This window comes from Bubalus kerabau, chromosome 5 (genome assembly GCF_029407905.1).
Source record: "Bubalus kerabau isolate K-KA32 ecotype Philippines breed swamp buffalo chromosome 5, PCC_UOA_SB_1v2, whole genome shotgun sequence".
NCBI classification, from domain to species: Eukaryota; Metazoa; Chordata; class Mammalia; order Artiodactyla; family Bovidae; genus Bubalus; species Bubalus kerabau.
The window spans coordinates 113,123,811-113,190,539 of NC_073628.1; the positions used below are offsets into that span (position 1 = coordinate 113,123,811).

General features: G+C 44.8%; 1 protein-coding gene across 1 annotated transcript; it reads right to left on the reverse strand.

Annotated features, from left to right (window-relative positions):
* Positions 1 to 329: 329 nt before the first annotated feature.
* On the reverse strand, positions 330 to 55,257 carry LOC129653251 (astrotactin-1-like). The gene is made up of 8 exons (XM_055582745.1): positions 55,082 to 55,257; positions 21,276 to 21,669; positions 19,145 to 19,291; positions 17,812 to 17,919; positions 13,058 to 13,207; positions 11,552 to 11,719; positions 934 to 1,018; positions 330 to 730 (listed from the first exon to the last, which is right to left on the reverse strand). The coding sequence occupies exons 1-8, from the start codon at positions 55,082 to 55,084 to the stop codon at positions 652 to 654; spliced, it is 1,134 nt and encodes a 377-aa protein (XP_055438720.1). The 5' UTR covers positions 55,085 to 55,257; the 3' UTR covers positions 330 to 651.
* Between the last annotated feature and the right edge of the window lie 11,472 nt (positions 55,258 to 66,729).

Here is a 66,729-nt window from a genome sequence, read left to right on the forward strand (position 1 = left end):
ATGGTGGTTTCTTTTCTCCACCCTGTCAGGCTGCAAATACATTTCAACTCTGCAGTCCAAGCAATCACTCCAAGAGGGCTTTTGCCCTGATTTCCAGTTTCCCCTGCCCCACTGACTGCTATTATTAGCATTATTGACCCTTGTCTCCCCACACTCTCCTACTGAACACAATCAAGGCAGAAAATGGGTTCTCAGCACCCCAAATAAAGTATAAAAAGATAAAAAAAGCAACAGAAGATAGACAGCGGTGATAGTGGCCCAATACTATGAGTGCACTTAATGTCATTGAATTGTACACTTAAGAATGGGGAAAATAATCATTTCTATGTTATGTATATTTTATCACCATGAAAAATTTAAAAAAGTAAAATAGATTTAAAAACAAAGCAATGGACATGGTAACTATTAATATTTTACCCCAGTTGTCTGTGCTCGGGGGAAAGCAAAGGTCTCACAGAGAGATGGTAATTGGGGATCAGACAAAACTCCTTTATCTCAATCCTGCATTCCCCGAGTCTTTGCGTCTCGCCCGCTCTGACAGTGCTGGTGAACACAAGCCTCTACTCGTGTCAGTCTCACAAAGCTCGTGAAGCTCTGGGGGAGCTGTGCTAGAGTCTGTGTGTCTTCACGTGTCTCCAACAAAATCATCAGCTAAGTCCTGTCTGTGGAATCCTCATGGTTGACGGTGGTAAGAAAAAGAAGCCTGATTCCCAGATCCCAGCTGAAGGCTCTGAACTCAGAAGCGGAGAGAAAGAAGAGAAGGACGTCACTGGGATGGTGTAAATATGGGTGCACAGTGACAGGTCACCCGTTTGATGTTCAGAATAGAACCACCCTTTAGCTCTGTCCCTCTAGACCAATTGCTCCGCGTCCTGTCTGCCTGAGGGAGTGGTAATATCCAGGACCCGGCTAATTCGCCATCCCCTCACTTACCCCTGGTTGGTTCCCCATTCATTCCGAATGCAAAGATGCTTGTGTACTGGATCCTTCATGTACCCTTCGTAGCAGAGGCATTCCCCTTAGAAGCAGGGTGAGGAAGAAGGAAAAGAAACACAAAGAAATTGATTGACATGTCTGTGCTGGAGAAACTGTAATGATCAGATCAAACTCTAACAGTGGCAGGGATGAGGCCATAAATCCCATTATGCCATACATTCCCATGTCCACTGCCCATGTGAGGGAACACAGCACCAATCGTCCATTTTCACTACATGATGACTTTCACTAGGGGAGGAAACTAACATTTACACAGCACCTGTTACATGGGCTCCGCAGACACAAAACCCAAGAAGGACTGAGCAAGGGACTTTTTCATCTTTATTTTCTCAGTGGCCAAATACTGCAAGGTACGTATTAGATGATAAGTACATGTTTAAAGACCACATAAGTGAGTTATTTTATCAAATATTTCTAAGAAACTTGAAAAGTATGTATTATTAGCAATGTTATGCTGATAATGGAAACTGAGGCTCAGAAAAATTAAGGGATCTGGAGAAAGCTTTTAAATGGCAGAGTTAGCATTTGAACCTATGTCGGTCTGACTACAGACCTTTTTCCCCAACCAGGCTGTATAGCTAGCCCAAGAACGACTGTTGTATTTAGAGGAGGCCACTTATAGCTATTATGATTTTATAAGAACTCTGGGTTTTTAAATGAAAATAGCTATAATTTTTTTTTAATTTCTGGCTACACCCCGAGGCATGTGAGACCCTAGTTCCCCAACCAGGGATCTAGCTCATATCCCCTGCATTGGAAGGCAGCATCTTAACCACTGGACATCCAGGGAAGTCCAAGGCTAATTATCTTTGTGCTGATAAACAGAAGGATCACCTATGTTTGTTTATGGTATCACTATATTTCATTACCATTCGTTACCCCGATAGGGTACCAAGAGGTCCACAGCCTCTCTGGCTGCTAACTGCTGCTGCCAACTCGCTTTCAGTCGTGTCTGACTCTGTGCGACCCCATAGATGGCAGCCCACCAGTCTGCCCTGTCCCTGGGATTCTCCAGGCAAGAACACTGGAGTGGGTTGCCATTTCCTTCTCCAGTGCATAAAAGTGAAAAGTGAAAGTGAAGTCGCTCAGTCGTGTCCGACTCCTAGCGACCCCATGGACTGGAGCCTACCAGGCTCCTCCGTCCATGGGATTTGCTAGGCAAGAGTACTGGAGTGGGGTGCCATTGCCTTCTCTGGAGTCGTATGCAAAACTGTAGTGTGTTTATGTGTGTCTTTCCTCAGCAGCCTTCCATAACATTCATCAGATGTACCAGCCAATCCAAGACCCCCCAAAAGATCAAGAATCATTGCTCTACTTAGAATGACTTTGAAGAAAGTTGTAACTGTTTCCTCCTGTTAACAATCCCTTGGGTGATGCTGTGCATCCCTAAACTGCTGAGACCAGTTCCACTACAGCAGCAGCACTGAGTCTTTCACAGGCTGCTTCTTTAACTTGCAGGTAGTGAAAGAACAGGGTGTGACTCCCTAACACTTGGAAATTGCTATAAAGGCACCAGGCCCTACAGAGACAAGGGGTAAGGTTTCTTTATCTCCTTGGGAAGAGATGCTCTAAAAGGACAGAGATGGAATAATAGCTTTGAGAGCTATTTCCTCTTTTCAAAGATAAAAAACAATAAAAATGGAGTGAAGGGGCCTTACAGTTATGAGGGCAGGGATTGTGTAGGCTCTGAGCAAGAAGTTTTTGTTAAACTCTAAGCACAGACATTCTTGCCAAAACTGCCCTATAAGCTACTGCCCATCAGAGTCTCACAACCAGATAACACTCTTCGTCCTCTCCCGCACCGACTCAGTCAAGGTTCTCAGGAGTGGAGTGAAAATGAATCACTTCCTTTGTGAGGGATACAAAGGGAGCGTTAGAGCAATGCTTTGTCTCCTGGATGACAAATTTAGGCTTCCACGCGGGCCAGATTCACAACAGGCTCCAATTTACTGGCTTCAGAGGTGCTGAGCTGAATCTAGGAATGGTCACGAAGCTGGGAGTCAAACATAAGAAAGCACAGCTGATGATAAGGCTTCTGGTGAAGGCTGTTTCACTGATAGAAGGAAAGAAAATGGACAAGGACCAGAGGAGGGCAAGAAGGGAAATACCAGGAGCTGGGCTTCTTACCGTATCAATTCCAAAGAAAGCATGGACTCTAGACTAAAAGTTACACAAGGGGAGGAATAAGCTGGTTTTTCCTCTTTTTGAATAGACCTTGTATAAATACTGTGTAATGGACAGTAATAAATTAATTAAAGTATGCCCTAAATTTATAGATACCACTACCTCTCCCCAAGATGCCAATATCAAGCCAATTAACGGGTCAAGTGTCCAGATATGATTCTCCCTTAAGCAGATCATCTTTTAATTTCCTTGTGGACATTTAGGCATGGATATGATATTACAAAACAGGAAGTAATCTCAAGAGGTTGTCAAACCCATCACTCTGACTCTTAGAAAGTTCTTGGCTGGATGCCTTGCCTAGAATTAAAGACTGACAAAAAAGTGAATCCTTCCTCCACACTTGAGATCTAGTTACCACAAAATGTGTAGAAATAAATGCAGTAACAACCCAGAGTTCGAGCAGAGCTTGATTTTCCTAATGATGGCAATACCTACCATTTGTAGAGCACATTTACCTTCCTCAAATTGCCTTCATAGTCATTATCCCCTTATGAGGTTTCCATCATTCATTACAATGTGGGGACACTATTGACAACAAAAGCTTTTCTCCATACAATGGTAAATGCAGCCCCAAGTCAGAGCAACACAGAGATGTTTCAAACATATCAGGTTAGAGCTTGAGGATTTCCAAAATTTGCCTCTTAAATCATCCTCATTTCTGGGACTCACCAAACTTTTCTCTTCTGTATTCCTCTTCAAAACCAGTTTGGCCATCTACATTGAAAGGAGTTCAGACTTGATGAGGAAAGTTGCTATGGCAACCAACTGCTAAATCTTGACTTTAAGAGGGGTTTCGTGCAAGCACAGGCTCTGACTGTTAGCTGTGAATTTTAAAGACCCCACAAGGGTGTTGGATGCCCTCCTAAGCTCGAAGTGTTACAGTGTCTGCATCTGCTGTGACAGATGGCAGGGAACACATGACGTGCCGACTCTGTGGTGGTGTTCATAGGAATCCAATGCAGAGACGTGTCTCGGCCACGGAGAAGTGCCCAACCGCGATGAAGTGTGCCCTGCAGGAGGCACTCAAAGGCAGCCACATTGCCAGAGAGCACAACCCCACCCAAGAGATGATCCATGTAGGGCCTGGAGATGCTTACACTTGATCTGCGCTTGACACCCTGAAGGCAGACACCTCGAGGTACCTTCCGTGATGTGCAGTGCCTTCAGTCATTTCCCACTCATTCCACAGACAGATGGAGGCACAAACCTCTTTGAAGGGTTAAAGGAAGACCTTGAAGCCAGAGCTCCTCAGACATGACTGGGCTGAACACAAGTTCTTCATGAAGTAAATACAGAGATCAATGCCAAAAAGCCCTGATCATCTCCAACCTTCAGGTAGCTGCTGACTTTTATTTAAATGAATTGGGTATGCTTCATCCAAAAACAGAAATCTTTGCAAGACATCTGGGAGGGAATAACATCTAATTGCCTGGTCTCCTCTTCTGGGCAGACATCAGGCTCAGAATCAAATAGCCACAGGTGACTCTGGGAGGACAGACAGAGGGAAATAAGCCAAAAGTACACCCTGAAGCAAGGTGCTTTAACTGAGCCACAAAAGGAGTTTGGGGTGAGTGGGCAATCCAGTGGGCAGGAACAAAATGGGAGCTGTGGTACCCCGCCAAACTGGGTTCTGAAAACTAGGGAAGACTAGAGAAAGAGAGAGAGGAAGGTCTTTGTTCAGAGCGAGGAAAGGGGAGGAGGGCTAGAGTGAGTCTGGGAACTAGTCAATGCCCCTCACCAGATTTTACACACTTCTTCCAGGATGGGACTGGCCTACACAAAGATCTGGGACAGAAGGAATTTCAGTGACCATCTTGGATGGTGATTAAAACTTGATTTAGCTTGGAAGCCCATCCTCCTTGCAGACTCATAAAAGCTACATATCCTGAAAAGGGCAATGAAGGTCTGTGGCCAGAAATGATGGGGGCTGTGAAATCCAGCAGGTGTGTGAAGCCTCCACAGCTGCCCATATGGCAGAACAAAGGCCAGGAATGGAGCAGAGAGAGAGTGAAGTTGCTGAAGCTAGTCAGCCTGTATTGCCATCAGAAAACCAATCAACCAAAATATAGCTGCCACAAAAACCCTTAGAAAGTACAGAAAAAGTCAATGCCTGGCTGGATCCAGGCAGGACACAATTTCAGTAGTTTGCTGTTAGCCCCACGTGACCAGAGACACACCCAGGGTCACCAACCTGGCAGGATCTGGGAGAGAAAGTCAGCATGTGGTTGCCAGAGGGCTCCCAGGCTAGGAGCTTTAGGTACGTAATGTCCCGCCCAAATAGCACAGTGGGAGAACGGCAAGGGGAGGCTGGAATGGAACATGGATCTCAAGTTCCTTCTAGCTCTAGGCCTTCTGCAGATTCCTGACCCATCTCTAGGTCTGTGTAGCCACCCTCCATAAACCATGCCAGGGCGACATACAGAGGGTATAACAATGTTTATTTTTCCTCTGTCCTTTTTCTCCTTCCCCGGTGTGTTATTTTTCTATAGCCACCATAAAAAAATTATCACAAACTTAGTGGTTTAAAACAAGAGAAATTTACTACCTTGCAGATCTGCAGGTCAGAAATCTGATGTGAGTCTCACTGGGCTAAAAACAAGGTGTCCATGGGGCCATGTTCCTTTCTAGAGGCTTGAGGGGAGAATCATTTTCCTTGCCTTTTCCACCTTCTACAGGATGCCTGCATTCACTGGCTCCTCAGCCTTCAAATCCAGCAATGGTTGGTGGAGTCCTTTTCATGTGGCATCACTCTGGCCTCTTCTCCCTCCCTCTTCCACTGTTAAGCATTCTTGTGATTTCATTGGGCCTACTTGATTAATTCAGGATACTCCCCTTATTTTAAGATCAGATGTACAGCAACCTTAATTTCATCTGCAACTTGCATTCATTTTTGCCAGGTAACATAACATTTTAACAGGTTCTTCAGATTAGGAAGTGAACATATTTTGGGCCCATTACAACACCTGACTTCCCTGGTGGCTCAGACGGTAAAGCGTCTGTCTACAATGTGGGAGACCCAGATTTGATCCCTGGATCAGGAAGATTCCCTGGAGAAGGAAATGGCAACCCACTCCAGTACTATTGCCTGGAAAATCCCATGGATGGAGGAGCTTGGTAGGCTACAGTCCATGGGATCTCAAAGAGCTGGACACGATGAGCAACTTCACTTCACTTCACAACGCCTGAACCCTGAAGAATTGATGCTTTCAAATTGTGGTGCTGGAGAAGACTCTTTCTTGAGAGTCCTGTGGACAATAGGGAGATCAAACCAGTCAATCCTGAGGGAAATCAACCCTGAATATTCATTGGAAAGACTGATGTTGAAGCTGAGGCTCCAATACTTTGTCCACCTGATGCAAAGAGCTGACTCATTGGAAAAGACCCTGATGCTGGGAAAGACTGAGGGTAGGAGGAGAAGGGGTCAACAGAGGATGAGATGGCTGGATGGCATCACTGACTCGATGGACATGAGTTTGAGCAAGCTCCAGGAGATAGTGAAGGACAGGGAGGCCTGGCGTGCAGCAGTCCATGGGGTCACAAAGAGTTGGACACGACTGAGTGACTAAACAGTCTACAACACCTACTCCACCTGGTACTCCAAACTTCTGTGCGGGTGATGAGTAAACACACACTTAAGTTTGGAACACGCTGGAAGGGTGCCTAAGGAGAGCTTCAGGCTCTGGGGGAGGGGGTGCTCCTTTGCAGTGACTGAGCACCAGTGCTTGCGTGTGTGTTTGTGTGTGTGAAAACATATACATGTGCACTTGCACAGTTCTACCCATCCACATGGGCAGAGCCCTCAGCATGGCTGAGAAAGCACATGTCCCAACACTATGGCATTTCCAAGTGAGTTAGCTGGAGGACTGCAAAAATATCGTGAGCTTGACTTGCAGCCAATTCCCACACTCAGCTCCTTGGAGAAAGGCTCTAGGATAGAGTGTGGGAGGCGATAAAGTTTCTTGCTGATGAGTGTGTGGGATGACCACATCATCCCCTGCTCAGACAGAAGCAGGGCGGGAAGGGGGAGGGTTTGCAACCCCAGCATTGATGGAAATGGAAGTCTCTGCAGCCATCATTTCCCAGCGGCTACCCTGAATGAAGATATCGCACCTTAGTTCTGTTGGGGGTTCTTGTTTTAACCTCCATCCCTGGCTTTCCAGTTGGAATTTCATTAATTGCCACAAATACTGGGAAGCCACTGGCAGGGGAGGGGCTTCCCAAAGGCATTTGCAAGTGAATATTAGCAATGAGACATCAGGAGGGGCTGAAGAGGTGATGGGAGCTTCGCTGTGGACAAGTAGCTTCTTCAGCTTCCAGCTTGGGAAACAGGGATGTCCAGCAATGGTGACTGGTGAATAGTGTTACAGCGACAGGTGTGTTGGCCTTGACCTTTACAACCCCACTTCTGCTCCGATTTCATGGTGGATAGAACACCAACTCTGCCTGCGGTAGCCATGGGACTTCAGGCAAGGCATGTACTTCTTAGGGAATTTGAGCACTGACCTAAAGTAAGGAGGGGTTTATCTCTAAGACCGACCAAGCTTAAAACATCAATCCCTCTTTCCACGTGTTATTCAAAGAGCTTCCTGTTCTTTAAAACCTCAGGTGAAGCTTCCAAGACCCTCTGGAGGTCACGCTTCTCTCAGAAGTGACTTTAACAAGTGAGATTGGCCAGGGCCTCCTCATGCAGGTCAGAGTGGGCCAGAGACTACTCAGTTGCCTGAAGAGGCCCTACCACTGAAATAAGCCTGCTTTTCTCTCCTGAGCACGCTGGCTTTTGGGCATGGTGCACAGCCCATCTGTCTGGTTTGGTGTTTGCCTGACAGCGTGGGAGGAGCAGCAAGTAAGCACAGTCTTAGACATCAGATGTTTAAAATGCTGTGCTTTCTCCTCCATATGGGGGCCTAGAATCTCTGCGATGGGCCCACGTAACAACAACTTTTAGACCTAACAAGGTGAACTTTTGATGCTGCGGTTACCTGTTATTCCCCCAGAGAGCTGAAACGATGGATTATAACAGAAGTAAGAGCCAAGTCTCTTGGAGGCAACTTCTACCGATATCCTTACAGCCTGGCATCTGACTGAGATGCATCTGTATGTGTGTGTTTATGTGTGTGTGTGTGTGTGTGTGTCTGTATGTGCGTGTGTATAGGAGGAGGAAGAAGAGGGGGTGGTACATGAGGTACAGAGAGCTGGAGGAGCCGGCTCTAGACTCCAACAATGTTTCACTTGGGGGTCTTAGATGTCAGTACATCCCCTTCCCTGGTTCTAAGGTATCTTACCATGCCTCTGGTAAGGAGAAAGGGAAAGATATAAGCATCTGAATGCAGAGTTCCAAAGAATAGCAAGGAGAGATAAGAAAGCTTTCCTAAATGATCAATGCAAAGAAACAAAGGAAAACTATAGAATGGGAAAGACTAGAGATCTCTTCAGGAGAACTAGAGGTACCAAGGGAAAATTTCATGCAAAGATGGGCTCAATAAAGGACAGAACTAGTATGGACCTAACAGAGGCAGAAGATATTAAGAAGAGATGACAAGAATACACAGAAAAACCATACAAAAAATATCTTAATGACCCGGATAACCACAATGGTGTGATCACTCACCTAGAACCAGACATCCTGGAGCGCAAAATCAAGTGGGCCTTAGGAAGCATCACTATGAACAAAGCTAGTGGTGGTGATGGAATTCTAGTTGAGCTATTTCAAATCCTAAAAGATGATGCTGTGAAAGTGTTGCACTCAATATGCCAGCAAATTTGGAAAACTCAGCAGTAGCCACAGGACTGGAAAAGGTCAGTTTCCATTCCAATCCCAAAGAAAGGCAATGCCAAAGAATGTTCAAACTACCACACAATTGTACTCATCTCACATGCTAGTAAAGTAATGCTCAAAATTCTCCAAGCAAGGCTTCAACAGTATGTGAACTAAGAACTTCCAGATGTTCAAGCTGGATTTAGAAAATGCAGAGGAACCAGAGATCAAATTGCCAACATGCATTGGAAAAGAAAGGGAATTCCAGAAAAAACATCTACTTCTGCTTCATTGACTATGCTGAAGCCTTTGACTGTGTGGGTCATAACAAACTGGAAAATTCTTAAAGAGATGGGAATACCAGACCACCTTACCTGCCTCCTAAAAAATCTGTATGCAGGTCAAGAGTAACAGTTAGAACCAGACATGGAACAACAGACTGGTTCCAAATTGGGAAAGGAGTATATCAAGGTTGCATATTGTCACTCTGCTTGCTGTTGCTGCTACTGCTAAGTTGCTTCAGTTGTGTCTGACTCTGTGCGACTCCATAGACGGCAGCCCACCAGGCTCCCCCGTCCCTGGGATTCTCCAGGCAAGAACACTGGAGTGGGTTGCCATTTCCTTCTCCAATGCATGAAAGTGAAAAGTGAAAGTGAAGTCGCTCAGTCGTGTCCGACCCTCAGCGACCCCATGACCTGTAGCCTTCCAGGCTCCTCCATCCATGGGATTTTCCAGGCAAGAGTAATGGAGTGGGGTGCCATTGCCTTCTCCGTTTCACTCTGCTTATTTAACTTCTATGTAGAGTACATCATGAAAAATGCTGGGCTGGGTGAAGCACAAGCTGGAATCAAGATTGCTGGGAGAAATATCAATAACCTCAGATATGAAGATGATACCACCCTTAAGGCAGAAAGCCTGGCTTAAAACTCAACATTCAAAAAATGAAGATCATGGCATCCGGTCCCATCCTTTCATGGCAAAGAGATGGGAAACAATGGAAACAGTGACAGACTTTATTTTCTTGGGCTCCAAAATCACTGCAGATGGTGACTGCAGCCATTAAATTAAAAGATGCTTGCTACTTGGAAGAAAAGCTATGACCAACCTAGACAGCATATTAAAAAGCAGAGACATTACTTTGCCAACAAAGGTCCATCTAGTCAAAGCCAAGGTTTTTCCAGTAGTCATATATGGATGTGAGAGTTGGACTATAAAGAAAGTTCAGTGCTGAAGAATTGATGCTTTTGAACTGTGGTGTTGGAGAAGACTCTTGAAAGTCCCTTGGACTGCACAGAGATCAAACCAGTCAATCATAAAGGAAATCAGTCCTGAATATTCATGGGGGGACTGATGCTGAAGCTGAAACTCCAATACTTTAGCCACCTGATGTGAAGAACTGACTCATTGGAAAAGACCCTGATGCTGGGAAAGATTGAAGGCAGGAGGAAAAGGGGATGACAGGGAATGAGAAGATTGGATGGCATTACAGACTCAATGGATATGAGTTTGAGCAAGCTCCGGGAGTTGGTGATGGACAGGGAGGCCTGGCATGCTGCAGTCCATTGGGTTGCAGAGCATTGGACACAAGCAACTGAACTGAACTGAACTGAACCATGCCTCTGAGAAGGAGCTATCTGTGTACTGAATCTACTGGAACTAGGTCTTTATAAAGAATATCATAGATGAAGTCCTTCTACAACAAAAGTGCAAAGCGACCTGGGATGAAGGCTCCATATTCCTGGTATCTTGGAGCTCAAGAAGCACTGTGAACACCCCAACGCATACTGTGTCTGAATTCAAACCCTCTCTCAGAGCAGTCCCAGCCCCACTGGATAATATAATAGCCTGAAAGATGCCTATACCCTTTGGCCCAGTAATCTCTCTTCTAAGATTTATTTGAAGAACATGACTTCAAATGTGCCCTACATTTATGTGGAAAGATATTCATTTTAATAGTATTTGTAAAAATTAAAAATTTAATGCATCCTAAATGTCAAATAATACAGGACTATTTAAATGAGCTATGATACAGACATACAATAGAATACCAAATGGTCATTAGAAATTACATTATTGAGGATTATTTAGTGTTTCTAGAAAATTCCCATGATAGAATGTGTGAAAAAAATCAAGAAAACTCTACAGGACTTAGTGTGCTTACAAACTTCTAAGAATCAGTCACTGTAAAAGATCAGAGGGGAGGACATTAAAATTTTTAAATGATTTCTCCAGGAGATAGAATTATAGATGAGAATCATTTCCTTCTATACGCTTTTCTAAATTCTCCAAATTTTCTGCAATAAACATGTATAACGATTTCAGACCCCATAGCTGATATCCCCTGACTGCAGGGAAATGGGCTATGGAGGTCATTCTGAGATATGTGTGGGACTTGTGGCTATAGTCAGGATGTTTCCAAGGCTTCTGCCAGAAGATGACCCACATTTCAAGCCAGCACACTCAGGGGCCCAACCTGAGCTGCCAGTCTGCACAGTCTGCACAGCCTTGGCTCCCAATGATAATGGGTCAATCAGGAGGGGTGGCCTGGATTTTGAGGGAGTGCTTGCAAGAGGCATGAACTCTGACAGTTACCCACTGCCCGATGCTCCCGCCTACCAGTTTCGGGGTCGCACTGGTGTTCACAGGGGTCCAGAAGCCGCCGGGCACAGAGGTCCATGGCCCAGGGCCCACTGGAGTTCTGCTGAGAGAAGAGAACCACTTGGGCAGGGTTCAGCCAGTCACTGGCATCCAACTGGCTCCCCTCCAGCAAGATGAAGCGGCTCCCTGCAGGGGGAGAGAAAGGAGATGTGCTTGTGTGTGCACATAACACCACCACCCACCCTCGACACACATACACATGCATCACGGAAGACAGAATCAGGGATGCTCTGCAGATTAGCCCCAACCCAAGGTCATTACCTCTACTAATCCTGGCCCACAGTGAGTCACAGAGCGAGGAGTCAGCAGACAGACGCTCAGCCACCTCTTGGACCTCCTGCCACATCATCCCTTGCTGACTCGCCCCATCCCATCTCTACTAGGGTGGTCCCAAGGGATAGAGGGACAGAGCAGCTCTGTGATGGCTGTGGCATGGCTCCATCAGACCCAGCCACAGGCGCTGGCACTCATCCAAGGAACAGGGACCTGCTGCCTGTCTTCAGTTGCCATGAAATAGCAGGCTCTCTAACCCCCTGGACAGTCCCCACCTGTTTTCAGCCTTAACAGCAACTGAGAGAACAGACATTAACAAGTCAATTAGGTGCTCTGGGCTTTACTAATTCGGGGACTCTCCAAACCTATATTATTCCTTCATTATATTGGGGTTCCCCTGGGTGAAAGTAAATTATTGCTTCAGCTTGCTAGGCTCATAGCAAGTTACTGCAATTAGGAATTTCTCACCAGGCATACCAATTGGAAACATGACTGATATTTCAACACTTGACTGTTTCACTTAGCTTTTCCCCATTCAAAGGCTAAGAGAATCTTGGTGGCTATGTATCTATAGCCAGTAAGCTCTGTATTTATCCACCAAGTGAAGTGAAGTCGCTCAGTTGTGTCTGACTCTTTTTGATCCCATGGACTGTAGCCTACCAGGTTCCTCTGTCCATAGAATTTTCCAGGTGAGAGTAGTGGAGTGGTTTGTCATTTTCTTCTCCAGGGTATCTTCCCAACCCAGGGATTGAACCCAGGTCTCCTGCATTGTAGGCAGATGCTTTACCATCTGAGACAGGTGCTTATTGAAAAACAAACAGAAATGGGCACAGAGAGGAGAGAGTGATCTGCTCATTTTTTTTTTTTAACCTGTTTTCTGATTCCATCAGAAATGGACATGAACTTGGGCAAACTCCAGGAGATGGTGATGGACAGGGAGGCCTGGCGTGCTGCAGTCCATGAGGTCACAAAGAGTTGGACACAACTGGGCGACTGAACAACACAACAATCTGATTTCATAGGTGGACAATCTAATTTTGTCCTCTGTCTTTCTTATCTGGGTATATTTTTTTTCTCACTAATAGTAATAGGTCACAGTGGACCCTGGCTTGTCTGTATCTTTCCTGCCCATCCTGAAGCCTTCCTCTCTGGGTGGGGGCAGAGGAATGGCATCTTCAGAGGTGGGCTTACCATCAGCGATGAGGTGCTCGGGGACGTGCAGGGTGATTCTGACCACAAGGGGGCAGCTGACATGGGAGGAGCACACAAGGCCGATCACGCAGCTGGTGATGCTGATCAATGTCAAGGTGGTCTTGTTCACAGGACTTCGGGGAGAGGCCACTGAAAACAAGACAAGAGCAAAGCATTTGGTGGTAAGAATCTTGGCAGTGAAGGGCCTTTTGCTGCCCGACCTGGCAAATAGGGGAGGGAGCGTGAAAACACAGCACAGGTGGGAGATGTGTCTAGTCCATGAGCTTCAGAAAACACCATGGCATCGCCTGGAGTCAGAGGGGACTGGGCCACAGGTGATCATCAGTGTGAACAGCGGTCAGTTGCATGCAACTTCCTGTGCATGCCTCCTGAGCCAGGTTCACAAGGGAAATCATAAAGGAGGGCACTGCCGCCCTCTACTCGGCTGGCTGGTGGGGCTCTAACCTCTTGCTCAAGGGCGGTGGGAAGACTCTCACCCAGCGTTGGAAGTCCCTGCACTTTCCATGGTTTTCCACAGAGGGTGCTCTCACAAACCAGCTCCTCCACTCCTGGAGCTCAAACCACCTCCCACCCCTAGACAGGCATCCTAGGGCCTGGAAGGAGGAAAGCAAGGAAAGCTGGCTCTTGTCACACCTGAAGGCTCTCCCTAGTCCTGCAGTCCTTGAGGTATGGTTATAAACAGAAGCTTAGAGATAAAATAAGAAAGCTGAGGGATAAGAAATATGTCCAGGTAGGTAGGGACAGGGCTCAGAAGGGAGGTTTTGGGGGTGTGTTTTCTGTTTGGGAGTTAACAAGAGGGACCTTTCATAGATGTGGGAACTTAAGAAAGCAAGGCAAGCTTCCAATAAAATGTGTGGATCCTATGGAATTATCTTATAGTCTGTGTAAGTATTTATTACTGATAGCAATAAAAGGCATCTATTTTGGCCGGCAATGTGCTCAGTGTTTTTACATACATGATGTTAAACATTTGCTTCCTGACGATATGTCTATGAGCCTGAACAGAAACTGCCCACTTTACAGATAAGGGAAATAAGGCTCAAAGGGACCAACCTAACAGTGACAGTTAACACTCATGCAGTGTGATTATGTGTCAGGCACCAGTGCCCAGGGTCTTCCATAGTTCACATCATTTAACAGTGATGCAGCCTAATGAGGCAGCGCCCACAGAAGTACTGCACAGAGAGGCCACAGGGCAAGTCTAGAGTCAAGCAGCTACTCAGGAGGGGAGCCAGAATCAACACACAGGTCCAGCAAGGCTACGACCCCCAGACAATTCACTATTCACTCGCTGGGCCCAGTGAGGTCTTTGGAACCACTGTTCTCAGGAACACAGGGAAAGATTTGGTCTATGGATGCACACATCTTTGATGGGAGCAGGTTCCCTGAGTGGGTGTGTTGGCAGAAGCCGGGAAGGAGAGATTCCAGAATCACAGGTGGCCTCTGGATCCCCTGTCCCTTGTTATCTGGAGATATTCTATTCATGTGAGTATCCTTCAACATGGAGCCTGTTTCCCACACTTACACACTCTACCTTCAGCCCACACCAGGTCCGAGCAGCAGATAGATACGCTACCAGAATGGCCCTCAGGCACTCAAATGCAATGCCCAGAACTGGGCTCTCCACCTTCCCTCCAGTCCTGCTCTCCTGCCCAGTTCCACTGCCCAATGAATGGCACTGCCGTCTCCTTGGTTTCCAAGTTCAAACACCCCACCATGTCTAACTTTTCCTTCTCTCATAAGCCACGTCCTCCCGCCACCAGTGTCATGAGATCTTTTTCATTCTGTGTCTGAAATTTCTCTTACTCCACCCTCTGCCTCCCTACCCGTGCGCATCATCTCACCCGCAGACTATGGCCAGAGCCTTCCACCCAGAATCCCTGGTCAACACCCCACCCCTCCCCTACTCTCATCTAGCCTCCACACTGCCCTGGAGGGATGGTTCACGAAGCTGAGCAGACCAGGGACTTGGCTCTTTAAAAACCTTCCATGATTCCAACCGATGTGTCAGGTCCAAGTCCTTCAGTGGAGGCAGTGGACTTTCTCCTGATCTTCCAGCCTTGTCTCTGAAGCAAACCACAGGCTTGCCCTGGAAGCTTGATTCTAGTAAAGCATTCACTGCGCTCTGACTATTATAGTTTATGTCCCTGTGACTCTGCACATATTATTTCCTCCTCCACAGAATGCCATTTTGTCACCTTGTCAGCCTATTCTTCAGGTCTCAGCTCAAACAATATCTCCCTGTAAACACTTCCCTGAAGCCTTCAAGAAGAGATTCTCACCCATTCCTTGCTCTCCCTCCAGCCCTCCTCACACAGTGCTGTAACTGTTCACAGGCGCTTGCCGCTGCTCTCCTGTGTCAGCAACGACTTGCTACCCAGCCTCTTGGCTCTCTGGTCCTTCTGCAGCATCAACCCATCACCCAGCATCTCTACCGGACTTCACAATTTCCAGGGGTTTCCTCTGACCTACAGTGGTGGTGGCTGTTTAGTTGCTAAGTCGTGTCCGACTCTTACCACCCCATGGACAGTAGCCTGCCAGGCTCCTCTGTCCATGGTATTCTGCAGGCAAGAATACTGGAGGGGATTGCCATCTCCTTCTCCAGAGTATCTCCCCAACCCAGAAATCGAACTCGGGTCTCCTGAATTGTAGGCAGATTCTTTACCAACTGAGCTACAAGGCTTAAATGCATTTGACCGACGGAACCAAGTGCAAACCCAGTAAATGGTTTGCATGGTCCTCTGGCAGCTAGCCTGTTACCCACCCACATCCCTCATCTCCTGGTGTGCCTGTTTATGCCATACTGAACTCCTTTTCCTTGCTTGAAAATGCCATGTTCTTTGGTGCTTTCAAGGCTTTGTATTGCTCTTTTCCTCTACTGAAATGCCCTTCCCCTAGATTTTTCTCTTTCAAGAAATTCTATACATTGTATACAAACCAAGGCTAATTATTTTCTCCTTTTTTTGTCTCCTTTTGCTGCCAGGTAGAATTAACTGTTCTCTCTTCTGAGTACTCATTTTACTTTATTTATATTATTAAATTAAGCCTTATCACTGTGCCATGTTTTCATGTTTCTACTACCGATCACAAAGCCTGACCCATGGCGTGTGGGTTATAAAATTTCCTGCTGGCCTGATTGATGTATCCAGTTCAATTCAACAAACACTGGCGAGCATCTACTACAGGCAAAATCCCTCACTAGGCACTTTGGAAAAATAAATTAGACATGCCCATCCATAAGAAGCTTACAGTCTAGTTAATCGCAACAAACAGTTGATTCACTAGGAGAGCTTGGTATTTTAAAAGGAATAGTTTTATGCTGCAAAGAAACTCATTCTAATTCATTACTATAGATTTTCCTAGGCAGGGTTTTATTAAAGCAGAAACCTACCCTGCTTTGCTGTGGCCTAGGATTGATGAGCCTAGGTCAACTCTCTGCTGTATAGAAATATGTAATGAGGGTCAAAGGTCTATATTCTCACCTCAGGGATACTGGGACATCAGAGATTAGGTGGCCCAGAGCCCCACTGATCTCTTGAGGAAAGTGGTGGGAAGAACTTTTGTACTGATAGCAGCAGAGCCTGCAGAAACCAGAAGTAAGGAATTCACAGAGCTTCTTTCAATCTCTGGGAAGAATTTCTCAGTATGTCACGAACTTGAGTGGAGGTGGGAGAGAGCCAAAAGATAGGTGTCTACTGGGGGGCATTGGTTGATTAATGGTTGGGGGAAAGGTTACTGACTATAACACAAGGTGAGGTCAAATACCCTCCAATACATCTCGAGGGCCCCCTGTCTAAAATTACTTAAGATGAAATGCTGTAGAAACCCCAAGTTTCCACTGTGAAGAGTTCTAACAGCAACACAGTAGAGATCTCATAATGCCTTGTCAGTCACCGAAAGAGTACATTTTAATATAACTTAGCCCTGTGCATGAGGTATTGCTCACCCATTTAACATGGAAACGGAGGCTCAGAGAAGTTGTTGTCCTTATCTAATATCACACAGCAAGTAAATGGTGAAGCTGATTGGTGCCTGAACACAGACCTCCCTCAGCAATGATGACGGTGAGACCTCAAGGTCAAAGGCAGTGGCAGCCACAGCTGCGACAGCCACACCTGAAACCACTGAACATCAGGGTGGGGAGGCGTGGGCTGTGCTGCATGGTGGACAACTCTATCGATGCTGAGGAGAATGAACGAACCAAGCCAGGTCCTGCCAGAAGGGAGGGGACTTGGACAGTGGGGGTCCTGTGATTCTGCTGGGTGGATGATGAAAGGCCAAAAACCATTCCACATGTTTTTTCAGGCCCCATGGTTCCTCAACTATCCCACCCCCTAAGCCCTGTCTGTCTCACTCAATCTCAGGATGGCTGGGTAAGCATGGGTACATATGTTGTCTATTTTTCACATAACACACTTTATCAACTTTATTTCTTGTGTCTAAACAGCAAACTATGACTCCTGAGGCTTCCAGAAGGAATTGAGAGTCTTCTGACCAAGAAACAGCCTTTCAAACAACCTGGAAACCTGTTTGAGAGTGCCATTATCTGGGAGAGATGATTCTCTGAAGTCTTCCACTCTGGATCTTCCTTCCTCCTTAGGAGGAAATGCCAATCTTCCTGCAGAAACTGGCTTTAGTCGCCAGAGCCCCCACCTAGACCCAGCACCTCTGCAGCTCCTCGCCTCCTCTCTCCACTGCCCCTCTCTCCCCACTTTCCCCTCCAGCCTTCCTACCTCTACTGCGCCTTCTGCTCCGTGAGGGGTCGGTGTAAAAGGTCAGTTGGGGGTCATTTTCTGCCTCTGTGCTAGAATCCCCTTCAGGGTTCAGGAAGGCGGAACCAGCTGTAGTAAACAGACAAGAGCAAAGAAACAGTGTCTTCAGTTTTGTCTTCATGACACCAAATCACTGGGCAAGCTCAAGGGAAAAACGAGAGCAGGGTGACTGACAGTCTGGGAGGACTAGCCACGGAAACTAGAGCTTCCAGATACACAGATGTATTGGAGAAGTGGATCTTTATGTGACGGCCATCACTGGAGCCCTATCTCCACCCAGCCCATCCTCCTACCGAGGAGGGCCACCTGCCAGAGAAGGACCGTGTGGATGGCAGGTGGACAAGGGGAAAAGGGAAACTGTCTTCATTACACGTCATGATTCTGGTGGATAGAGACTGGAATCATGTCTTAAGGGGCACATGTCTGTATGTCTTAATATCTATATTTTTTCTGGTTCTAGGTTTAATATATATTCAATGTGGAAAAGAGAGAAAAAAGTCAAAAGATCCCAAAACGCATAAAAGGAACAACCTTGATGTCCTCTAAATCGGAGAAAGACTCTGTGAACATTTGATGAATGCACCGTCTTTTTCCTGATACAGAAGCAGATAAAGGTTTTTTTAAAATTCCCCTTAAAAATGGCATTCTGCTGTACCTTCTATTTTATAACATCATTTTCCCCCATTGAATAGATGGTGGGCTACTTTCCATATTAACAGATATAGATCTACAGTATCATCTTAAGTCACTGGACGGGAGACAGATGTACAGGCAGTTAAGCAATTCTCCACTGATGGACACTTAAGCTATTTCCAATTTTTCGCTCTTTTAAACAATGTTGTGATGAACAGTCTTTTACACACATCTTTGCACACTTGTCCAGTTATTTACTAAGGATAAATTCTCACCAGTGAAATTACTTGGTCAAAAGAATTGTATGTATTTACATTTTTGGTAAGTAGCACTCAACAGGCCTGCAGAAATACTGCTCAGGGACTTCCCTAGTGGTCCAGTAGTTAAGAATCCACCTTGAAGTGCTGGGGAGTGTGGGTTTGGTCCCTGGTTAGGGAGTGGGGCCCCACAAACCATGGGGAGACTATGTGCCATCAGTGAGGATCCCTCATGTTGCATCTGGGACCTGACACAGCCAAATAAATATTAAAAAAAAAAAAAGACATACTGCTCAAATACAGTCATCCTAGCCATGCCTGAGAGGGGGTCAAGGATATTAGTGGCCCTGCCTCCCCTGATATTAAGGAAGCCACCTTTAAGCCCTCATATAAGACATGGATACCTCTTGCTTTGTTATTGATCCTCTTTCTCTGGCTACTCGAGGTGTGAGAGAGCAGAGTGGCCTGCTGGTGGTTGGAATCCACGGGGCTGGTGGCGATGATATTATCTTTATACTTGTTCATCAGTGACAGCTTGGCATTGTCGCTTCCTGTATAAGGAAAGGTCAAGGCAGAAACTTGAAGAGAAAAAGTGCAAAGAAAGTGAGAGCAAGGAAATCTGCATGAACCAGGTAGATAGGGTTTCACAGAAATTGAAATGGGAAAGCTTTAAAGTGAGAGACTGGAAGAGATTAAAATACTTCTCTTTGATTTCTAGGGGATGACAGAGTTATAAAAGAAGGCGTGAAGAAAGGAAATCCAATTCAACCACTTCTGTATTGCCAGGGTCACCATGTGTGGCCGTTTGGTGAGAGAGAGACTGCAGATTTCTTTCCTTTGGTAAGAACAAGGTTTGACAAAAATTTGAATTTCAGTGCATTCAGACAGAACTTGCCCCCTCTCTGTCATCCCAGTCTGCACCATTCCCTATTGTCTGACAGCTGGCTCTCTCGCATATTCGTGCGATCTGCCTGTTCCCCGAGTCTCTAGTCATATGGCTACTCGGTGGGCTTAGCACTATGGCAGGTGCTTTGAAAAATAAGAGGTATTAAAGATATGTCCCCCTACTCTCCAGGAATTTCTGACTTTAAATCTTATTAAGTCATTCCTAGTCTTAGGGAATCTTCTCTAGATAAGCAGAATGGAAACCTCCATGATGCAATTTCACTCTTTTCAAGCCCCAATGAAAGTCCATACACTGTAAGCAAGATTCATTTCAAAAAATGTCTTCTCCAAAGATAATTGGGCAGTTCCTTGAAGGATCATTGCCTTGGGATTTTATCAACAGATAGTTGTTATTTATAGAAGTATGAGAGAGAGAGGCTATAAATGTAAAGTACAGTCTTTTCCTCTCTGCATTTTATCGACCTTGGTCTTGCTCAGCCACATTAGGTCCAAGACTGTTCTATACTCAGTGTTTCACAGATATACAAAGTGTCTAAGGTCAAACGGTTTGCTTGCATTTCTCAATTTTCTTTGAAGAAGTACATCTCTTGTAAAGACCACAGAGGTTATAGGCAAGGCAGAACAACTTTCCCAGGCCAAAGTCTCAGGAGTCATAGAAAAGAACAGATACCTCTGTCCCCTCCATGTCAATGGAAAATTAAATTGCCCACGCAAACATACTACATGCAAAAATGTCATACACATCTTTCATGCTATCTCTTATTTCCCTGAAGATTGCTCATTGCATATGAAAAAGCTTCTAACCCACTCTTCTGTTGGATATAAAAGTACCTCTGCTTCCCAACCTAGATGTCCATCAACAGATGAGTGGATAAAGAAGATGTGGTACATATGAACAAAGGAATATTACTCAGCCATAAAAAGAACAAATTTGAGTCAGTTCTAGTGAGGTGAATGAACCTGAATACAGAGTGAAGTAAGTCAGAAAGAGAAAAACAAACATCATATACTAATGCACATATATGGAATCTAGAAAACTGGTACTGATGAACCTATTTGCAGGGACGTAATGGAGACACAGATATAGAGAACAAACTTGTGGACACAGTAGGGGAAGGAGAGAGTGGGATGAATGGAGAAAGTAGCATTGTCATATATGTACTACCATGTGTGAAACAGATAGCTGGTGAGAAGTTGTTATATAACACAGGGAGAGCCTGGTGCTCTTTAACTACCTGGAGGGATGGGATGGGGGCAGGGGAGGGAGGCGCAAGAGGGAGGCAATAAAGGTGTAATTATGGCTGATTTGTCTTGTTACATGGAAGAAACCAATACAACATTGTAAAGCAATTCTCTTTCGATTAAAAAATAAATTAAAAAAATTTTTTTCAAAGTATCTCTGTTTTCAGTGCCAAGTGGAAATGGAGAGGGATCCAATTTATCCTTGTTCTGATTTTCTATATTAGAAGACAGCTCCCATCATCGCAAGAGAAAGCTTATTCTTCTTGCCCACTTGGGAAAGGGCCCTGGCTCATCTCAATATGTATGTATGACAATCAACCATGAAATTAGAGAACAGCTGTTCCCTAGCGCCCCCTAAAGCCACGAGATGAGAACGGAGTCACCCACCTGGCGTGAGGTCCATCCCTGCCTTCTCGTTACAGCCCTGCAGGGAGTCAAGGGTGCGGGTGACCTGGCTGGCAAAGTCCTCCCCTCCGTTCATGCACTCCCGCTGCAGGTGGTGGCGCAGGTCGGTGATGTCGTACTCGTAGCCGTCCAGGATAGGCGTCTCCCGGATGCTCAGGGTGCCGCTAGAGTTGTGGCCCTGCACACGGGCGTTGCGCAGACTCTCCCGCCCGTGCCCGCCAATGAGCACGGAAGGAATGTAGTGAATCTCGTTGGCCGCCTCGGCGCTGGCACTCTTCTGGGGTTGGGGGACCCGGCGGCGCTTGCACCAGCGCCGGCGAGTGTACAGGATCATCACCAGGCATAAGATAGACAGCAGCAGTGCGATCATGCCACCCTGGGAAGGAGGAGGGCAGATGGACAGGGAAAACAGGTGAGCTCCTCCCACCAAGAGGCGTCGACCCCTCCCATTGTCACCATCCATCACTCACCCATTTATTTATTCATTCATTCACTGAGGTGCAGTAAGTACTTATAGCAAGCTTCACTCAGCAGCACAGGGCCAAGTCTGCTGTGATCAGCGTTCAAGGTGAAAGAAAAATGGAACTGGGGTAATCACACATCATTTCAAGTGATCCACAGTTGCTTCTGGCTTAGCAAACAATTTAAAGAAGAAAGAAGTCTTTGTGATTGTGTGTATGTGTCTGTGTATGTGATTTCAGCTGCTGAAATAAGGGAGAAGCTTTGTTAAGGTAGATCTGCTGCATGTAAAGCTGGTTTCAGGCCAGTTTTTGGCAGTGGAATGGCAACTAGTTTCTTCCTCTTTCACATCTTAAAATCAATCATGTACAGATTCTAATTTTGGCTCCACCAATGGTCAACAACTCCTATAAATCTGAAACCTCAGATTCCTCATCTGTATAGTGGAGAAGGTACCATTTACCCTCGCAGGGTGGTTTAAGGAATGTTAGGTAACTATGCAGAGTATCTAATGGAGTGTACCACAGGGCATCAAGGATGTCAGCCCAACCTTAAATGTCTCCCAAGTGCCCAAGCAGGAGAAAACCAGCGACCTAACCAAAGAGAAGTTTACATCCATCAGAAACTCACAACCAAGTGTGCAGAGAAATCTCATCATTCGAACGTGACTTTGGGGGTTACTGCTGCTTTAGGAGACAGCTTTCTCCCGCTCCACAGTCTTGAGTAATGTTTCATCCTTGCTCTCGCTCAAGAGAAGGGACTGAGACCCACCTTCTGGAGTCAGACGGGCAGAGGAATTTCCTTCTGAACCTTCTGGTGCCCCAAGGCCATCGTCTGAGGCCATCACTTAAAAACCTGAACACCACTCAGTTTTCTGTCAGAGATGAGGATGTAGTTTTTGGTGAGACTGAACATCTCTCGCCTTGACATGCACCCGGGGCAGGATTTGGAGGGAAGCTCGCAAGCCCATCACTGCACAGCACTCAGTGGGCATAAATCTTCCCGTGCACAATCTGTATTCACTCCCTTTATTTTGGTCAATATCCCTCCGAACCTATTTCATTTGGTGGGGGTGTGCCAAATGGTTCTGCTCTCAACCTTGGGCTTCAATCACTGCCACCCCATCATATAGGCTAGAGATGAAAACCCTCTATTAATTCCCAGGGACCCACCTACACAAGGCTGGGTCAAGACGATTCCCTCAAATGTATTAGAGGGGGCATTTTCCAGTCTCATAATAATTATGTCTTGGATTTATAAAGTTCCTCTCCCTGTAAATATTCCCATTTATCCTCCCTCTCCCCCCACCATTACCGTGAGCAAAGGAGCATGTGTACACACGCATACACACACACATACACGATGTTGCTTTCACACAGGCAGCTCAGAGGAGCTGACGAGAAGCATCCATCAGCTCCCAAATGACAGGTCATGTCAGGTGGGTTTTAGGGGACCATACACTGGCCTCCAGGTTTTCACATTTTCCTTTTATCTGCATAACCCTTTCTCCTGGTGCGATCTCTCAAGCGAACACAGAGAAAGCAGGAATATGAAGCTGCTCAGGTTACAGTGGGCTTCCCTTATAGCTCAGTCGGTAAAGAATCCACCTGCAATGAAGGAGACCCCGATTCAATTCCTGGGTCGGGAAGATCCAGTGGAGAAGGGATAGGCTACCCATTCCGGTATTCTTGGTTTTCCTTGTGGCTCAGCTGGTAAAGAATACACCTGCAATGCAGGAGACCTAGGTTCGATCCCTGGGTTGGGAAGATCCCCTGGGGAAGGGAAAGGCTACCCACTCCAGTATTCTGGCCTGGAGAATTCCATGGACTACATAGTCCATGGGGTCGCAGAGCTGGACATGACTGAGTGACTTTCACTTTCAGATTACTGTGGGAGTCCAGAGCCACACATACTAGGTCCAGGCTAAGCACCGAACCTGGTCCCTCCTGGCAGCCCTGCAGACGTGTGCACAGAGCCCCTGGGGCACCTCACTGGGTGTCCTCAGTGGAAGGAAGTTCTGCATCTATCTGCTGAGAATGAGTGTTTGAGTCCAATCCAATGGTTTTTCGGCAGACCCTTTATCTCAGAGTCAGACCCACTATCCTTTCCTTCACCCCACACTGAAACTGCAACAATAGGTAATTAAGCCACATAGAAGGAATAACTACCTGAGCAAGAGAAGTTGTCAGACACTGAATTAAGTTAGCAAAAGCTTGAGGTAATTTTATTCCCTAAAGAGCTGTAAGGGGAGCATAAACATCAGTCTCCCAGGAATGGTCGAAGCACCATCTAATGCCCGCAGTGAGGTCTTCAGGCGCCCCTTCCTCTCTGATTCTCCTTTCAGGTGCTCACAATGGGGCTGTGATAAGATTCAGGACAAAGCTTCATGCTCCATATTATGCAGGAATAAAGCAAGTTCAGTGGTCTGTTATGGGGCTTTACTATGTAAAAGACATTTGCCCCCAGTGCTCTACACTTTAAAGGTAGGGTCAACAATTTCCCCATTTTACATTTGAAAAGGTTTGAGCACAGAGGCTGAATAACTTGCCCAAGGTCACAGAGCAAATGAATTATAGGACTGGAATAGAACCAAAACAACTCCCACTCCAGAGCCTACCTGCTTTACCATGAAGCTGCAGTCAACTCTGAGTGAGCTCTGCTCACTAGAGACATACACAGCCTGGCATCTATCTCATGAATTGTAAGAGGACAGAGAAAGTATGGGTGATTTCACCTAGATCCACCCTAACTTCTTGAAGAAAAAACAGAAACTACTCAAAGTGCACATCTAGCTGACAAAGAGGCACTACTGCAAAGGACCTGGCGCCAAGCACCTACTCAGCGTCCAACTCAAGGTTAGTCTGCAGGGTAAAGACAGCAGGTACATCTCAAAGTCTCTGTGTTAAAATAAGCCTGTGCATCACACACTACTACATGCCTGGAGGATACCATTAGACTCTCAACTTAGCTGCGTTTTCAACATAGAAATCTATGTTCTCTCCTAACTGCAAGATCCAGTAAAAATCTTCGGACTCAGGTCCTCCTTTTCTGAAGAAATAAAGGCAGAGAAACTACAAAACTTGGCAGTGCAGAACTAGTTCTACACCCAGATCCTCTTCCACTGATCTTTTCATGGCCCTATTTTGTCAGGCTCATCTGAAGTCCCCTCAGGGGCTTCCCTAGTGGCTCAGTGGTAAAGAATCATGGGTTCAATCCCTAGTCTGGGAGGAACCCACATGCCGCAGAGAACTAAGCCTGTGCACCACAACTACTGAGCCAGCACTCTAGAGCCCACGTGCTGAACTACTGAGCCCGCGTGCTGCAGCTACTGAGCCCATGTGCCCTAGAGCCCACGCTCCTCAACAGGAGAAGCCACCACAATGAGAACCTGCACACTGCAACTAGGGAGTAGCTCCTACTTGCTGCAAAAATAAATAAATTTTTTTTTTTTTACGAAAAGGATTGCTAAAAAATGAAAAAGTCCCCTTTACCATGTAGGAGCCTAGATACCTCAATTAGCAATATTTTATACTAATTTTTTTAAAAATGAGCCATAGGGAGCTAGAACACAAGTTTTCATTTGGCTAAGCCAATTCATTTAGCATGTCTAGTACTGCTTTAGCAAAACATTCCCTCTGCTTAGAGTCACTGACTTCAGATGACCTCAGCTTTTTAATAATCTGTTACCAGTAATGATCTCCAGCCATCAGGTGAAACTCAGCGCAGGCATATGAAAAAATATTCACAGTCACTCAAGCTGTGGAAAGGCCTCTCTGCATCAATAACCCAAATTGACGGCAGGTGTCACAACACTTTGCTATGACTTGCTAATTGTGGACTATTACCGAAATAATAATATGCATAAGTTATATGATAATAATTTGTAATATTATTTAATAATAATATTTTGCAATAATTATTTGTAAAATCACCACACACAAATCCCCTGACTGTTTATCTGCTCTATCCAGTGAGGAGGGTAAAGGTAGGTGAACTGTATGTGCAGGGCCTCCTCTATTCTGGGCAAAGGCATGGTTGTAGCCACTTTGATAATGTTCTTTCTATGGTGAGGTTTCAGAAAGCCAATGCTCAAATTCCATCACTTTTGCATTCTCATGATAAACCATAGTTCTCTGATGTTATCATTAATCCTTGTACTTCCACTGGGGATTTCAAGCAGTTTCCATGTCACAGATATGCTAAGATTTTTCTTTCAAATAATCTAATGAAACCAACAGGTGGTAGATGAATGGAAAGAAAGCCCAGGCCAAGAAGGGCTAGGAGCTTAATAACCAAATCAAAAAGAGCAAGGCAAGTTGTACAATCTTGTCTGACAAAAGACAATTTGTTGGCAAACTTATGGTTACCAAAGGGGAAAGAGGAGAGTGATAAAATAGGAGCTTGGGATTAGCAGATACAAACTACTATATATAAAACAGATACAGACTTCCCTGGTGGTCAGTCGTTAACTTTGCCTCCCAATGCAGTGGGTGTGTGGGTTTGATTCCTGGTTGGGGAAATTAAGATCCCACATGCCTAGTGACCAAAAAAACCAAAACAAAAACAGAAGCAATACTGTAAAAAACTCAAGACACTCAAAGACATTAAAAATAGTCCATGTCAAAAAAAAAAACCTTTAAAAAATATGTAAACAGGGTCCTACTGTGTAGCACAGGGAACTATGTTCAGTGTCTTAGAATAACCTACAATGTAAAAGAAATCTGAAAAAAATATATACAACTCACTCACTTTGCTACATCTGAAACTAACATAACATTGTAAATCAACTATACTGTAATTTAAAGAAAGGAAGTCTGTTGAGAGGAACAAACTTCCTCCAAGCATTCAACCCTATTAGAATAGACTTGCCCATGGCTTGTGAACATGAGCACACAAGATGATTGCTGTGGGCAAGGTCATCCCTCAGGCTTCACAGAGGGTGCACAGTTCTTCATATACCTACCCCTGGCTTTGAGCTTTGGATCACCCTCACTGCGCTCAGAGTATGTACTTCATTTATGTGTTAAGTTTGGTTTTTATGGCATTAAAAACAAAACAAACAGAACAAGCATTAAGGTACACGTGGACCCAACTGACAAGTAACAAATGCAAACTTTGAACATTTAAAAAAAAAATAACACCAATGGCAAGATACGGAATTATTGTGTTCTTTATTCATTGTTTCATGAGATTTCTGATTATTCTATTGATTTCGCTCAAAACTGTTACAATTTTGTATCTAGAAGTTTGTTTGGGGTCTATGGGATCTCCACATCTATTAATAAGATGCTTACAAAAGATGGCATTAAAAATATATTTTTCTTTAAAAAATCAATAAATCATTTCTAGCAGCTGTAATAGAGATCAAACAAATGAAATCAGCTTTTATTTCATCATGAAACTGGCATTTCTGGCACTTAGCTGAGAGAGTAGTATGAGGTTTGTCAGACAGTTTGCAGATTTTGGAATATTTATGTAACTGTTTTATATAACACTGTTGGTGACTGCTCAGGGATAGAAAATTCGAGGCAGATTTCCCTTTTATGCTCATCTCAGTCATGCAGGCCAACCACAAGACTGTCTCATTATCCGACCTGCCTATCTGTCCTGGGTCTGGGTCATTTCTCTCCCCCTAACCCTTACTTGTCCTTCAAAGTCAGTGACATAACTCAGCCAATTCTTCTCTATGTTACGGAACCACCCATAGAATGCTTCACGTAACTAACCACAAGTATTTTTTTATCTTTGATTTGCTTGTTGTTCTCATCTGTTAGATTACAGACTTCATGGGAGCAGAGGACACCAAGCTCCACGGTCAAACACAGCACCTTCCGTGAAGTAGGTGTTCAATAGTTGTGGGAGGAAGAGGTGGAAGAAGGGAGGGGGGAAGGAAGGAGAGAAGGAAGGAAGGAAGAAGTGAAGGTCAACTTTGAATAACTTTCAATATGGACATCACTTCCATGCCTGCAAACAAAGCTTATATGAGTCAGTCGTTTATGTGGCTCACTCATTCAACTCATCACTCAATCATTCAACAAGTATTTACTCACTTCAGAATTTTTCTGATGGTCACTGTTATGGGGATTCTGCAGTGACTAATACAGGTATAGGTCCTGAGGCCACCTGGTTTACATTAGAGGAAACAATCTTTATAATTTGGTTTTTAAAGGTAATTGAAAATTTGTAGGCACAAAAGGAAGACAAAAAACAGATCACAAGGCCTATAAATAGACTGCCATGACTTCTCTTATAACAGAAAACACTATGATAGGTAAAGACATCTCAGACTGAGGTTACTCTAGGTATCATGCCAGGGGCCAGTAGAACCCTTCCATTATCCTAAATCAGTGTCCTGTGATCAGCAAATCCCATCATAAACAATCTGGATTTATCACATTTCACCAAAGTTTAGGGAGTCACCTGGGTTTTGTGGACCCTTGGCAGGGAAATGGGAAAGCTGAGATTAAGTTTCCAGCTACCATCTGTCAAGGCGCTGCAGCCAATCAATCAGTTCACATTTCAAAGCTTTGCTTGGCCCTAGGAGTAACCAGAAGAGTGAATCTGAGACATAATTAATTATCCCTCAAGGCAATTGGATACACTGAATTCAAATTATATTCCTATAGGAATTAAATGGTAGTTAAAAAAAAAATAAGAATCAAATAGACAAGTTTGGTGGCCTGTGTCACCTACTTTTCCCCAAAACTAAGCCCAAAGGTCTAGAGCAAAGGCCCTCTTTCATATATAACAGTGATCATTCCTGTCTGTCTCTAGCTTTCAAAGAAGACAGACTGAGAGGAGAAAAACTGTGTGGCCCATATGGCAATGCTGGTCACTTCCTAATCTACATCAAAATATCCCAGGGGTAGGGAATGGATAAGGTGAATGTTTAAGGTCCCATCCACTCCTGTGTTTCTCTGAGTCCAGTGAAAAACTACACTGGGTTTCCAGTAGCAGGAAAGTCACCAATAAAACGGCAGAATTAACCAGCAGCACAATTCTGGGCACCTGACAGCCTCTTTGAACCTACCCCGGCCTTCATCTATCAAAGGAGATGATTAAAAGAAATGCACTGATTCTTCCAAATTGGAAATGTCCTTATTATAACACGACCCCTGTCAAAATGGAAACAGTTCTAAACTGGTAAAGTGGGTGTGTGTCACTTCGGTCGTGTCCAACTTACTGTGAGCCCATGGACTGCAGCCCGCTGGGCTCCTCTGTCCGTGGGATTCTCCAGGCAAGAGTACTGGAATGGGTTGCCTTGTCTTCCTCCAGGGGATCTTCCCAACCCAAGGATCAAACCTGTGTCTCTTATGTCTAACCTTCATTGGCAGGCGGGTTCTTTACCACTAGCGCCACCTGGGAAGCCCACACAAACTGGTAAACTAATGGTGGAAAAAAATATTTGAGAGCTCTTCTTGCCCAGCAATGCCAGAAACTACAGATCAAAGAACTGATCCTTCAGAGGTGGGCCATCAACTTCATCCAGCCAGCGAAGCCCTGATAAGCAGACCCACCACCTTCCCCAAAGGCACAATAAGGCCTTGCAAATCAGATGTCATTTAAATTATAGTAACATGTTGACCTTCAGGATCCCTTTACTGCTGCTGCTGCTGCTGCTGCTGCTAAGTCGCTTCAGTCGTGTCCGACTCTGTGCGACCCCATAGACCCCTTTACTGCTAGGAGTCCCCAAACTAGAATAGAAAGCCCCTTGGTTTGCTTTTCTGGAAGATTCTCTTCTCTGTGGTGGCTGATCAATAGAAATCCACTATCCTCTGTCTAGGCTTCCCTGGTGGTTCAGTGGTAAAGAATCCTCCTGCAATGCAAGACATGCAGGAGATGTGGGTTCAATTGCTGGGTCGGGAAGATCCCTTGGAACAGGAAATGGCAACCCACTCCAGTATCTTGCTGGGAAAATCTCATGGACAGAGGAGCCTGGTGGGCTACAGTCCATGGGGTCACAAAGAGTCAGATAGGACTGAAGCGACTAAGACAGATCTTCTGCCCATCTACTTCCCAAATGGAAGACAAGAGCTACATGTTAAGCATATTAAGTAACAGGCTCAATTTATAAATTATTAGGAACTTTACCTCCTCTTGAGGGTTTGCTGAAGTCTTTAATCGTGTCAAAATGCTTGCCAGTTACCATGGGCCACCACGTTAATTAAGAGGCTTCAATATTCCTCTCAGGGTTCTGATGAGAATTGCACATCCCACTGGAAGGGGACAGACCCACACCACATGGTTAGTCTCTCACTGGGTCCTGCTGCCATGAGATGCTTCAGAACCCCTTCCCCAGCTTTCTAGATCCAAGTATCTAAAATGCAGGGAAGACATAATGATGTCCCCCAAGATTTCTCATTAAAATGCCATTTGAGGGTAAAGAAAGGGACTAGACAACCTTCCATACATAAACAAGAGACAAACTCTAAGCTCAAGAGCCCCCCAGGTTAGGTAGTTTGATATCCAAGGGCTCTCCCAATCCAAGATGGCTATGAGTATGAAGTTCTTTTCAAAAGGAAACTCAACTTCAGCGCTTTTTTTTCTTTTTCCAGGTCTAAAAGTTTTTATTCTGTTAGGTTTGATCACAGTCTTTCTTCTTTAATCTGGTAATTTTGTCTTCAATTTCTTTATGAGGCTTCAGGAGCTTCATCTAATGAGAGCCTGAAGCTCTGCAGGGAAAGTGTCTGGAGGCTAGCATGCTGGAGTCAGCTTGGGCTATTTCAAGTTGTCCTCTTTCAGGTTCTTTTTATAGAGTTGCTTTTTTCGTTCTTGGGATTTTTCTTACCTCTGAGCCTTGACTTTGCTGTCCCAAAGTGAAAGCAAGGGAGTACATTTGTTCATAAGGAGCTCAGAGCGCTCTGATCACTAGTAGCTTGGGGTTATCTGCCTGGGTACATATGTACCTGCTTGGGTACATATTCATCACTATCAGTCTCTAAGCCAGTGAAGATTTGAAAGGTCTTTTTCATCCCCAGCTACCAACTGAGATGGGCCATTAAAGGCTGCAGGATTCAGGAGATCCCTCCTAGTGAGGGGACAAGGGACAGTTTGCCTTAATAAGGCTGAGGTCTAGTGGAGCTGGATGAAGCAGGCTGACAGAAGCAGCTTGCCATGGACTGGGTTTTCCAGGCCCAAGGCTCCCTTCATGGATCCCCTAATTCCAAAGATTGGCAGAGTGAGAGAGTCAAGTGGAATGACCAAGTGACTGGGCAAAGCTGAGGTCTTCCACTCCCTCTGGCTATAGACTTACCAAATTTCTGAGAGATGCTGCTGCTGAGTCAAACAGTATGGATGGGCCCCCAATCAGTGCTGTGTTAAGAGTCTGGCCCCATGTGTGACCCACCGTGTAGGTATGTGCGTGCATACACGTGCACTAATGTGTACACTGTGCATGATGGCCAGGCTGGGAGATAAAGGGGCCCACACAGAAGCAAAAGCACTCCAGGTCGCTGCCTCAGCAACCCATGGGCAGAGCGGTGTGAGACAGGCTCCCAGCCTGTCAGAACTTCACAAGCCGAGCATGAAGCCAATAAATAAATATCTCCAGCTGGATAATGCTCCATGCCTATTCTTGGCCACGTTCCTTTCCCCCTTTCCTCTTTGTTTTTATGCAGTAGGTGATCTTGGTGAAATAAAATAATAACAATAATCTGTTCCATTAGGGTCAAACATTAAGGGAATTATTGAACAAGTAACAGAAGAGGCAGCTGGCATCTCTATGCTAATGACCACTAGACTTTAACCCTCTTTCTCTCTGACCATAATGGAGTAGTTAAATCCCTCTTCCTCCCATCTCCCCTAAACATCAGGCAGCCCAGCCCAAGGCGAGAAGAGCAGGTCTCAGAGACCTAACAGCTCTGTGGGCAGCAGCTGGGGCTGAGCAAATGAAAATCAACATTAACATTAGTTGCTGAGAGCAGACCTTATGCAAGACCCCTATGGGGATTCCAATGGCCTATGGAGCTCCACTGACTTTAGATGAAAAAAAGCTGACATGTCCAGATCTCCCTGACTTGGGTACATATTCACCACTAAGTCCCTAAGTGAAGTCGCTCAGTCATGTCCGACTCTTTGCGACCCCGTGGACTGTAGCCCACCAGGCTCCTCCATCCATGGGATTCTCCAGGCAAGAATACTGGAGTGGGTTGCCATTTCCTTCTCCAGGGGATCTTCCCAACCCAGGGATCGAACCTGGGACTCCCGCATTGCCAGCAGATGCTTTAACCTCTGAACCACCAGGGAAGCCCACTATCACTCTCTAAACCAGTGAAGATTTGAAAGGTCTTTTCCCTCCCCAGCTAACAACTGAGATGGACCATTAAAGGCTTCAGGATTCAGGAGATGCCTCCTAGTAAGGGGACAGGTGGAAGGCCCTTCACATAGGTGTGGGCCTCGATCATATTTCTGTCCCACACACAGAGGTCCAACTTTATCATCACGATTGCCACGAGGTCTGGTGTGGCAGGGAGGGTCTAGTCAAGTGTTCAGGAGCCCTGTCAGGGTTCTCTTTCACAGCAGAACATCCATTGGCTCCATGTCTGTACTCAGAGAGGTGATAATCCTACAGAGCTGATGCTTAGCTTTATAAAGATTTCAGAAGCTACAAACCACTATAAAAGCAGTTCTCAGCTTCCTATAGCAATCCCATTGCTGCTGCTGCTGCTAAGTCGCTTCAGTTGTGTCCGACTCTGTGCGACCCCATAGACGGCAGCCCACCAGGCTCCCCCGTCCCTGGGATTCTCCAGGCGAGAACACTGGAGTGGGTTGCCATTTCCTTCTCCAATGCATGAAAGTGAAAAGTCAAAGTGAAGTCCCTCAGTCGTGTCCAACTCTTAGCGACCTCATGGACTGCAGCCTACCAGGCTCCTCCGTCCATGGGATTTTCCAGGCAAGAGTACTGGAGTGGGGAGCCATTGCCTTCTCCCATTACGTGTGTGTAATTCCTTCCCTGAATTCTTGCCTTATTTTGCAGTTCTGTGTTCACACTGCCTTATTCCTATAGTATCGGTATGATAAGGAAATAATAACAACTACCATGTGTGAAGTATTTACTGTGTGCCAAACACAGTGAATGGTGAACTACATTCATTATTTAACCCTACGAATAAATATATGTAGTAGAAATTACCATTTTCATTTTTAGATGAGGAAACAGAAGATCAGAGAGGTTAAATAATTTGCCCAAGTTTACATGGTATTATGAGGCCAAACAGAGACTCAATCACTGATCTTAACGATGCTGTTTTATGACCCTGTTGAGCAGAAAGGGGTCCAGCACTGTAGCCTGGGCCACATTTCCTCAACTTTACATCTTCTCTAAATTAAACCCCAGGGGTCTTTCTCCTACACCTAACTCTTAGGGGTATTCAATAAGGATTCCCAAATGTCTACACTCAGTACTATCTTCACTGCCTACCCCAGATGCCCCCAATCTTCTTCAGGTAAACTGATGAGTTAATGTGATCACTGGGTTGACCAAATGCATAATTTCAAGCAATAATTTAATTGTGCCAAGGGTGGCCATACTTACTGGGCTGTCATTTTGACATCGGAAGGGAAAACCGATGGGGACATCTATTCTTGGGTGGGCGTTTTCTAAATGAAATCAAACATCTTCAGGGTCAACAGGTACAGATGCTCAGCTATTTCCTTGAGAACAGTCTGCCACACTTGCACATAAGCTCAGTTCTCTCTTTACTGTCTGCAAGCCCTTGTTCTGGAGTCAGAGCCCTAAGAGGAACAGTAGACATGTTCCATAATATAACAACACATGTAGAAGACAGACTGGGGAGAAAATGTGGGACTTTACCACTTTCAGAGAAATTAGAACCTGCATCAGTCAGATCATCCAAAAGACTACTAGCCAACAGATTTGGAAAAGGGAGGTGAAACCCTGCAGGTCATGTTTGGCATTAAGACCCAAACAATGATAATGGTTACTCCCAATGCAAATCATTTGTAGTGGTGGTTGTTGTTTAGTTGCTAAGTTGTGTCTGACTCTTTGCAACCCCATGGACTGTAGCTTGCCAGGCTCCTCTGTCCATGGGATGTCCCAAGCAAGAATACTGGAGCGCATTGCCCTTTCCTTCCCCAGGGGATCTTCCCAGCCCAGGGATTGAATGCAGGTCTCCTGCATTGGCAGGCAGGTTCTTTACCACTGAGCCACCAGGGAAGATCCACAACTCATTTAATGCTGATCAAATGCAGAGGTTAACCAAACTCCTATTCATGGCTTTCTGCTCATAAAGCTCTTCTAACCTGTAACTTATTTGACCCACAATGCTGAGGAGAATAACAGGCATTCATTGTCTTATAACACTCCATGGTCTTGTTACATCTCTTGTAACACTCCAGTTGCAACTCAATCTTGGCACCAAGTGATATGCATAACAGAGCTGAAGAACTGTAGCAAAGGAACAGGTGAGGGAATCAAAGACTAGGGGTGATGCTGACATGAACACAACTAGTGTATCATACATTCAAATTCCTCCCAAACCCCTCACTCCTTGCCAGTGAGCTTTGTCTGACAGCAAAGAGGGGAGGGAGAGGCAAGATTGACAGTCAAAAGGGTCTCTTCTTGGGCCATACAAGTGCTGTGGCCCTTGTTTCTCCCTGTTAAAAAAATTATTATAATTCATTTCTCTGGAACTAATCAAGCACAAAATCTGGAGAAGAGGCCTGGTTTGTGAAGGTAATCTCCGAGCAAGACACTGACGTTCTCATTAGGGCAGGCTTCATTAAACCACCAGTTCCAACATCAGCAGCATATTGTCTTCAGCTAATTAGGTTTTTGCTGGCAAAGCCATTGTACAAGTCTCTAAATCCTTCCCATCATTAATTTAAAAAACACACAACATCAGCCCTGATCAGCCTCCTCCCTCGCTGGCATCCCACCCACCAGAGCCTCTCTGCATGCTGTCAGCTTTGTTCTTCTGGTTTCCCAGGATTTCTCTCTTGTATCAGGCTTTGGGTGGGTGTGTGGAGGGTGATGAGATGGAGTAGGGAACCTGACACCTGTAAGCTTGATTTCTTCACTAGTTGATCATGTCTCGCTTTGGTCCTGTCCAGACGCCAGTGATGCATACCAGGATGTTGGGTGCAGGCCCAATGCTCACCAGCAAAGATGGGCCAGAGTAAAGAGAAGTTGGAAGTTGAACCCGTCTCTGTCTTACCCTACCCATGGAAAGTGACAAAAGGCGGAACTCTGCTATTGTTTTGATTTACTGATCAGCAGCTTGATCATGCAGAGTGAATCCACAGGTCAGCCTGATCTGGCCAGAGACGCTCACATGATACAAAAACAGTCAGGGTTTCGTGCTTCCAAGACAACTGAATGAGGCAGGCATCATCCACCGAGCAAATGCATAATTCTCTACCCTAAGCAGGCATGTTTTCCTGACCCCACGGAGGCCATCCCCAGCCAGGCTGCAACATCATTACTACTGAATTTGAATCATGGCATTCATAAGTTTTCACTTTTCTACTTTTTTAATAGTAGTGACTTATTTATTTTTTGGAATATATATTTGACTGTTCCAGGTCTTAGTTGAGGCATGAGAACTCTTGGTTTTGTCCTGTAGGATCTAGTTCTCTGACCAGGGATCGAACCTTGGTCCCCCTGCATTGGAAGTGCAGAGTCTTAGCCACTGGACCAGCAAGGAGGCCCCAACAGTAGTGATTTTTTTATTCCTGTTCTTAGCATTCAGTTCAACTGTAATGGAGGGAAGGGCAGAAAAAGAACAGGACAGGGTGATAGCATTGTCCATGCTCATCTCTGCGCCTCTGCGCCCTCTCCCTTCTCTGACATGCTCTTCCCACCCTCTTCCATCTCAGTCCTTCATACCCTAATAAGTCCCAGCATAAGTTCATCTGCTTCCTGAAACCTACTTTGATTACTCCAATCCTCAGACATGCCATTCTCTCCCAACATTGAAAACACATAAGAGCTTTTCTTAATTAATCTCCAATCCCTAATTCTGATGTTTCCCATAACATAGCTCTGACTAGACTTGCAGGCAGAGAGCGTGGCTTAAAAACTCAGTACAGAGTCAGCCTTCGCAGAGGGCCCCGCCCAGAGCTGACCCTCCGTCAACAGCGCAGTGCTTGATTCATTACAGGGAGCCACGTTAAGCTGGCTTGGTGAAGCTGATAAAGCACAAAAAGCATGATGTCTACACCATCAGCTCAGAATTAAGGTTTCCAGCTGGAAGCCCTCTTTTCTCAGCTGGCTTCTTGGCCAACCCTCAGATGCTCCCTTGGCTGGAAAGCCTCCCAGGACGGAGTCAGTTGCAGTAGGGTGTCTGCTGCCTCACTCAGGCGATATTTAAATGGGGGGTCCATGATACATCATCCAGGGGATACTGTGTTTTCAGAAAGCATGACGGCTTCTACCAACCAAGCCTCATTCTAGCTCGGATCTTTCTGTACCATTAGCAAGCCATCAGGAGACGGCAGAGGGCTTGCTGAAGCTGACAGCGATGCTTTTCTAGTAAAAGTGAACTGACCTGTGCTTGGTTCTGACTGTTCATGCTGTCCTCCACAGAGCTCCGCATGAATACAGTCTCATCACCAGAGAGGTCAAAGACATCTGTTACCACATTTATAAAACACTTATTTAGTACCTAATCGTAGGAAGAGCTATACTATGTGCTTTACAAAAGGAATAGTGTAAAAAGAAGTTCCTTTTCTAGAAACTAAAGTTTTAATTTTTGTGTTTTTAATAATTATGCATTTTTTTGTTTTTAATAATATATGCATTTTTTGTATTACCAGATGGCTTAATTGATAAAGAATCCACCTACCAATGGAGGAGATGTGGGTTCACTCCTTGGGTCGGGAAGATCCCCTGGAGAAGGAAATAGCAACTCACTCCTGTATTCTTGCCTAGAAAATTCTACGGACAGAGGAGCCCCACGGGCTACAGTTCATGGGGCCGCGAAAGAGTCAGACACAATTTAGTGGCGAAAGGACAACATTTATATATATATATAAAATGTATATTATATACATATGTTTACATTTGTGCTTCTAGTTTTGCAGAGTGACCACAGGTAAGATGGAGTTCTTGCTCACTCTGTTCTGCAGTTGGGGAAATTAAATTTGCCTTAGCAAGAGGGCTACACACTGTCAGGACCAACACTTTGCACCAATTCTGTCTGCCATCACACCATGACAAATATGGGCTGCACCCTGGATAGACCCCACAGGCACACCGAGGGTTTGATGTACTCCCAGCACCAGCCATAACTCCATTTTTTTCCTCTCTGTCAAGAAGCTGCACCAGAATGCAAGTTGAGTGCGAATGACCTTATTACAGGTCATTTATAACATTGACTCCACTCTAATGGAAAAAAGGAAACCAGTCACAAATTTCAGCACTTTACCTATTATTAGTATCAAATTCACTTGCCACACTTTACAATTGATGGGGTCACGGCATTGTGGCTGCAAACTGCAGAGGTGTGAACACAGCCACTGAGGACAGGGGAAAAAAAGTTGGGTTTTTTTTTCCCCCTAGGAGCCTGGCTTTACCCAGAAGGCTGGATCAGGGACTGTTGTAGCTTCAGGTTCCAGGGGGTCAGAGGGAGGGTAGGCCTCTTCATCGTACAACACCAGGTGATACCACCTCGGTCCTCATGATATGCCATGTAATGCTCACAACTGAAGTTCTCACTCTGAGAATCTTTCACGGCAATCTTGCCTGGTGTCAGTTAAAACAAACATTTAGTATAAATACATACAGAGAGAAGGTCCTGTGACCTGGCCAGTGCTGGTGTGTGTCAGGCTTCCCTGAGTTCCTTTTCCATGACAATGTGGAGGAAGGAAGAGAGGCGAGGGTTTAGTGGAGGGAAAGGAGCCCCAGCAACCAGAGAGGAGCCCTGAGGAGAACATCCCCCAAAGGTCCTGCAACACAGAGCAAGGGGCACCGACTGAGCACCTGGGCCCAGGCCTGGCAGTGCCACGTCCCAGGCATTTGGCCCTTTGGCCTCTGTGAGCCCAGCTTGCTCCACCTTCCTCACGGGGTCATCTTTTCATTCCCAGAGTCCCTTTAGGCCAGGCCCATGGCTGGGACACAGTCACGAGGCCATCACGTTCTGGGGAGACAGACTCCCATAAGGATGGGACCAGGGCAGAATTATGCACCAGGAATTGCCCAGGCAGGGACCCATCATAGAGGGCAGGGGGCTCAGGAGCGCATCCTAGGGGAAGTCATGGGCAAATTTTAAAAACAGTCATTAGAAGTGACCCGGTTTGGAGAAGACAAAAGACATTTTACATCAAAAGTACAGTGAAATCATGTGCTAAGTCACTTCAGTTGTGTTGGACTTTGTGACGCCATAGGCTATAGTCCGCCAGACTCCTCCATCCATGGCATTCTCCAGGCAAGAATACTGGAGTGGATTGCCATGCCCTCCTCCAGGGGATCTTCCCAACCAGGGATTAAAGCTGTCTCTTATGTCTTATGCATTGGCAGGTGGGTTTTTTGCCACTAGTGCCACCTGGGAATAAATGTATTAAATAGCAAGAGAGGTCCAACAAAGATGAATGAGCTGGTCAGTGTGGCTAGAAGAGAGAGAGGACACAGCGAGGAGCCGTGGGAGAGGAGGGTCAGGTCATGAGAGTTGCAGCCTCTCAGAATTCACCCTCCAGAGTGGAGGAACAAACCCATGCATTTCACTGGTGGACACCATCGAAGCTGGATTTCACTAGGGACGGCCCAGCAACAGCGAGAGGGGGGTTTTGAGGGGATGGAGTCAGAATGCAGCGTGAAGAGGTAGAAAACTCCTGCAGCAGTCAGGTGAGAGGTGATCGGGGACCTGTATCAGTGGTGGTGCTGGGGAGGCAAAGAAGAGAGGGATTCTAGAGACTTTCGGAAAATCAAATGAGCAGAGCTTGGTGCCGGACGGAATGAGGAGGGAAAGGAAGGAGAGGGGATGATGCTGGTGGTCCTTGCCCAAGAGAGGCAGAGAACACAAGAGGTGGGGAGGGTGGTGGGGAAGGTAGATGCTACATTTCACCCAATTCATGCAGTTCGGAATGCAGGTGAGACACCCGCATACAGATAGATCTGTAAGTCAGAAGCTTGAGGGAGATAAGCCAGGGCTGGAGAGAGAGAGAGATGGAAGGACCAAGGGGAAAACACACGATACAAACAAATAATATTCATTCCACAAACACCAGCTGGGGATGTGTCTTGTGTGAAGCGCTGTGCTGGTAGCTGTAAGAAATACAAAGATGAATCAGACTCAGACCAGATCCTGCCATTTAGGAGCCTAGTGGAGAAGAAAAGAGTCATCAAAATGCTAACACATTGCAAAGAGATAGATACCAGCCATGAGAGGCACTCGGAGAAATTTTTCCTGGTGGTCCAGCCATAGGAAATCAAGAAGGCACGGTCTCTGGTTGAGAGATCAGGGGAGGTGCCAGGGGGCGATGTTTAAGGGAGGACATAAAAGATAGGTATGATTTGCATACATACACATGGAAGGGAATTGAGGGCACAAGGGGACAATGCCAAGGCCGGGGCGGGTACACTGAACAGGATAGTGCAGAAAGGGGGATCCTGGGCCAGAGAATGAACAGGAAGATTGAGATCCTTCTGTTCCCAGACAATAAAATGCTCTGTTTCTGTGGGTGATTTGCAAGCAAAATGACAATCTTTCTCCTTTGTGATCCTGCTGTTGCTGCTGCTACTGCAAAGTCGCTTCAGTCATGTCTGACTCTGTACGACCCCATAGTCAGCAGCCCACCAGGTTCCTCCATCCCTGGGATTCTCCAGGCAAGAATACTGGAGTCGGTTGCCAGTTCCTTCTCCAATGCATGCATGCATGCATGCTAAGTCGCTTAGTCATGTCCAACTCTATGAGACCCTATGGACAGCAGCCCATCAGGCTTCTCTGTACACAGGATTCTCTAGGCAAGAATACTGGAGTGGGTTGCCATTTCCTGCAACCCTAGTGACCTGAAATGATGTTACCTGGGTAAGGCAGCATTTAGCATGAATGCTGGTGAACAATGTCTGGATGTAGACACAGCCCTTCAAAAGTGCTCACAGTATCACACAGAAATACTTACATGGCCCACTTCCCATTCCAACTTTTTTCATTAGATAAAACTACGTAAAAATGCACATCGAATCCAAGCTTGAGCAAAGAGGTAAAGGAACTCACTGGCATGGAGGAGAGGGAAGCAGGGAAGAGGAAGACAGCTGAATGCCCAGTGCCTCAGAGAGGACCTCGCGCAACTTCCTGATTCCTGGTAGAAATCCAGCATTGCCTTGTCCCGGTCCCGATGCTGAGGACCAGGGAACCCACCAGCAAGGGGAGTCTGGCAGGTGCCCTGTAAGTCCCTGTACTATCAGTCGGCAAAGCAAGGTCCCCTATCCTGTCAGGACTTTTCCTTCCAAAGCAGATTTTTTCCCCTAACTGCTGTCCTGAGAACAGAGCTCACAGGGCAACTGAGGCCCTCAGGTGAGGAGGAAATATAAAACCACTGGCTCAGCAGTGCTCACCAGGAATCCAGCTGCCTCTGAAGTCATTTTAGATAGGAGGATAAAGATCCCCTTCTTAGAACACCCCAAGTCCTCTAGAGGTGATTCCTCATGCTCTATGTGACACTTCCCCTTACCAAATCCCCCAAGCTGGACACTGGGGGCCCTTCCCACGACCTGACCCCTCACATGGTCCAAGGACCACTCTATCCTGGAGCACTTTCTGCCAGCCAAGATGGGGCACACCTAGGGAGACTCCCTGGGGACTGTGAGAAGCAGAGGGGGCTAAGCACAGGGGCCCTGGGCCAGCAGCTCAGCAGGACTCCAGGGTGACTGCAGAGTAGTCCCAGTGGGCCACAGGAAAGGGGTCACAGTGACCAAACTCTTTTCAATGGATCAGCACCGTGGGAAGTGACAGCTCCCTCCCAGGGCAGAAGTGCATCCATCAACCCAACCTATAGGAACAGAAGCCCACCCCTGACCCCCATAGATCCTCATCTCACACTCATAAATGGTAAAAAGAAGAGTAGAGTTGCTTCAGGGGATGGAATAAAGTTTCTTTATCTATTACTCTGAAGTCTATTTTAACCAGGGATTGCTACTATCCCATACATCCTTCACTCTCATTCCTAGAAGGTATGAGCTGGAGACAACTTGAAGGTCATCTAGGCTGGGCTTCCCAAGGCACAGTACCTGCAGCCCTTCTGGTGTTCCTGATTGATGGCATGCCAATGGCTGGTAAAAGTGTTAAACATTTTTATTTCATAAAAGCTTTTTTTTTTTTTCCCTAGCATATTTTGAAATAATGAACTATTACTTCAGACCCATGGTTTTGTTGGCAGTTTCATCTAAGATAAAGCTAAAATAAGTTCAAACTGAAAAAGACAGTCAATTTAAATAAAAATATTCTGAAAACACTAACACAGATTGTATAAAAATTTGGCAAAAAAAAAAAAAAACCCTGAATGCCTAAAGTTTTGAAAACATTCATTTACAGATAAGAAAAGTGAGGTTCAGGATGGTGAAGGAGCTTGCCTGAGGTTTCACAAACTTTTGAAAGGACTGGAATAGACACCTCCTGACTTCTTACTTAGTGGTCTTATCCAGCATGAGGCTGCTGGTCTACTTGGTCTTTTTTTTTTTTTTTTTTAAGAGGTTTAGATGTGGACTATTTTTAAAGTCTCTTCTCCAGTAGCATATTGGGCACCTACCAACTTGGGGAGTTCATCTTTCAGTGTCATATCTTTTAGCCTTTTCATACTGTTTATGGGGTTCTCAAGGCAAGAATACTGGAGTGGTTTGCCATTCTCTTCTCCACTGGACCATGTTTTGTCAGAACTCTCCACTATGACCTGTCATCTTAGATGACCCTACATGGAGTGGCTCATAGTTTCATTGAGTTAGACCAGGCAGTGGTCCATGTAATCAGTTTGATTAGTTTTCTGTGATTATGGTTTTCATTCTGTCTGCCCTCTGATGGATAAGGATAAGAGGCTTATGAAAACTTCTTGATGGGAGAGACTGACTGTGGGAGAAACTGGGTCTTGTTTTGATGGGCAGTGCCGTGTTCAGTCAGTCAGTTCAGTTCAGTCAGTTCAGTTGCTCAGTCATGTCTGACTCTTTGCAACCCCGTGGACTGCATGTTGCCAGGCTTCCCTGCCCATCACCAACTCCTGGAGCTTACTCAAACTCATGTCCATCGAGTTGGTGATGCCATCCAACCGTCTCATTCTTTATCATCCCCTTCTTCTCCTGCCTTCAGTCTTTCCCAGCATCAGGGTCTTTTCCAAGGAGTCAGTTCTTCCCATCCAGTGGCCAAAGTATTATCTTTAATCCAATATTCTGTTGATGGGCAGGACTGTTTTCCCTCTCTGTTGTTTGACCTGAGACCAAGCTATGGTAGGGGTAATGAAGATAATGGTGACCTCCTTCAAAAGGTCTTGTGCACACACTGTTATATTCAATACCCCTAACCCTGGAGCAGGCCACTGTTGACCCATGCCTCTGGCCAGAGACTCCTGAGCATTCACAGGCAAGACTGGGTCAGTCTCTTGTGGGGTCACTGCTCCTTTCTCTTGGGTCCAGGTGTGCACGAGGTTTTGTTTGTGCCCTCCAAGAGTCTGTTTCCCCAGTCCTGTGAAAGTTCTGTAATCAAATCCCACTGGCCTCCAAAGTCAAATTCCCTGGGGGTTCTCAATCCCTTTGTCAGATTCCCAGGTTGGGAAATCTGCTGTGGGTCCTAAACTTTCTTAACAGTGCGAGAATTTATTTGGTATAATTGTTCTGCAGTTTGTGGGTTGTCTGCTCGGCAGCCTTATGGTGGGATTAATGGCGACCTCTCCAAGAAGGCTTACAGAATCAAGACTGCCAGGAGAAACATCAATAACCTCAGATACACAGATGACACCACCTTTATAGCAGAAAGCAAAGAAGAACTAAAGAGCCTCTTGATGAAAGTGAAAGAGGAGAGTCAAAAAGCTGTTTTAAAACTCAACATTGAACAAACGAAGATCATGGCATCTGGTCACATCACTTCATGGCAAATAGATGGGGAAACAATGCAAACAATGACAGACTTTCTTTTCTTGGGCTCCAAAATCACTGCAGATGGAGACTGCAGCCATGAAATTAAAAGACTCTTGCTCCTTGGAAGATAAGCTATGACCAGCCTAGACAGCATATTAAAAAGCAGAGACATTACTTTGCCAACAAAGGTCCATCTAGTCAAAGCTATGGTTTTTCCAGTAGTCATGTATGGATGTGAGAAGTGAGTGAAGTGTAGTAAAGTCACTCAGTCACGTCCGACTCTTTGTGACCCTGTGGACTGTAGCCCACCAGGCTCCTCCGTCCATGGGATTCTCCAGGCAAGAATAGTAGAGTGGGTTGCCATTTCCTTCTCCAGGGGATCTTCCCGACCCAGGGATTGAACCCAGGTTTCCCGCATTGCAGGCAGATGCTTTAACCTCTGAGCCACTGGACTATAAAGAAAGCTGAGCACCAAAAAATTGATGCTTTTGAATTGTGGTGTTGGAGAAGACTCTTGAGAGTTCCTTGAATAGCAAGGAGACCCAACCAGTCCATCCTAAAGGAAATCAGTCCTGAATATTGATTGGAAGGACTGATGCTGAAACTGAAACTCCAATACTTTGGCCACCTGATGCAAAGAACTGACCCATTGGAAAAGACCCTGACGCTGGGAAAGATTGAAGGCAGGAGAAGGGGACGACAGAGGATGAGATGGTTGGATGGCATAACCGACTCGATGGACATGAGCTTGAGCAAACTCCAGGAGTTGGTGATGGACAGGGAAGCCTGGCGTCCTGTAGTCCATAGGGTCACAAAAAGTTGGACACAACTGAGTGACTGAATTGAACTGATTTTTAAAGTCTCTATTGAATTTGTTATGATATATTACTTTTGCTTTGTGTCTTGCCTCTTTGACCATGAAGCATGTGGGATCCTGGCTCCCTGGACAGGGATGGAACCCACACTCTCTGCATTAGAAGGCAAAGTCTCAACCACTAGACCACCAGGGAAGTCCCTTAACCAAGTCCCCAGTCCACTCTTATGGAGTGGAGGTGGGCTCGTGGCCTGTACCACTCTGCCATGGGAGTTCTGAACAGAGCCCCACCTGGGACATGTGGGTACACCCCCATCTGAACTCCAGGTGGAGTCCAAGGAAGGTGCCATGCCCTGGAGAGGCTGGAGGCTTTAGATGTTGGGGCTGCTTACTCTGATCAGCAAAGCACTGAGGTGAGTGGGGCCAGAGACTGACACAACCAGTGTAAAACCTAAGGATGGTGACCTGGATGCATACACTCCATGAAATTTGGGGAATAAAGACAGAATCATGGAGAAGGAAATGGCAATCCACTCCAGTATTCTTGCCTGAGAAATCCCATAGACAGAGGAGCCTGGCGGGCTACAGTCCACATGGTTGCAAAGAGTTGGAAATGACTTAGAGACTAAGCAACTACAACAATATAATTTTTTTATTCTTACATGTAATTTGATAACAAAATAGACTAACAATTGTACAAAAAAAAAAAAGAGAGAATCAAAGAGAGATGCTTTAACATCAGTGCTGGGATGCATAATGCTTCTGAGTTTGTTTGGTGTAGAAACTGACCTCACTCTGTATGTAATACCATGTTTAAAGCCCATAAAGGTCAAAATATGACATACTCACTCAAAAATCCATAACACTTATGCATCTTAATCCCAAAGCCTTCTGCCCTCTCCCTCAGACAAAAAGGAGGGAGGAAACAAAAGCCTGAATCCTTCAACAAACGTTTGGTGTCAGAGCTCCTGCTGGGATCCCACACACCCCTGTCTCCCTCATGGTGTTGGAGCAGCAGAAGTCACCTTAAGTTCACCCTAAGCCAACTCTGGGATTGGGAGCCAGAGCCCAGAAGGTCCCAGATACTGTTCCATGAAGCCCTGGCTGCTGTTAGCCACAGTCCAATGTATCAACAAACAGAACAGCTGATTCATCCCAAGTTAGAAGGCTCTTTGACTCATCTTTGTCGCTATTTGTGGATGTCAGCAGCAGCAAGAGGTGTCAGGAGAATCATAAGTAGCAGGGCAGCATTAAAAGGCTCCTGACCTCCCTGGATATACCATGGGGACCCCAAAGCAATATTGGGGAGGGCTACTGACATCAGCCTCTCATGTAGTCAAGACTTTTAATAAACTTCCGCAGATACTTGAAAGACTCACAGCTGATTTTACAAAAGAAAGAAAGTGAAGTTGCTCAGTTGTGTCCGACTCTTTGCAACCCCATGAAATGTAGCCTACCAGACTCCTCCGTCCATGGAATTTTCCAGGCAAGAGTACTGGAGTGGGTTGCTATTTCCTTCTCCAGGGGATCTTCCTGACCCAGGGATTGAACTTGGGTCTTCCATATTGTAGGCAGACGCTTTACTGTCTGAGCCACCAGGGAAGCCCCTGCTTTGTCCATCCTCAGACTCCTCAGCAAGGCAGAGAGCCCCCACCAACTTATAAATCCTTCCATATCGCCAACTTGATTGTGACATGTCTGAGAGCACAATTCTACTTCTATGTCTGAATGCACATTTATATGAGGTATTTTGCTTTAAGGTATACTCTAACATGCATACATACAACTCTACTACATAAGGCAAAGTTGAAGCCAAGCAGGAGACACAGGGAAGAGAAGATAGCATGTTTGCTAATCGGTGCCCTGTTTATATTTCTTTTGTCAAGTTTTAAGCACATTTTTGTTTTCATCAACGTTTATCTTCACGAAACCCAGCAATACCACTCAGGAAAGGCTAATGTGAGTGTATTTCACCTTAATTTGTAAACACCACATGCCTGCATTATAGCAAGAGCAATCTTTATCAATGCCTTCCTTACGTGACAATTGTAATCAATCTATGGGAGTCTAACAAAAACTAGCAAACCATTATCTTTCACTCTGCGAATAGGACCTTATCACTTCTACCGAGTTGTTAGAGTCTAGTCTGTTTGGGATCTGCAGGCAAAATGAGGAGAATGTACTAGATCAGGGTCACTAGACTGTGGCCTCCAGGCCAAATGTGGCCCACTGCCTGTTTTTATAAATAAAGCTCTATTGGAACACAGCCACATACACTATTCATACAGTGTGCATGGCTGCTTTGGCACTATGATGGCAAGAGTTGGATAGTTGCAACAAAGCTTAAATGGCCTTCAAAGCTGAACGTGTTTACCATTTGGCCCTTTACAGATCCTTGGCCTAATTTTCTGCCTTTAGCCATGCTCGGGGTCTCTCTGTGGGCATAAGCTGGCTCTATCTACTACGCATAAATCTAGTCTTCTCCAACCAAGGCCCATGGGTGTGAGTTTGTGGTCATAAATATGGGCAAACTTCAGGTCTATGAGAGAATCCCAAAGCTTTAGGGAGGGGCAGAAGGTGAGGGAAGACAGCAAGATCTGGAGGAAAGATAACGTCATTAGGAATAAGAATCTGAGTTTTTCCACCAGTGCTGACCTGAATATCCCCCACCATTATGTATATGCCTTCTTTTGGCTGTTGAGAATGTAATAACAATCTTTGTACCTGTGGATACGTGGGCAGAAAAGGAATTCCCATAATGACATCATTTGGTTTGATGAAAAAAATAAATGAGTGAAGTTCTTCCAGGGAAGTTTGGAGCTGAGATTATTATGCTAAACTACAGGATAGCTGCTAGGAAACCCTGTAAACAACAAAACTGAAGTTGACTTAACAATGCCCTGGATGTATATGACCATGTCCCAGCTTCGTCACGGGCACCTCCTGTGGCCCTGATGGCCCTAATTGCCTCAGTCTTCTCCCTGAGCCAAACTCCTCGAGGACTCCTCTGAGAGGTTGCTATGATCCCACCTGCTTTCCTGGCTCCCCAAGGCAGAGGGCCCCTGGGTAACACAGTGCACACAGAAATTGTTACAGCCAGCTTGCTTGGCATCGCAAGAGTTTATCTAGGTGATATTTACTAGGCATCTCCCAGGGGCCAGGCACATAGGAAGTGCTTAATAAGAATCATCTCATTTAATCATCATACCAGCCCTAAGAGGTAGAATCTATTATTATTCCCATTCTATAGATAAGAAAAGTGAGAATAGAGAGATTGAGCAATTTTTGCCAAGGTCACTGGAATATCTAGTCAGTGGAGGAATAAGGATTTAATTTTGTGGTCTTTCTGATAGCAAAACCATTTTTATAAACTAGAGCTAGACCATAGAACTACACAGTACTACACCATAGCACTTACAGTCTTCACTGGCTTCTTGGTTTCTCAATGACTTTTGCTAAGATCCAACCTCAGGCTTCTATAATGCTTGGTCTTGTGGCCCAATCTAGTTCTTCACTCTTTGAAGTGGCTTAGAGACTCCAGCATAACAAAACCTTGCCCAATTCTTTATGTGTCTTCCTAACCTCCATTAAGTAAAGGTTTTTTGCTGTGCTACCCAAAAGAAGCACATTTGTTCCACAGCTGTAAAACTGGAGAAGCCAGCCAACTCTCATGCCACCAAGCTGCAGTCTTAATGGCAGAGTCAAGTCTGAAGTCAGATGTACTTGTCTTGAAAACTCGTTCCACCTGCGTGACCTTGGGTCTGTAATTTACTTTCTGTCTCAGTGTTTATATCCAAAATATGGGAGAATTAATATCTATTTCACAAAGCTGCTATAGAAATTGCTATTGTTCCTGAAGATAATCCCATACATTGTCTGAAACAGAATGAGTGAAGGGACAGCTTCTTTACTATGAATATTACCAACTCTTAATATTGAGTTAAACCCCACAGAGATCATGATGCTTGCTTTCAAATAGATCTTCAGGGATTTTTGAAACAAAGTATTTAAAAGTAAATTGTTGGCATCTATATCAAAACTAAGCTAAACTGCTGAAGAGAATATTACATCAAGTTGTTAACAGATATTAGTATCCTTAAAAGATATTAGTATCCTAGTGAAAATTTGGCCTCTTAGCTATTTTCCTTGCTGTCTGGAAAAATGAGGGTAACTGAAGGCCTCTGTGAGCTTCAGGAAAGAGAAGAACAGAATTATAAAGAGGGTATAAAGAATGGGATGGAATGGGAAAGCACTTGGCACACAGTTCTGCTGAAGATCATCGTCAAATGTTAAGTGTTAATGATATGATTGAATGTTCCTTGAAAGTACAATCTTGTCTTATGAATTTTCTCTCTCCATAATTAAAAAAAAGTACCTGAAGCCTGCCATGAAAGGATCAATAACTATATGAATGAATGCATTGATGATTTTTTTTAAATCAATGACAGGTCAGTAATGCTTTAAAAATGTTTTTTTGGTGTTTTGTTTTTTTTTTTTTAGTTTCTAGAAATTAACTGCAAAAGTGTGAGAACATATATATGAAGAAGCCTAAGTTTACTGTTACTTGACTTTCACAATTTTAGAGTTGGAAGTTCCCAACTTCCCTCAGTCCTTCTCTGCCAATAAACCTGCTGCCAGCTGTGAGAGAGAGTGGCTGAAGCCAAGGTTAGCAGGTGGGGTCAGCAGAGCTGAACAGACTCTGAGCTTTCGGCTTAGCTGCCTGGTAGAGTCACAGAAAAACAGACCTGAAGCCCACCCCAGCTGTGGGTCCTAGTGCTCATAGAGTGACTGGCTTTAGAATAAAAATGGGGACACATGTCAAATGAGTTCAGCAGACAGAATAACAAAACCCAGTAAAAGGGCATGTAATAAACATATCTTGGGCACTCACCATGGACCAGATATGAACTGGGTACTTCTTAGACTGTATCATGATGGTGCTTAGTCCCTCGGTTGTGTCTGACTCTTTGCAACCCAATGGACTACAGCCTGCCAAGTCCCTCTGTCCGTGGGATTTCCCAGGGAAGAAACTGGAGTGGGTTGTCATTTCCTCCTCCAGATCTTCCCAACCCAGGGATCAAACCCATGACTTCTGCATTGGCAGGCAGATTCTTTACCACTTGAGCTCCCTCTTAGAGTATATAGACTCTGACAACTGCCTCAGTTCAAATCTTAGCTCTGCAACCTTAGAGTGGTTTCCCTTTAGGCAGGTTACTTAGCTGTTCCTCAATCCCTTCATCTGTAAAATGAGATAATAAACTCTACCTAAGGATGTTGTGACATGAATGACAAATAAATGGATGCATTTTGAAAGTACTTAGTAGTAAACACATAGTAAGTGCAAAATAAGATCGTGATGGTGGTGGTGGTGGTGGTGGTGGTGAGATCTTCCGATCCATCAACATCTCTACAACTTCGACTGTGTTGCCTACTATATTAAATGAGTCAATCAGGGACTCATGGCTTCTCAGCCTCCAATAAAGGAAATGGTTCCAAGCTGTTTCTGGAGCAGAAGTCCACCATTTTCTGTGTCACCTAAGCCAACCTCTTCATAATAACAGCCAACAGAAGGAGGTTTGTTAAGGTTGCATCCACCTATGGGCTATTCGACAGGAAAGTCTCTGAAGATACAGAATTACGGTAACTAGCGAGGTCCATCCACTTGTTTCCCTGAGCTAGAATAAGAGTGGCAGAAATTGGGGAAGCTGGCAGCCCAGGAATAACATGAGAAACCTCGTAAAGCTGAGAGGAGTCAGGCGAGGTCTGAAGTGAGGTGACCTAATGAGTGAATGGATAATATGAACATTTAATAAAGGCATCAAAATGGGGACATTTACAGTGTAGACTGGACAAAGTTTCCCATTCATGGCCACAGGAGCAACAGAAACATGTGCAAAAAGCCAAACCACAAAGTGCTGAGGCTGGGGGCTCACAAGATGACTTGGATCCTGCCCAACCCACCAGTCCCAGGTTTCATGAAATTTTGCTTTTAAGATTTTTTTTTTCAATATCAGAAGATTCCTGTCTCCCTTACCTCCCTATGAATTTCTACAGTAAAACTTCATTACAGAGATGGTCTGAGTAGATCTCCATTCTTTAAAGCTAAAAAGTTTAATCAATACATTCATGTCACAGATGAGGTCATGAAGGCTCTCCAAAGGATAGCAGGTTACATAAAATGGTAAAGCCAGGATCTGAAGACCACCTTCCAACTAAATGTAGGGTTTCTTTCCACTATACTCCAGTTCCCACTCTACAGGAATGGGGGAGGGTAGCCAGCAAGATGGATAGCTGATCAATTGCAATGGCTAATAGATTCACAAGTTCCTGCATCTGCTGCATCTTGGCAAGAGATGCACTGCCAGACCACGGTGCCAGGTGGGGGAGGTTTGCAAGGCAACTGTCCCGCGGCCTTCAAATGGACCTCAGAGTCTTGCACATCAGACTGTTGAGACAACCAAAAAGCAAAGCATTTGTGTTATTTAGGGGTCTTGCTATTTTAGGAACTGCCCACCATTTTCCTAATGGGAGGCCAAGAACACAAAGATGGGTTTGGCAGGGGAACAGTGTGGCCAATAAGTCAGTCTAGCCCCATCATGGATGGCTTGAGTCCCTAGATAAGCTCCTTGGACTGAATCAGGACCTGTCTTTTTGTACCTTCCAATTTATTACTCGAGTTCTGTTCTTTGTGGTAACACAAAATGTCTTAACTCCTCTATCTGGTTCTTAAAGATCATAAGGACCAGCCCTGATAAATTAGGGTCTGCTCTCTTCAACCAAACAAATAATATCAATTGAAAAGAAAGATGCAAAAGTGACTCTGAAGAATGAGATTGCTAACCAATTTTTGGTAACAGGTTTGCTGAACATTAAAGGTGCTGAAAGGAAAAGCATCTTGCCCTGTTTCCCTCGCCCACGTACACTTAATAAGTACCTGACAGTCTCGGTGGCATATAACGATGACCATGCTTACAACTGCTCTTCTCTGCCCTAGAAATGGTTGAGCTTGAGGAGGGAAATGAAGAGAGCTTCAAGCAAAGTAATATGTGACTCTAGACAGCTGAAGTGAACTTGAGTAAGGATGCTCAGGTAGGAGCAAGAATGTGTCTTCTGGCACAAGTGGCCTGCCGTCCTGGAAACACAGCCCTAGGGCTCCCCACATGTGTGTTCTGTGGGTTTTGTGCTAACTCAGCCTGAAGTGTGACCTCCCCAGAATGGAACTTCCAGAACCTTATTTTCTAAATTGTTTCTCCAGAAGAAAGCTATGTGTCTTGGGCTCACCTGGGGCTCCCAGAAACAAGAAGCCTGGGGACCCCCGAGGATCCAGCAGTTGAAGGCTATAAGAACTGGCTGACGCTGGCCAGTGGGCTCCACACAGGGGCTAGTGGTTCTGAGCAGCACCCAGGCTTGATTGATGGGTTCTCCTCGCAAAACTCTCAGGAGGAATAGACAAATGCTCAGATTTTTTTTCCCCTCAGTTGTGAACTGTGCCTGAGAAGAGTGAACTATAAAAGATATCATCTAACAGTGGGAGTTATCATATATATATGTATGTATACATATAAACACAAACACACATATATCAAACTGAAGCGTTTTTGAAAAGCTATTTGCTGTGAAAAATATACTTAACCAACCCATATGCATATAGAAAGTCTATTAACACTGTCATCTTTAATTACGAACATGAAATATGTAGATAATATATTAAAATTACATTATGCACTGTAAAATTCTTTTGCACACTTTAAGAAGAAAAATGTAGATCACATGGTAAATTAGCAAAAGTACAACATGAAAATTTAAATTCACAGCCTGATTATCTAATGTAAACTTGTATTAAAACCTGATCTTCAATGGAGTAAATGATTTGCTAATAACTGAAGAATTCCTTGACTTTGGTTTAAGCTCACATATCGGTTTACAATTGATGATTTTGTTTTCACTTGTTCAAGAGCTTGCAAAATAGTATCGTTGTGTGCTTTTATAGTTTTAAGTGTCAATTATCTGGCTAAATTCGAAATAAATCTCTTCAGCCAAGTTTGAATCATGCAAGAGGTTAAAATACATCTTGTGACCCTCTAAGCAATAAGATTTCTGGAGGGAAATCCAATTGTTTTATGTAAGGAAGAAATAGTACCTCCTTGGAAAAAATAATTCAAAAGTTTTAGGATATGATTGAAAAATAAGAAAAGCAAAAGGTTTTTCCAAGTTTTAAATTGCCAAGTTCTCAGCTGAGGTATTGGTTTCCTGTAAGCTCAAGATTTTGCTGATGGTATATTTATACTGGGCACAATGTAAGAAGGAACTTACCAATTCTCATCCATACAGTGTCAAAAGGATACAAAAAAGGGTTTTTCTTGGCTTCTCATTCTCTCATTACTTACATTTTGTGTGTAAAACAAAACACAGCCAACAGTGAATGCAAAATATAAAAATAAACAGTGGTCCCTGCACTGAGGTAATATGGATGAGAAAAGTGTAAATACAAAATGAAAGAAATGTAAACTTTAAGGTGTTCACAGAACCATTAATTCCCTCTGCACATATTGGAAATATTTAGGATTATCAGTTAAGCTTTTATATATACATTTTCTTAACAAGAGAGAAAAGGTTGGGTATATTCATGTTTTGATAATAACCTTAACTTTTCTCTTTTTTGAAGTATGCTATTTGGATCCAACTGAAAACCTCATCAGTATTGATCGTTACAGTTAATGAAAAATAGCCCTGCTATTGTTATTTCATAACTAACAGGGTTTGGGTAATAAGATTTCATTTAAGTGCCTTTTGCTGCCCAACACTGTTACTAGTCAAAGGACTTTGCTACCTTCTAACACATACCGCTGTCATGCGAGGAGCCTCAAATGGCTGCCTACTTACTTCCAAAGGATACTGCATAAAGAGTATCAGGTAGTCTACCAGTCCCTGAGTATCTTAAGAAACCATCAGAGACTCTGGGAACGACATCTTCAAACAGGATACCCTCAGGCTTGATTTCTAAGCTGAGGGCAGATACACAACTTCAGACTTTGAAACTGTTTCTAGAATAGAATGTAAAGGATAGGAGAGGCAGAGTCTGAGGGTGGGTGGAATAGGGCTGGAGGAAGGTGGGATGGGAAGAGATGCTGCAGGAGGCTCCACTGACCACATCGTCTCTGCAAGGATGGGAGGCAGCACTTACGTCTTCGGTTTGCCTGGGGAGCCCTGTGCTCCTGCAGAAGTCATAGGCTTTCCTGAATTTTCCATGGAGGTGTGGGTCTATCCACATCCGAGGGCAAGTTGGAGACACATACAAGACTTGCCCACCCTCACGCTTTGCCCAAGCCCTTCTAAGGGCTGCTCTGCCCGCTCCAGTGTAGTCGAAAATAACATGGCATAAACTAAAGTCAAGCTGAAGGAGGAATCACTCTCATTTTATTTGGAAAGCTGAACGTCACTGTTGGTCTGTCATGGGTAACCAGTAGCATATGAAGGAAAGAGCTCAGAGTCCCAGGTTTAAGGCTGGTTTTTGTTCTTTCCAATTCCTTGTCCACTGTCCATTAATTTCTGCCCAGGAAAACTCAACAAAAAGCATTAGCAATACAGGACTCTTCCTAAGGCTTATTACATTCTAAGGACACCATCTATTTCCTCAAATTATTTGACATCCTTGATCAGCCACCCATCGCCATAAATATGTGCACACATACGCATCTACACACTCACACTTCTCTAGCGAACCTATCGGAGCATCTCATTCTGCGGATAGAAGGCGGGATCCTTGCTGTGGTGAAGACAGGGTGTGGCAGCCAGGACAGCTTCAGTCTGTCTTCCCTCAGAAGCTCACAGCACTCCCCCTATCCCCACGAAACACACCTTCTGACACCTCATCCGTCCTAAGCTCATACTTTGGGTCTTTCTTTCAAACACAACCACATCCAACAGGAATTCCTGGGAATCTCTTTACAGTTCTCTTCACCCTAAACATTTTTGTGGTGTTCTCTGAAATGGTCTTGGACCAAAAGAAACCAAACAAAAACTATCCAAGACAAAGACCACTTCCCACAGTGATGGGAGGCTGTGGATGGCTGGTGGGAAGTCCACCATCGTGCCTTTCTTTTCAATCAGACCATAAGATAAATACAAGAACAATGCAGCTCCTACCTCTGTCTCCCTAGTCAATGCCAGGGAGGCCACTGGCGATCTGCTCGTTCTCACCACAATCGGGAAACTACAAGCTACACTGAAGAAAACAAGCTTCCTTGAGAGAGGAAACGCTGGTCTTTAATGAAGGATGTACAGGTACTCTAGCTCTTATGTTGTAAACCTCAATTAGCACAGTAATCTCATTTACCCATTCACTCTCTGGCATATCTGAGGTTGACCATTTGCTATGGAAAGACTCTTTTCTCAACCACATAGTTTCAACAAACTAGAGCAGCTTACACATATACAGGTAATCTATCAAATAAGTCATTCCTGGAGACACTGGCTGAAGGAGAAACAGAAGACTTGCATTTTGAGATTTTATGGGGATATCTTCCATGCCAAACAGTTAGATAATGGAAATTCTAATATATCTAAAACGTGCTCAGTTTTCCCCAATCTAATACACAAAACTAAATAGCACATAGTGATGGTTCAAGAGTAATAGATTAATTACAGTTTAGACCAAGACCTCATTTGGTTTGAAAGAGCCCATCCTCTCCCATACACAGACAATCAGTCAAGTCTCAGCTTGCTTTCAGGCTACCCTCGGAGCAGGTGATGTATTGATTTTACTAATAAAAATATTGAGTGAGTCAGGCATTTTTCGTTTCTACTGGGAAACACATTCATTTATTCCACAAATAATTATTTAGTACTATGTGAATGCATTATTCCAGGTGTTGAAGATATACCAATGAACAAAACAATATCAAATAAAACCCATGCCTGTCACCGTAGCACTTAATGTCTGTCTAGTGAGACTCTAAAATACAGAATGTTAGAGAAAATTCTCTAATTTTCAGAAGGGATGCTGATGGGATGTTTCTGAGCTGGACTAGTGGGAGAGGCAAGGCTCTATTTATTGGCATGTCCTTTACTGTAAGAGGATAGAAAGCCAGGACTAACTTTCTCCCAGCTGGGAGAAGATACCTCAGGAGCAGCAAGCAGATTGGGCAATCCAGTCACTCAGCAAACATTCATGGAGGAACTATTAGAAGATATTCTGATCTAACTGAACAATCCCTTTCTAAGACAATCCAAAGCCCCCATCTGAGGTTGTCTCTGATTTGTAACAGTTACTCCCTATCTAGGCATGTTCCTAGAGAATCATCAGGGAGTGGTGCTGTGGAAATAACTGCAATTTTTACTTACACCACAGGTGGAGACATTTCCCATAAATGAGAAATCAACTTATGAACAAGATCAATAATGAGATTGTGGAGATGGATCCTCCAGGGCTGCGGCTCCCACGTTCTTAAGGTCAAGGTAGTATAGCCTGAGAGGCTATGGTTGCACAGCTCTTACCATGACTGAGATGTGCAGGATTCTCAGCTCCTCTTCTGCTGACTCATGCTGGGGTTCTTCGGTTGGATCTTGCCCAGGGAGGCTTGGGGCACCATCCTGGTGGTGGATGTGAAAAAGTAAAGTGCCATTCTCCAGCCACTGCTGCCTCCAGCGCACCAGAGGGATGTCCTCCGTGTTCCCTGAGATCTCTAGAGCACAGACACCAAAGGCACAGGTCAGAATTCCGAGTGGACCAGTCCACATCTACGGTTTCATCTTCTTTTAAGACACTGCCTCTGATTAGTCAATGTCAGCTGAAGACTACAAAGGGTTTCTAACTACAGTTGAGTCAGGCTTACTGCTGCTTCAAATCTCAAGGAGGGGAAGAGGCCCTGAGAAGAACAGAATTAATCCCCCATCAGTCTTTGTACCATAAACTAATGGCCTGGGCTCCCGCCCATTGAGAAAAATACACAGGTAAGAATTCAAGTTTTTCACCGTATTTCTATGATCAACAGCATCCTTTACTCACCACAGTTTGAATACCCTGATGACCCACTGAGGTAAACATAAGGTTGTTTGCCTCTTGTAAATTTCAAAGTGTGAGTTCCCTAGCAATTACTTGTAGACACCAGTGAGTCTACCAAGGAGAGAGTTAGTAATTACTGTGCAGAGAACTGGCACTTATGGAAGAGTCCTGGGAGGGTACTGCAGAGCAACTGGAGCTGGCAGGTTATTTCTAAATCCACCATCATCTGCTACTTAGTCCACTGGAGATGTCTGATACTGGCTTTTGGCAGGTAATGTTTTAATTCCCTTTAATTTTTCTCTTCATTTTTGCAGAGCAAAGGTGATGTACATGAGAGGATGATGAAGAAGTGGGCCCTTATCACAGACTTAAGTATTCATCTGCTTTCTGAGCTCTAGATGCAGGCACTGAAATAACATCAACAATGAATACCAATATACGCAAACCTGTTATGCACTCTGCACGATAGGAGCTCAGCTGTGCTGCAGAAGTCTACTGCTATATGTCTCTTCCTCTAATATTCCTAAGCAGTATTGTATCAAAGTTTTGAGACATCCCACTATAGAAAGAACCTGATTAACCCAGCATTCTTGAGCTTCATTTGGCCCTAACACCATTTTTTTTCCCCTTAATCACTACTAATCATCCTCAAAAACTAATATTCTGCTGAACATACTTGGCAAAGCATTGCTTTAAAATTTTCATTTTTTTTGAAAGGCATGGCTTCTTCTCCCAAAATTTATCACCTTTGACCAAAAAATTCAATATACATAAAAAAGATTTAATAAGATCCATTTAGAAGAGTATTCTCATCAAGTACCACCATCATAAAGAGGAAAGCAATTTTAAATATTTATTGAGTTTATAAATATCTTTCACTATTTGTGGGAGTGTACAAATGATGTTCTGCTGTATTTACCCACTTATATATTTATTCTTTAATTTATTTAACCTACACGCACTGGATATGTGCTGCGTATGTACTGGCACTGCTCTAGGCACCCAGAGACTAAACTGAATGAAATCCTCGACAAGTTCTCCAAAGCAACCCACTGTGAGTGAATGTGTCCTGTTACACCACATGCATAAAAGCTTTGTGGAGACAGAAGGAAAGAGTAATCTTGCTTGGATAGAGGGTGGACGATGGAAGGAAAGCAGACTTGCCAAAAGAAGATGTTATGGTGTTGGGCCTTGAAGACTGGACTTTGTTAAGTAGACAGAGATGTGGGGAATGGACATTCAGACACTGATGGGAGAATACGGAGAAGGAAGAGGAGGAATATTGGCTAGTCCTCTCAGGAAAGATAAGTGAGAGGGATTCATGATCCACAGGTCATCAGCCTGTCTCTAAAAGACACTGCGATGATTCTCTGGCTCAGGGGTTCACACCCCTGGGGCCATGGGCCAGTACCGGTCTACACTGCAGGAGGTGAGGGATGCGCAAGGGAGCAAAGCTTCATCTGCTGCTCCTCATCACTCCCCATCGCTCACATTACACCTGAATCATCCCCTCCCCACCCCTCTATTTGGGCCCCCCACCCCGTCCACGGAAAAACTGTCTTCCACGAAACTGGTCCCTGCTGCCAAAGAGGTTGGGGACTGCTGCCCCAGTTCATCCTACCATCCTACAGGCCAGCGAGGAGAATAAACTTAGAAGCATGCAGGAGGGTGAGGGTGTAGCAAAGACAAGAGTCCCCTTCATTCTCAGCCTCTCTCCCTAATTATCTGAAGGACTCAGTTGGCCTGTTGGGCTGGTCAGCTGTCTATGCTCTCGAAGTGACTGGCACCGAGGACACTGCAGTGGGCAGAGGGTGTGAGAATGGAACATGCCCTGCAGCCCAGCCCGGCCTTCCCCCAGGCACAGCTGCATTTGTTAAGTGAGGAAGTGACACGGGCTTCCCAAATCCACCTTTCCTCTAAGGATTTTTTAAGATTTCCAGGTAAACAGAAACCCTTGGGCACACCTCCGTGGGTACCTGGGTCGACCTGTGGCTACCACACCATGCTTCATCACAAGCCCTGCAATCACAAACCCCACTCCCCAGCACTTACCCTTTCTAAGCACTCAGGCCTCCACATCAAAGCACTGGAAGATTCCTCCTAGGAGACACTCTTCCCCTTCCCAGGTCTGTTTCCTGCAGCTGCGATAGAAACCAAACTCTATCTCCTCCTCACCACAGACATAAAAGTCACAGGCAGGGATGGACATGTACACACTGCTGTATTTAAAATGGATAACCAACAAGGTCCTCCTGTATAGCACAGGGAAATCTGTTCAATGTTATGTGGCAGTCTGGATGGGGAGGGAGTTTGGGGGAGAATAGACACATGTATATGTACGGCTGGGTCGCTTTGTGATGCACCTGAACTATCACAACATTGTTAGTGAGCTCTACTCCAATATGAAATAAAAAGTTTAAATTAAAAAATTACAAGCAGCAACAGCTCCTAATAGAGCACTTAATGGCCTAATTAAATCTCTAGAGCAACACACATTCAGCCTCTTGCCTGCACTTGCTCTAACCCACCTTGGAATTTATTCTGCACATGCTGGGTGCCTCTTTAGCCCTTCCTGTAACTATTCAAGAGGAATCCAGCACATGATACCTCTAAAGCACTCAACAAACCAGCTTTTTTTATCTCCCAGGAGACCCTCATCAAGGAGGTCAGGCTCATTAGCTCTGTTTTAAATGTGGAAGCAAAGACAAGTAAATACCCAGACCAAAGTCACCCCAGCCTGACACAGAACAGGGACTAAGACAGATGAAGGAACTTCTTTCAGATCCCCTCAACCTCCAACACACGCATCAGACAACATGACCTTCGAACATGCATAAAGGAGGAAGCCATTGAGTTTAAAGTCCATGGGGTCTTTTATGAATTTTTGTGCTGTAGTACTTTAATTCTTTGCACAAAGTCTTGGTATTCCATGAGTTATTTTACAATTGAAATATAATTCACAAACCATAAAATTCACCCTCTCAAATATATACAATTCAGGGGGTTTAAGCATATTCACTAAGTTGTGCAACCATCACCACTCTAATCCAGAAACTTTTCATCACCCCCAGAAGAAACCCTGCACCCAGAGGCAGCCAAGACTGTTTTTGAGAAGGAAGGAGTTCTGCTTCAAGATTCTAGGGGTGATGGTAACAAGGAAGGAACAGGTGCAGTGGGTATATGGGGAGGTGGGCTGAGAACACAGAATCTCTACCCTTGGCTTCCAGTCCAGCCCTCTGAACCTATCTATGAGTTGATGCCAAATTCCTTTGGAAAATTATATTCTGTTTCTGTCCAGACCAGAACCATCATAGAGGGCAAAGGGTGAAAGAAGGAAGTTACCATACCTGCCACTGAAGGCGGCTGTCATTTTTTAGATTAAACATAATTACAGAATGATAGGTTCCTCCTTGGCTTTTTCCCACCTCTCCTGGCAACATCTGGCATGGGAGAGCTAAAACGCTAAATCAGGAAGTTATGTACTTATGCTCTATCTGGCCTGGGTTAACCAAAGAAAAACCACACAGGGACAGTAAATGTCTTGTGAATTTCATCACAGTGGGGCTGAGATCAGAGGCTTGGAACATCAGTGTAATCGTGTTGGTCTGGATGTCAGCAAAATGGCTCAAGAACAATAAATGCTCAGAAATTGCTTGACCAATGCAAACCTGACCTGGCACTCTGAAGGAGCAAATATGGGATGTGATCAAACAGTTACTTTAGTCCAAGGCCTCCTGAGGGCTGTGGATGAGGCTCCAACAGAGCCTTTGCCAGTGTACTGAATAAAACAAGTGCCAAGAGGAGCCAGTGTCATCTCAGGGTACCACCATGGCCATCTACCATACTGTGGGGCTGAGATCTCCAGAGACGTAGGACTGCCCTCTCTTTTAGCGTTCCAGTCCTCCCAAGCTTCCCCTCTGTGAACCTTATGGATCTCAGCACCTCCAAAATTTTTGAATGCCTGAAATACACAGAAACCAGGATGCCATTTATTCTTGTATTCAGCCAAGATCCTTGGAGCACACCCTGTTATTGGTGTTTAGTCGCTTAGCCGTGTCTGACTCTACGACCCCATGGACTGTCACCTGCCAGGCTCCTCTGCCCATGGGACTTCCCAGGCAAGAATACTGGAGTGGGCTGCCATTTCCTCCTCCAGGGGATCTTCCCGACCCAGGAATGAAACCCACATCTCCTCCACTGGCAGGCGGATTCTTTACCACTGAGCCACCTGGAAAGTCCACTCCATTTGCCACATTTAGCAAGTTGTGCTACAGGTTTTCTACTCTCAGGGAGGTGTTGGTCTAGTAAGAAACTGAAGACAGAGCCATGAATAACTACTCTAAACAGTAACAGCAGTGCTGGGTGAGAGGGTGGAACTTGGCTGGGCCTGTTCCCTTGGGAAGGGATAAAATGGGAAGAAGTGTTGGGAGGCAATTCGAGATGAAGAGAACAGTGTGTATAAAGAACAGCAGGTGCTGCATGCTTGCAGAACTGCGGGAGGTCTGGTTATGCTGCAGAGTGAAGACACGCAGAGCAGTAGTGGAGGACTGGGGCTGAAAAGCCAGACTGGGGTCAACTGTAAAAGTTGTGAATGCCAGTTTAAGGAGCTGAGCCCCAATGCAAAGTCACCCATGGCTTTATTAAACAAAAGGATGAATAAAGCCATGATTATAGAGATGAAGAAGAACAGAAAGAGCAGCAACAGATAAGACTCGGTCACAGTCTCACCGTCATGCTGATCCTCTATTCCACAGAGGCCACAATACTAAGACCTCGGTCTGGAGGAACCTTAAATGAGACATCAGGCTTGGGTTTTCTTCTCTGTATATGGAGGAGCTGTGTCGATGAATTTTAAGATCCTTTTTAAGTTGCCACTCCACAATTCTAAATCCAAAGGGTGTGCTTCACGTGAGCACCTTAAAAGACAATGATTTCAATGTCCCAAGCAATGTCAAATCTTCACTCCAGTCTAACCTCACTCTACCTCTCCCCTTTCTCTTGACCACACAGTGGACACATTAGGGATGATGTGATCGGGGACTTTAGGGGCCAGGTCCATCTTCAGACTGGACCTCAGGTTGGTGAGAAAGGTTCTCATCCAGGCTGGTATAGATATGTAGAGTCTAAGAAAGAAACCTTGGAGCTTCTGCACACAATAGAGAACCAGGAAGACAGGACCTTAGGCAAGGAAAGTCATACTACAGAATAACCTGGGACAGGCAAAGGCAGAGAGGAGGAGAGTGAGATGAACTCACTCTTAAATAGGCCTTAGTCATTGTTCTAATGTTAGCCTGCATGCTCTGAGCTTGCCACACTGTCTTTCTGAGGGGTTAGCTTAGGACACCCAAAACTCACTGCAGAAATCCCTGGTCCTTCTTTAGGCTTCGCTTCACACTGAGAGTCCCTGAACTGACCTGCTAAGATAACGCATCACATCAGAGTATCAGAATCTGCCCAAAGGACAACTTCATCGAGGACCAGATGCATGTTGTCCTCTTTCAAAGAATCTGGCAATTTAAAGTCAAATGTGGATTTTAACTTGGGAAATTCTCAAAGATCCTTTAATTCACTGAATAACTTAAGAGTGGCTTAGAGCAGACCTGGCATTCTGGGTCCCCTTTCCCTCTCCTGGCAAGGCTGAGTTTCACACTAAATCCAGCTGAGTAGTAATGAGGTGGCTCAGGTGTTGAGGTCAAGCCAGAAGGAAGCATTAACTTGTCCATTCTTAGCCTCTTGTTAAGGGCACCTGTTGAACTGACCCCGCAGTCTTTCAAGATTGAGGGTGATACCCCCTGATGGCCACGACTATTAGAAGACTTTGCTTAGATCAGGATTTTTAAATTCATTGTTAATCTTAAAAACCTTGCCTCCAAACCAAATCTAATATGGCTTCGGAAGGGGCTCCCCAGAGCAGAGTTAGAAAAGGACTGGATCAATTGGAAGACAAATAAAATGCACAACCATGAAATTCCCTGCCATTAGGGGATTGGAGGGGGAGTGTCTATGGGTTATTAGTTTTGCTTGGTTGTTTTTTCAATTCTATTAAGTGTGATATTGTGAAGAGCTTCATATTCTTTATGAAAGAATTACAAGCGAAAGGGAACATCTCTAAAAATAGAATTTAGCCACCCATCCAACCTCTGCTATCTATGCTGCCATTCTGAGTTGTTCTCTGCCACAAGGATTGAGCTCAGAACTTTAGTGGTGATAAGCTAATTATCCCAAACTAAGGATAACAAGTGGGTCTTGTCCATCAGTGACTAACATTAAGGCGACCAAAGGTAGGCCTGTGATAGAATTACACCTTTTTCTTCCATTCTTTTTTTAATCGCCCCCGCCCCCGGCTTCAGAGTTTGAAAGGTGTTAATGGTAGGTCTGTGCTTCCCACACGTTCTCATTATGGTCTTCGGACCGAAACTGTTAACAGTGGCAGTAACTTTCAACACCTCTGTAAGAAAATAACCTGCTAAAGGTCAGGGGTTAATAACAGCAGAGGATCACTAATTATCCTGTAAATCTTTACTCTGGTATCAAACGTGACCCAGGTCTTTATTGCTTCTGGAACAGCAGCCTCTAAAGACCCCAAGTTGTTCCATAAACATAATGAGAGCAGCACATTAGTGTCCTGGCCATCTGTGAAGAAGGATAAGGGACAGATGAAAATCAGGCAAAGGAGAGGGATGCAGAGAGAAAGGACAAAGTCAGGAGAAGCGCGGACAGGAGACCAGCCAGAGAAACAATATCCCATGGGTTGAGTTGGCTGGGTCTCCACACCTCTTGCCGCCGGTACCATCTGGTATGGAGTTCTGAAGTGATGCAATCCCACATCCCAGAGAGAGAGCCACATACAATAAGGTGCCCTACTAGGTCTAAAAAAATCCACCAGCACGGATGCCAGGAACACCAATGATTTGCCTGAAGTTTGTGCCTACATAGGCCTGGCTAAGTGAACAATCAAGTGACAGATAACATAGCCAGGTAATTCTTTTGTAAAGATGTCCAGAACGCAACTGGAAATAGAACTCTCTTTGTGGTTCTTCTATTCAACTCACAGTCGACCATGGAGCTGCTGCTTATTATCTCATTCTCACTCCTCTGCCCCCACACACAACTATATGAGCAAAAGCGTCACAGCAAAATGGCTTAAAATTTAAGAATCTCTCGCCCAACAGAAGAACAAGATGTTCCTTTTCCAAGTAACTGGAATCTTTTTGACTTTCTGAGATTTGGAATAGAAATTTCCACTTCTGACCAGGAGAGGGATAATTGAATTTCTATTTCCTCTGCTTGGTGACATTTGCTATCAATGGCAAACATAAGACAGCCTCAAATCATTAATGATCCCATGATGAGAAATGGAATGGCAGGTTCAAGAGAGCTTTGCATTGGGGTGGGGGTGGGGGATGCAGAAGAATCAGGTTGCTGTAATTTCCCCAGAGCCCACTTTTCTCATCTTCAAATGATGAGACTAGGAGGTCTCTGAGGACCAACCCCTCCCAGTTCTAACCATGGTATTCAATGACACTGGCTGTAGTCACACCCCAAATCAGGTGCAGGCTGAGTGAATTTCTGCATGCCAACCAGATAAACGTCTCTGGAAGTTTTTCCAAATCAGACTTTCCTCTTGGGTTTTGGGATGCTTCCAGCTTAGTCCAGCCTATCAGTTTATAGACTGGTTACATTGAAACTCAAGACAGGGACCTATAGGGAACTATAGTGACTTAGAGGGAACTCTAATTAGCAGTCCCCCAGTAAGAAAGAATTATCTAGCCTACAGATGTCAACAAAGGGTCTCAAATGACTTTTTACTTTTCGTGTTTATGTGGACAAGGGTAGTCTAAAGAAGAAAATGGCATCTGATCTCTCTCAGCAGCCTCACCAATAGCCCTTTATAGAGCTATATTCTAAAAATCAGAAATGTCAGCTTCCTTAAAAGCTGCTTACCCATCCACTTCTCTGTTTTCTGAAGAGGTTTACAATTGACTAAAATAAACGGATATGGAAAGAAGGAGTGATGGGAGAGAGAGAAATAAGGACTCATATAGTATGTTGCCTCTAGGGGTGGGTGGGGGCAGAAGCTGCAGAAAGCGGAGGGTGGTTTTGTAAATCGGACTTGATGGAAAGCAGTGAAGCTTTCTCTGGATGCTGCTGGAAGTAGGTCACTCTGTGCTACTGTGTGCTGGCATGAATAGCAATTGAGCAACTCTTCGAACATTCTATTTACCTAGCCATGAAGATGAAAACATTCCTGTGGGGGGAAAATGCGGCCAAAAGGTTCTGACACAACCAGAGAGATGAGGAGACATTCAAATGGCTTATGATTTCATCCAAAATGCTTTACTTGTTCCTACAACAGTGTTTCTCTGGATCTTTTCAAACCTCTGCAAAGAGTTTATCCACATGATACTCATTAAAGTCTCATTTGAAAGGGGAAAAAAAAGCCCAAAGCTCTTTGAAAAAGGCAGGGTTATCTGGGCTACAGATGTACGGGTAAAAAGATTTTTAAATATATCTAGTTCTATTCTCCACTGCCATCTGACTGACCTTTGTAAATTGAGATAACGGCACACATTTAACAAAATCTGACATCAAGTAAGATGTGTAATAATATTTAAACTCTGTAATATTAAAATACATATTTATGGATCATTTTGTACATTGTAATGAGAAAAAGTCATTTTCAAGCCTGCAGTCTCACAATCGGAATGCTGATTTGAGCTTTGCAAGTCCTTGGGGACCACTTGGCTGCAGTGTGGCATTGAAAGCAATATGGACACATGGGTTTGGGAAAACCAGGACACTGGCTACAGGGAGATTGCAAGGAAACTGCCTGGTAGATCCACTGAGAGCTATGTTCACTCTTAGTCCTCCCTCTTGTACTCCAGTCTTTTATTGACAAAGAGCTTAGTATTTGCTCTAATTCTCTGATCTCGAACAGTGACGTTCCCTCACTAACTCTCACCTTATAAAATGGAGGAAAAGAGGACGATAATGACAAAGTATCACCTGCGCATGACTTACATAAGGAGACTGGCCCTCTGCTTCTCCTAAACAGTCTTGACTCATTTCCATTTCTAATTAATTTTCCTACCCTTGTATTTCTGTTCTTATCATCTGTGATTCAACCCAACCAGCAATGATGTACCTATTACAAGCTGGCTCTGCAAAGAAGCCCTTTCAACATTCACAAGCTAATTTAATCTTTAACGATGCTTTAATGGGGGTATTTATATGCCCATTTTACAAACAAGGAGCTCCAGAAAAGGCAACCTACTTGACCAAGTTCACCCAGTTATAAATACTAAAGTTAGGGGGGGAAATTCCTATGTCTTTTGGCTTCAAGGCTACGGTTCTTTTCCACTACTTCAGTCCCTATTCCTTCATTTTATACTTCTCAGTCAGTTCAGTCGCTCAGTTGTGTCTGATTCTTTGCGACCCCAAGGACTGCAGCATGCCAGGCTTCCCTGTCCATCACCAACTCCTGGAGCTTGCTCAAACTCATGTGCATCAAGTCGGTGATGGCATCCAACCATCTCATCCTCTGTCATCCCCTTCTCCTCCTGCCTTCAACTTTCCCAGCATCAGGGTCTTTTCTAACAAGTCAGTGCTTTGCATCAGGTGGCCAAAGTATTGGAGTTTCAGTTTCAGCATCAGTCCTTCCAATGAATATTCAGGACTGATTTCCTTTAGGATGGACTGGTTGTATCTCCTCGCAGTCCAAAGGACTCTCAAGAGTCTTTTCCAACATCACAGTTCAAAAGCATTAATTTTTTGGTGGTCAGCTTTCTTTATAGTCCATCTCTCACATCCATCCATGACTACTGGAAAAACCATAGCTTTGACGAGATGAACCTTTGTTGGCAAAGTAATGTCTCTGCTTTTTAACATGCTGTCTAGGTTTTTCACAGTTTTTCTTCCAAGAAGCAAGTGTCTTAATTTCATGGCTGCAGTTACCATCTGCAGTGATTTTGAAGCCTAAGAGAATAAAATCTGTCACTGTTTCCATTGTTTCCCCATCTATTTGCAATGAAGTGAGGGGACCAGATGCCATGATCTTAGTTTTTTGAATGTTGATTTTCAAGCCAGCTTTTTCACTCTCCTCTTCCACTTTCATCAAGAGGCTCTTTAGTTCCTCTTCACTTTCTGCCATAAGGGTGGTATCATCTGCATATCTGAAGTTATTGATATTTCTCCTGGCAATCTTGATTCCAGCTTGTGCTTCATTCAGCCTGGCATTTCTCATGATGTACTCTGCATATAAGTTAAATAAGCAGTGTGAGAATGTACAGCCTTGATGTACTCCTTTCCCAATTTTCAACCAGTCTGTTGTTCCATGTCTGGTTCTAACTGTTGGTTCTTGACCTGCGTACAAATTTCTCTGGAGGCAGATAAGGTGGTCTGGTATTCCCATCTCTTTAAGAATTTTCCAGAAGGAAACTATAAGCAAGGTGAAAAGACAGCCTTCAGAATGGGAGAAAATAAAAGTAAATGAAGCAACTGACAAAGGATTAATCTCAAAAACATACAAGAAACTCCTGCAGCTCAATTCCAGAAAAATAAATGACCCAATCAAAAAATGGGCCAAAGAACTAAACAGACATTTCTCCAAAGAAGACATACAGATGGCTAACAAACACATGAAAAGATGCTCAACATCACTCATTATCAGAGAAATGCAAATCAAAACCACAATGAGGTACCATTTCACGCCAGTCAGAATGGCTGCTATCCAAAAGTCTACAAGCAATAAATGCTGGAGAGGGTGTGGAGAAAAGGGGAACCTCTTACACTGTTGGTGGGAATGCAAACTAGTACAGCCACTATGGAGAACAGTGTGGAGATTCCTTAAAAAACTGGAAATAGAACTGCCATACGACCCAGCAATCCCACTGCTGGGCGTACACACCGAGGAAACCAGAATTGAAAGAGACACATGTACCTCAATGTTCATCGCAGCACTGTTTATAATAGCCAGGACATGGAAGCAACCTAGATGTCCATCAGCAGATGAATGGATAAGAAAGCTGTGGTACACATACACAATGGAGTATTACTCAGACATTAAAAAGAATACATTTGAATCAGTTCTAATGAGGTGGATGAAACTGGAGCCTATTATACAGAGTGAAGTCAGCCAGAA

Bases quoted from the DNA above. Each gene is read 5' to 3' on its own strand.
- LOC129653251 (XM_055582745.1), bottom strand. The intron at 17,920-19,144 runs GTATCCATGTCT...TGTTTACTACAG, and splicing joins GATCAATAACAAAGCAAGAG to CTGGTTCCGCCTTCCTGAAC. The intron at 11,720-13,057 runs GTAAGCCCACCT...CTCCCCCTGCAG, and splicing joins CGAGCACCTCATCGCTGATG to GGAGCCGCTTCATCTTGCTG.